Consider the following 72,089-nt stretch of genomic DNA (forward strand, 5'->3'; position numbering starts at 1 on the left):
GAAGTTATGGATATTATGGAAACAAAAATAGAAATAGAAGATGAAGACCCGGGATTAGCGAAAACAATAAAAGATATTGGATCCCTAGATTGTGCCAAAGAAGTTAAGAAGAGGGGTAGGAAATCAATATCAGAGCTTCTCAACCAGGCAGGTAAAGCTGAAGGCCAAACAAAACTGAGAAATCTCTTTATGCAGGGAAGGGGAAGGTCATTCCCAAGGAGAAATGAAGCTCTTTACTTGGAATGTTAGGGGCTTGAATGCCCCTAACAAACAGCAAATTATTAAGCACTGCATAACAAAATTTAGCCCAGATATAATTTTAATACAAGAATCTAAACTAAATAAAGATGAGTTGGAATCATTTAATAAAAGAATAGGAATAAGAGAAGTGGAGGGTCATCCAGGCATGGGGGCTTCTGGAGGAATAACAGTAATATGGGATCCTAAGATAGTCTCCTTTGTATCGATCTATAAATCTCCCAATTGGATGTGTGGAAGGGTCAACAACATTAAGAGCAATTTAAAATTCCTCCTTTTTAATGTCTATGGACCCATTCATAATAAAGATAAAAAGAAAACTTGGGAAGAAATTGAGCAATTTCTCACCTCGATACCAGATCAGATTTGTATTATAGGAGGGGAGTTCAATGCCATAGCAGACCCTTCGGAAAAATGGGGGGGCATAAATAAAGTTAACTAGGCCACCATTGATTTTAGAGAATGGATATTCAATAGAAATCTCATGGAAATCAGAATAGAGATGAACTTTTTTACCTGGAATAACAAAAGGAAAGGATTCTGCAGCATTGCAAAAAAATTGGATAGGTTCTTTATTCGGGGAAATTTGGCCAGCATCCCTAATACCTTTGAAGCGAATATCCTTCCTCTTTCAGGATTAGACCACTTCCCGGTCCAACTCTCTATCTCTAAAGCCACCCCCTCTACAAAAAGCCCTTTTAGATTTGAGCTAATGTGGCTCAGAGATGAAAACATCTTAAAACTAAACGAAAAATGGTGGAAGGAATTTGAAGTAATAGGTTCCAAATCCTTCAAATTGGTCACCAAATTAAAAACAGTAAAACAAAATCTAATAGCCTGGAATAAAAATCAGTTTGGAAACATCTTTATTAAAAAAATTGAATTAGAGGAGGCTTTAAAAGACATAAATGAAGAGGTTATTAGAAAGGGTATGGACATTAATCTCTATTTGAAGGAAAAATCCTTATTAGCAGAATATGAAGAAATTTTGGCCAAAGAAGAAATTTTCTGGAAACAAAAGTCTAGAGAACATTGTTTAGAGTCATGAGATAAAAACACCAAGCTCTTCCACAATAGCACCAAGCAGAAAAGACTAATTAATAAAATTTCCAACATCAAGACTAAATCTGGAGATCTCAGCAACAATCTGGATGTCATTGCTGCAGAAGCAATTGAATACTTTAATAATATCTTTAATAATCATGAGGGATCTAGGTTAACCTCGAGTAATGAAGTCCTCAGATGTATTCCAAAGGTAATAAACAAAGAACAGAACCAGTTGCTAAATGCAAAATTCACTAAGGAAGAAATTGAGAAAGCCCTATTCCAAATGAACCCGGACAAGGCCCCTGGGCCAGATAGCTTCCCAGCTTCCTTCTATTAGCAATGTTGGAACTTTATTGGTGATGAGGTCACTGAAGAATTAGAAGGAATTAGAAATTCTGGGAAGATCCTTAAGGAACTAAATAATACATTTATTGCTTTGATACCAAAGAAAGACAAAGTTGAAAGCTATGAAGATTTTAGACCTATTGCTCTCTGTAATACACTATACAAACTACTAACAAAAACTATTGCAAATAGATTACATAACTTACTCCCTCTGTTGATTAGTGAGGAACATACCGGATTTGTGTCGAGACGGTCAATTTATGATGAAATTATCATTGCCCAAGAAGCAATACACTCAGTACAAACTAATAAAGAGCCAAGTATGCTTATTAAATTGGACATAAAAAAAGCCTATGATAAGGTAGACTGGCATTTCTTATGCAAATGCCTAGAAGCTTTTGGCTTTGCAAAGCAATGGATCAACCTCATTTATGATTGCATTTCCACACCGAGAATGTCAATCCTTGTAAATGGATCTCCAGTGGGATTTTTCAACACCTCCAGGGGATTGAGGCAAGGGGATCCTACATCCCCTTTTCTCTTCATACTAATGGTTGAATCCCTTGGGAGATTGCTCAATAATGCTAGAGAATAGTTGTCTATCCAAGGAATCAAAATAACTAGAGGGCTAGAAGCTACTACACACCAACAATTTGTGGATGATACCATGCTCTTTGGACATAGTGATATCCAGGAATCCAAAACTGTCAAACAAATTCTAAAAACCTACTCAATGGCTTCTGGCCAAGAAATTAACACCCTAAAATCAAATATTTTCTTCTTCAATACAAAAGAGAGACTTGCCAATAATATATGCAACACCCTTGAATTCAATAAAGGCGAACTACCTTGTAAATACCTGGGTATACCCTTGGGTAGAGGATGTAGATCCTCTAATTTATGGGACCAAAATCTATCAAAAATTAAAAACAGGATAGATACCTGGAGTGGGAGGTGGCTATCCTCAGCTGGCAAGGCAACTATGATAAAATTAGTGCTTTTTGGCATGCCTATATACCAACTCTCTTGCATTGACCTACCTATATCAAAAAAGAAAGAAATAAATAAACACCTAAGGACCTTCTTTTGGCAAGGAGCCAATGAAAAATATAGAATGCCCCTGATGGAATGGGAAATGATCTGTAAACCAAAAGTTAAAGGGGGATTGGGGCTAAAAGACATGATTCTACAAAGCAAGGCCCTAGGGGCAAAATTAGTTTGGCATATGTATAACAATCCCCATTTAAAGTGGGCCAAAATCCTATTCAACAAATACCTTCAAAACACTGAGTCAACCAGCATCTTTAGAATATCCTCCCCTCCTAAGGGATCTAGAATATGGAATTTTATGATGGAATGTAAGAAAATTTTATCAAAAAATCTCACATGGAATTTGGGAAATGGAGAGAATGAATTATTCTGGTTGGATTCACGAGGCGGTTATCCTACTATTTACAAAGAAAATAAATTTGACACTACCAGATCAACCCTAGAAAGGTACTGGGGAAATAAGGTTTCTGATTATATAGAAGAAAAAATAGTTGAGGGCATAAAATCATGGAATTGGAAGTCCTTAGGAAATTTGGATCTCCCACCCAATGAGTCAAAAGAATTGGAAGAGTTATTGGCGTCTAGAAAAAATACTTTTAGTCAAAAAGAGGATGGTTTGGTTTGGGAAGGGGCTAAGAATGGCAAATATAGCACAAAAGAAGGCTACAACATACTCATTAAAAAAGGTCAAGACAATGGTAGTGACATCCCACTAAAACTCTGTTGGGACAAAAGATGTCTTCCCAAAGCAGGGCTACTTGCTTGGTTGGCATTACAAAACAAATCCTAACAATACCCACATTCAGAAGAATGGGGTATGAGGGACCTAGTAGATGCCCTCTATGTGAGAAGGAGGAGGAGACAACCAACCATCTATTACTGACTTGTGAATATTCTCATGATTGCTGGGGGTGGCTTAGAAATCAGTTGAATTGGTACTCCCTCATTCCAGAGTCGGTCCTTGGTATGTTTCAGGCATGGCCTATCAAAAACAAAGGATGTATTTATGAAGGGCTATGGGTTGCAGCTCCCTCATTGTTGATTTGGGAGATTTGGAAAGAGAGAAATAGGAGGATTTTCAGAGAATGCAAGATGGACTGGCATCAACTAACAAACAAGGTTGAGGCGGCAATAATAGAATTAATCAATTGCCAAGTTCTATGAAGGGTCACAAAAAACATGGAAATGACTTATTAGGATGGAAAAATGAGATTAAAATGGATTGGCTTGAAAATTCCTCTATTTGTTGGAGATGGACCTACTAGCAATCTAAAAAAATGAAAGGACTGCAAGTGGAAACCCCCAAATGATGGATGGGTTAAGCTCAACTTTGATGGAGCTTCCAGAGGAAACCTAGGTATCGCAGGCATTGGATGCTGCATACATAACTCAAAGGGAGAGGAAATTGCCACTCTTGCATATCCATTGGGTATCTGTTCCAACAATGAAGCTGAACTTAGAGCCCTTCAGGAAGAGATTAAATTATGCAAAATCTTGAAAGCTGGCAAAATCAACATTGAAGGTGACTCTTCTATCATTATTAATGCCCTTAGGAAAGGTAATATGCCTAATTGGAAACTAAATGTTGTCCTTACCAACATCCTTAATTACATCCAATCCTTTGAGGAAGTAATCTTTAACCATGTATGTATAGAGAAGGCAACTCTAGAGCGGACCAACTAACTAATAAAGGAGTAGATGGCAATTCTCTTATCAACATTAAGCTTGGCCAACACCCCTAATCTAACTATCAACAAGAAATTTAGTTAGTAAAGGATACCTTATTTACAAATTCATACAATCTAAAATTCACTAGGTTAATAAACCTTCTAATATGAAGCCATATGTCTGGCAAACACTTTACCAACTATAGATATCTGGTGTCCTCTATAAAGTTGGGGGATTACATGGATCTCCCCTATATTTGTTAGCATAATACATCGATCAAACTCACTACATGTTGGGTAGCGATGGTACTTGAAGGCATTAATTTCCTCATAAGAAAAGTACAAAATCGAGGGGATAGATCTGTCAATTTATGACTTAGTCGACATATCACCCAATAAGCAGAGATTGATCATAATATCACTTAACCCTGCTCTTGGAAGTTGTACTAAAATGATTACTAATGTGAGCAGGATGGGAGTGTTCTGTCACAACAATAATTAAGATTACTGTGTGTTACATGGGTATGCTCTGGTAGCTAAATAGTTAACCTTGGTTAATTTTGTGCATTTCATTATCATAGTTCATGCTTCATAGAGGTAGTTTAGAGCGGATGATCTTTGTTTTAATCTAATGATTGTAGATTGGTACCATGACTTAACTTTATTAAAGATTCAACATTTAGGGATAAATTGCTACATGTTACTGGTAACAAATGTTATCTATCATAACCAAAATGACGATTACAGTACTGTATGAATAAACGAGCAAGCGGTTGAGACTTTCTTGATGATTTGGATAATTTTAAACACTTAAGTTAATGAAGATAAATAATTTGAGCAAGCTATTAAGATTAACATGATTAAATTACAATATCAGCAGATAATTGGGTTACTCTAATATTTACTTTTTTAATAAGCTTATATTTAATTTCAATATTTAAGAGTTGTGTAAGGTTGGTTTGGATGATGTGGTGTGTGAGTTGTGTTATGCAGGGACAGAGTAACTCTTCGTCATCTAGCCAGGGTTCACTTCAGGAACAGGACTTAGTGTCTCGGAACCTCCATGATATTTTATTGTAATAGCTTAAAAAAAATTCATTGTAATGGCAATCTTGCCAATATTATGTAAGGTGACAACACCATATATGGGTTCTGTATTATCAATTACTGAATAATTTTCTAGGAAGTTAATCTTCCTTGGGCTAGACTGAAGGTTGTCTTGCCTCGGTTCTTTCCTACCAGCGCCCACACTGAACCGGGATGTAAATTTAAAAAATTAATAAAATTCTTTGGCTATGGCCTATAACCTATCCAAAAAAAAAAAATGTTCTAGTATAATATTTTCATATAATCAAATCTTAAGATGAAGTTTTCTTGCATTAAAATAGAAAAAGAGATGTGTCATGGTTTAGAATTATAATACTATTTAAAAAATATTTAATTAACAAACATCTTGAATAAGACTATAGATATAATAGTTACTTCGTTATAGATTAATTATGAGTTATTACACCAAAGGCGTTTCATTATAGATTAATTTGTTTTGCAATACATGCATCATAATGTCTCCTAATCTTGTTGAGCATGTTATGAGATATTATTACAACTATTTAAGGAAAAGTATGACGTTGATTACAATTTTGGTGTCAAGAGAAGAATAATTCTGGAAAAAACTTTAGATGGGTGAGTATCCCATATGTATAGTTCAATCCTACTTGAACTAGATGAATAATCCCATATTGTGAAAGATTATTCCACGAAGTTTTCCTTGCAAGTTATCAAAGAGAAATAAACTTGGATATCTTAATAAGCATTAGATGAGGTGAAATCACAAGCATGTTTAAATTAATAAATAAAGTTTATTGAAACCCTCTTGAAGAGCAACCAGGCTAAGTGAACTAAATGTAATTGTACTTGAGCAATGTAAGATAACTTGAGAGATGAAAAACACATGAGATGAGATAATTCAAATTAGGTTATAGAATTATAGACTAAGTCCCAATTGTCAAGTTGATTATGGTAGTTTCTTTATAATTGGTTATGAGTGTGATAAGACTCGGAAAGATGGAATGAACAATATGCTAGATATAGACTTTTTATGAAATAGAAGGTTTAAATTCATAAAAAATGGATTGAAAGAAGCATGACATTTAATGGTTGATTTAATGCATTGATCAATAAACTAATGACATATTTTGGTTATATATATATATATATATATATATATATATATATATATATATATATATATATATATATATATATATATATATTCCAATAACTTAATTTCTATCACTTAAATTTGCATGCTCGGAATTTATTGTCTATTGTAAGTTACTAAAAAAGATATAAATATGTTTTGTGGTCTAAAATATGTTGTATACTCTTTTACCAGACATGAATGTGATTTGGCATAGATTTGAACAATTATTTATGAAGTATTGAAATATCTCGAAGTTTAAGGATTAGACCTCTTGCTACTGGTTCAAACTCTTTGTTAAACTCCTCCTCGTAGAAAATAATGGTAGTAAAAACATAGCTATGTCGTATTTTACTGGGGTGATGGATCTAAGGTTGTGTATAAGTCATGAAAGGGTTTAGTACAATTGCATTATGTAATATATTTCTATGGTTGAATTGTAAGTATTTTAATGTTAATCTTGTTTGCATACATCTTTTGGATTTTAATAAGTAGCATTTTCTTATGGGTTTGCTAGACTAATAGGTTCATGACATTCAAATGAGATTCTTGATCCTCCTAGAAAAGGTAAATTCTTATTTTTGGAGTAGTGAATCCTTTAACATCATCTCAAAGTTTGGGCATACTTAGAGCAAGGTGTTGACCAAAGGTGTTAAATGTAAACAACTAATTCATAAAGACATTATATTTCCACAATCCATATGAATGAATTAGAATGCTTCAGATAGAGAAGTGTGAAGTGGGTAGATTTTTTGCATTAAGATAAAAGATTTGTTGAACATCTGGAATACTAAGAGGGGATGGGTGAATCGGCATTCCCTTGAATCTATTAAAACTTTTAATCAACCATCCACATAACATAACTTGATTGCAAAATTGAAATGAACAACAAGCAAACCACAATACATGACATAAGACTAGGATTTATACGTGGAAAACCCAATACGAGAAAAACTACGGAGAGGATGTAATGTCCCCTTTTTAGCGCAACATGATATGGGGTGTCGTTAGCCTATTCTGACACGGTCCCGAAGGCTAACAAGGACATTGGTGGGATCCTGAGGTGTTTTGGCCTAGGTGTTTTCAGTTTCAGGCCAATCGGTGCTGCTCTAACAAGGTTTCTAGACACTTACTATTTATAGTAAGTTAGTCTCCAAGCAATGAGTTGAAATTTTTAGTGTTTCCCTGGTTGGCATAATTATCAGTAAAAAATATTTGAAGGCGACAATGATTTAAAGGGATTATCAACAATGTTTTAATATTTAACGATAAAGTGAAAAGTTAAATTAAATATTTAACTTTATCGTTATATTATAAGGTTGGGAATATAAAGTAATGTTTAAAATATTAAAAGTTCCCTTTAATGTGTACATTGTGGGAGATAATATTTTATTCTAAAATGTATTATCCCACATTTAGGAAATGAAGTGTTTGCATCCAGGAAGAAGATATAAATTGAGGTTGAGAGCTCTCTTTTGGGATATGCTTGGATGAGATTAATGTTATGCTATTGGATTTTGTAGAGATCTGATTATTGGGCTTGGAGGACAGAATCCCTCTTTGCTAACATTCTCTTCGCTGTTGAAAGACACAGTCAGGAGGATTAATGGTGTTTTCATTCAGGAAACACATTGGGCTTCATCTGGTGCTCTCGCATGAAGTTTTTACAAGGGTTTGAAAGTGCAGATTTGAAGATAGTGTTTTTGCTACAGTACCGCGTGAATAGTGTTTTGCTACAGTACCACATGAATAGTGTTTTTTGCTACAGTACGGTGTGAATAGTGTTTTTGCTACAGTATCACGTGAATAGTGTTTTTGCTACAGTATCGCATGAATAATGTTTTTGCTGCAGTGCCGTGTGAATAGTGTTTTTGCTACAGTGCCGCGTGAATAGTAAAAATGCTATAGTACCATGAATAGTGCTGCTATAGTGCATGAACAATGTTGGTATGAAGTTTACTTGTTTTTCCTGCTGATTAGAAGTTTGGAAGGCTACCATTACATCTGCAGACCACTACAACATTCAATTCCAGGTTTTTTCTATCATATTTTCATAACTAAGCATTGTAATTGTTGAATACAAACCTGAATAATTGTTGCAGCACATAAGGCAGTTGAATGTGCACATTTATATTGCAAATCAGTATTTAACAACAAATAAGAAGTTTCGGGTTTTGCATATATTGTTGTATGTTTGTCAAGTGTTTGATAAAATGCCATGTTGATTATTAAGCAATTTAATTGATATCACATAGTAGTTTGCAAGTCTCTTTCAAAATGAAAATAGGGGTGGTCATTACAAAGGATTAGCTCTCAATATTATGTAACCGGTCATAGAGTACAGGGTGTCTCACTGCCCAAAATATAATGGCTCACTGTTGGAGGGTGGTTGGCAGCCAATATTACAAAATTTGAACTATTAAGATTGCATCTATATGTGCATAATCATTTTTACATTCACTGTACATAATCTATTTCGCATTCGCTATAATCACTTTCACATTCACTATAGATTGCATAGTATGATCAAAGATTATAATGATAACCTTCACAAAGCAACTTTATTTATACCAAACTAATTCTTCTTCAAGTCGGCTCAATCGAAGTAAAGGTTAGACCAAAACCCTTTACATGCTACTACTCAAATGTTCAAACCATACCAGAGAAGTCAGCCAAAATAGAAAAGAACTCCTTCATGATCCATGGAGAAGATGAAAACATAGAAGCTAACATACAACCGATGATTTCGGAGAAGACCAGATCAAAACTTCTGCACAGAGCAATACCAGTAAGTAAGGTATCCTAAATTGTCGGATCCATAATTGTGCCAGGCAACAAAACATTAACACCTGGAATCTTTGGATATAGATGTTAGATCAAATACAAAACAAGTTCCCATTATCATATAGGAATATCTAATAGCGCAAAGCAACGCAGACCCAAAAAGGATATATGTTGATACTGGAGCTTGTGGGGCTTGAGCCAGAATATGTTGGACTTATGTTATTGGATCACAAAAACATCAATGACATCAGTGACAACATTCTAACAAGATTTACAAAATTGTCCATAATTTTGTTTATGACCACAATTCATTTTGATACTAGCATATAATAAGAATATAAATAAAAATAAATTCCTAAGACAACCCCTTATAAAGTATGTCATACTGCATCACAAGGATGCAAACCTTAGCCATAATAGGCTATGCTCATTAAACAATAAGTAGTTTCCTTACCCTCATTACTCTATTTAATATTGTTTAGGAAAATGACAAGTTTTTTAATGGTAACCACATGTCATGCATAGTAAGGAAGGGATGTATCATTATTTGAAATAATTTTGACACATAAATCTACTTATGTATATATATTGCATGTTTGCAACCTAATAAATGTGTATTTCTTGTCAAGACATGTTCTCTATGATTCAAACAATCTTGTAAGTCTCTCCCCTGCTTATTTTTTTCACTATCAAAAACTCCCAAAAACTAGGATGCGTCTATTCTGGCTCCAAAAAGAGAGTATGGATTGACTAACATGCGTGTTAGTCGCGCGTTTTAGATTGACTAACCTGTCGCTAACACGCTGTACGAAAGATCCATTTTGAAGCCAGAATAGACGCAGCCCAAAAACAATGTCTCCCTTCTCCAAATGAAAGGTCACTTAATAGAATGTGCCCATAAAAAAACATTGATTGATTGCTACTTCAAGTTTTAGACAAACTTTCTTCACCATATTTACATAGTAAACTAAAAAAGCTGTAACACCATTTAAAGGTTGGAGATCATCCTTGGTCCGGTATGATGAGAGATTACAAATTCGAAGTGCGAAAAGGATGAACCTAACTCTGCTGCATTAAAATAAGCAAAGAAATATGCAGTCTGGCCGAAAAACAAGTCACATATTGCATGTGGCAAAGTTACAGAAGGTCTGAATCACAACGTCGCCTGAGAGATTCGAACTCTCGCGGGGAAAGCCCATGTACTTAGCAGGCACACGCCTTAACCACTCGGCCAAAGCGACGTTCGTATTACGAAAATATATATATTTGTTTCTGTGGCAATTCTCCCATTAACGCTATTCAAATTAGTCCAGATTTAGCAAGATGCATCATCCATATGCACATCAATTTTATTCCTCTACCAACTTTAGCTGATTGGAATATATATGAGGACTTCAAACCCTGCCAATAGGAGGTTGGATTTTCTCTTTGTTTGTCCATGAATGCAAATCCTTGTCCGTCTATTTTTTTTCTTTCTACCAAGTATTGCACATCAAATCTTAAGCTTCTAATACAGTGTGGTAAGGTTTTACATAGACACTCAAGAAGGTCATCCTTCTTTATAATTCATTGTTCTGCTTTCTCATGTATAAGCTTTTACAAATTCATAGATGCCTGAATATCAATTAAAATTGTACTCTTTATCATTTATGTGATTTTACCAATGATTTCTAATGGAGCTGAACTTCAGGTGGTTATGATTGACATTGCCATAATTTACCACATTTAATAGATGTTGATCACCAATATAGGAAGTTATGTTTTTATTGTGTGAGAATTGTTTGACATTAATCCCTTTTGAAGTGCAATCAAGCTAAATGAATTATATATAATTGTATTTGAGCAATGTAAGATAACTTGAGAGATGAAACATACAAGATGATATAATTTAATTATAAGTTATAGAATAATGGCCTATAATCTAATTGTTAAGTTGGTTGAGATAGATGCCTCATTATTGGTCGTGGGCGTGATAGGAGTTAGAAAGATGAAATGAACAATATGTTAGATACAGAGTTTTTATGAAACAAAGGGTTTATGAAATGCATGTTATTTAATGGTTGATTTAATACATTGTTTGATAAACTAATGACAAATTGTGGTAAAATTTGGGGGGGGAAATGAGTTGCTTGATACGTTAATTTGTTCTGATAAGTTAATTGCTATCACTTAAAATTGTATGCTCGCACTTTATTGTCTATTGTAAGTTATTGCAGAAGATATAAATATGTTTAGTAGTGTAAAATATTGTATATACTCTTTTCCCAAACATGAATGTGATCTAATGTGGATTTGAACATTTATTTATGAAGGGAAGTATTGAAAAACCTTTGTGTTCAAATATTAGACCTCTTGCTACTAGTTCAAACTCTTTGTTAGACTATCCCTCATAGAAAATAATGATAGTACAAACATAGTTGTCTCACCTTTTACTAGGGTGATGGATCTAAGGTTGTGTATGAGTCATCATAGGGTTTTGTACAATTGCATTATGTGATATTTTTATATGATTGAATTGTAAGTATTTTGATGTTAATCTTGTTTGCATATAGTTTTTCAATTTTAGTAAGTAGCGATCTCTTATGAGTTTGATAGATCAATAGGTTTGTGGCATTCAAATGAGATTCTTAATTCCCCTATAAAAGATAAATTCTTATATTAGGAGTGGTGAATCCCTTAACATTGAAATAATGTTTAGACATACTTAGTGCAAGGTTTTAATCAAAGGTGTTAAACATAAACAACTTATTCATAAAGATATGGCATTTCCACAATCCATATGAATAAATTAGAATGCTTTAGATAAAGAACTATGTAGAGTTTTTTTGTTGATGTAAAAGATTACATATTTTTTTACTAGGAACATTCTAATTCAACTTATACAGAATTTTGTTTGTGACCACAATACATTTGTACTAGCAAATGACAAGAACATAGATAACAGATCATTCTTGACACAATCACTTACTAAAGATACCATATTGCATCAAAAGCATGCAAACCCTAGCCGTTATACTCATTCAACAATAAGTAGTTTCATTACCATACATTACTCTATCTACTATCATTTAAAAACATGACTAATTTTTATCTATAATACTAGTTCTAGTGACACCCAAATGTCATGCATAATAAGAAAGGGATGTATAATTATTTCAAATAATTATGACATCCATAAGTCTACTCATGTTAAACAAGAGATTTCTAAAGAAGCTCTATATTGTATATTTGCAATCTAATAGATATATATTTATTTTTAAGATATTTTCTCCATGTTTCAAACAATATTATCTTCCTAAAACTCCCAAAAGCTATTTCTTCCTTTTCGGAGAGTTTTTCTCTATGTTTCAAACAATATTATCTTCCTAAAACTCTATATTTATTTTTAAGATATTTCTCCATGTTTCAAACAATATTATCTTCCTAAAACTCCCAAAAGCTATTTCTCCCTTTTCGGAGAGTTTTTCTCTATGTTTCAAACAATATTATCTTCCTAAAACTCTCCTTTGTATTGATTTCTCTATGTTTCAAACAATATTATCTTCCTAAAACTCTCCTTTGTATTGATAGAAGTCCTCCTCCAGATGAACTCAACTCTCCTTTGAACTCTCCTTTCTATTGATCATTCACTCAAAGTCGTCCTCCAAATGAACTCTCCTTTTCACTCAAGTCCTCCAAATGAACTCTCCTTTTCCTATTGATCATTACCTCAAGCCCATTGAATAGAGCGCTACCTATGTGCCAATTGACACTTGAATCTAGACAATTTCTTCATCATATTGAAAAAGTAAATTGAAAAGACGCTAACACCATTTAAGTACAAATCATCATCCCTCGTATGGTATGATGAGAAATCCATACCAAAACAAAAAGACCATATCTGATACAAATTGGAAAAATGCTACGAAAGCTGAAAAGTCTGATTTGGAATTAGATTTGTGTGGGGGCCGCGCGAACGCGAGCCCCCTCTGCCACAAATTATGACGTTCATTCTCCACAATGGGAGATGATAGACAGAGCCCCCTTCTCTATGTGCAATGAAGGTGCTCTCTCTAGGCCATCAGCCTTCTTGATCACCGATTCACCCCGCCCAGGTAAGTATACTTAATCCGTACCCCTCTCCTCCTACTTGTACTCCCTCTTCTTCTTCATTTCCTCCTCCTCACGCATGTGGGATCATTAACACCATTGCTATCTGACTCTTAATCATGTAAACAAATGCTTTTGTTTTGTCAGCCCTCGTTCACTCTGTGAACTAATTTCAAATAACAACACTTGTCAGCACCAAGGCAAATCCCATCAAGAGAGGATGATTAATGTTGCTCGGCTGCATTGAATCAAACAATTAAAAACAATACCAAACTTGGATTTTAAATGATGCAGACACACACACATTAAACAAAATCATCCTGTGTGTTACTACTGATGCGGCATGTGGGTTTTGCTCGTTTCTCAATTTCGTTTGCATCACTTAATGCCTTTTTAGGAAAATTTCCCAGATAGTAGAAGAACTAGTGTATCGGGGATGTAGCTCAGATGGTAGAGCGCTCGCTTAGCATGCGAGAGGTACGGGGATCGATACCCCGCATCTCCATTGCATTGATTGGTTCTCTTAGCTTTTCAATTTCGCCTGACTGGTTCTCTTAGCTTTTCAATTTCGCCTGCAATTGAAATCGGTTGGTCAACTGGGGAGAGTAAAAGCTTTTTAAAAAGTTACAAAGATCAGCAGGATATCCATTGCATTTTCTTTTCTTTAAATTTTCAGAAAACTTAAAGGATTTTGGGCATTGAACCCGACTGAAAATTACAAAGATCAGAAGGATATCCATTGCATTTGCTTTTCTTTAAATTTTCGGAAAATTGAAGGGATATTGGGGATTGATCCCGACGTGAATACCTTCTGATCTGGATTCAGACGCGCTACCATTGCGCCACGGATCCTGTTTGTATAAAAGCATTTACAAATACAAATTGTCTTCATCGAAATCAATCTATTTAGCCTCACATAAAATTCATAAACTGAGGATATATCCATTGCATTTGCTTTTCTTTAAATTTTCAGAAAACTTAAAAAGATTCTGGGAGTTGAACCCGACGTGAATCGAACACGCAACCTTCTGATCTGGAGTCAGACGCGCTACCATTGCGCCACGGATCCTGCTTGAATGTACACATTTACAAATACTAATTGTGTTCACCGAAATCAATCTATTTGGCCTCACACAAAATACTCTGCAAGCGAGAAAATTGAATTTCTGTGATCAAAATAGTAACGGTGTAGAGACAGACATAAACGTGAAATGTGCAAAAAGAAGCGGCAAACATATATAAAAACTCCTGCTACTTGTAAAAAAGCAAACAATTCCATTGACAGGATTTGAACCCGGCTCGCTTGGGTGGAAGCCAGATAACCTAAAGCGAACTAGACGACAACAAAGATGAAAGGTGCATTATTTGATTATATGTTTGCATTATATTTAGAAATTTAAACGCATACTCGCCCGCTCTCTCAATTAATTAATTCTCTCTGCATTTAGTTCTAATCTTTTCCAACCTATTTTTCATCAATAATATGTCAATAAAATATTGATCTACAATCAAATAATTAAAGAAAAAATTAGTTTTACGTCAATTATTTTTATGTAAGAAGATCACATATTGTGATTAAGTTTCTTCCATCTTAACAAAAAATTATCTATTTCTTAGAGCATATAAGATACATGATTGACTCTTTATATTCTTATACTAACTTACATATATTTGATTTTAATCAAATATATATATAATACGCCGAGAGATATCCTTATCGAGGCGCCCATTAGAGTTTAGGTACATGACAAAAATAGGCGCCTCGATAAGGATATCTCTCAGCGTATTATATATATATTTGATTAAAATCAAATATATGTAAGCTAGTAGCAGTCGCGGGCAACATGGGAAACAATAAAAAATTCAAAATAGAACTATATAATAGTATATTATTAATGTTTGTTGCAATAATATGTAATATTATTATTATTTTCTATTTGTTTGTATAACAATATTGTAATATACTGTTATTATTAATTTATATTGTTTTGATTATTATGATATTATTTTATAATTTATTGAAAATAATATTCATAATATAAATTTGAAATATTTTAAATGTATTATATTATTATTTTAAATTATTTTTAGTTATAATATTATTAAATGCATTATTAAATAACTAATTAGATATAAAGTTAGGTTTTGGGTCATTATCAGGTTAGGGTCTAGATTAGAGGGAGTTATAGTATTATAGATAAAATAATAGTTATATTTGGTTTTAGTTAACGAGTAGAGTTATTATTGTAGGATAATACTTGGGGTAAGGGTTGAGGTTCAATTAGAATCAGTATTAGGGTTAGGGATAGGGTTTAATTAGGATTAGGGTTAGCATTACAACTAAATTAAGGTTAGAGTTAGTGTTATGACTCCGAAAGGGTTAGGATTTAAGGATAAAGCATGTTGTTAGGTTTTCGACTATATAATAGAGCTTTGTTTGAAGGTTACTGTTATAATTTAATTAGGGTTATGGGTTATGTTAGCATATAGATTGGGGATAACATCAAGCATAGGTTGGATTTACAATCAAGGTTACTTTAGGGTTATGGTTGTGGTTAAAAAAAATAGGGTTTAAATAGTAATTGTAGTTAAGGTTAATTTTAAGGTTACGTTATTATAAGGGTTCGGTTACAGTTAGTCCTAGAGTTTAATTATGGTTAGAATTAGGGTTTTTATTCAACTACATTATGGTTAGGGTTAAATTAGTATTACACTTCAATTAAGATTAGGGTTTGCGTTGGATCAGGGTTAGGATTAGAGTTCAATTAGGGTTAGGGTTAAGTTTAGGGCTAGGATTCAATTATGGTTACAATTGAGGAAAATGGTTCAGTTTAAGAATAGGGTTCAATTAAATGCTTAGATTAGGGATCAAGTTGTATTTAGGGTTCAAATATATGGTTAGAGTTGAGTTTAGGGTTATCATTCAATTAGAGGGATTAGGGTTAAGGGTTAAGGGTTAGGTTTTGGGTTAGATATATAGTTAGTTTTAGGCTTAGAATCCGTGAAAAATAGGTCGTGTTAGTTATAATCGTCGTTTCACGAGTTAACATATTGGGCTTAATCTGGGAAGTAGCGAAATGATGAAAGTCACAATCGGCTATGTATGTTCATGTAAAACTATAGAAGCACTTAAAACTTTGTGTTAGTCACAATCGTCATCTAGTGGCTGAACAGATGGTTTGACCTATGAAGTCGGGAAATTGCGAAAGTGCATAACAACCCATGTTAGTCGCAATCGTTGTTTCGTGATGGTAGAGAATGCATTTAATAGGTTAGGTGCAAAAATCTGAAAGCACCTAATATGTCGTGTTAGTCGATATCGTCGTCTTGTAGGTCAACAGATGGTATAGATTCGTGAAGTCGTGAAAGCACCTGACACATTGTGTTAGTTGCAATCGTCATTTGCGCGGTGGTAGAGAATGAGTTTAAAAGGTTAGGGTTAAGGTTTCATGTTATGGTTATGGTTAGCGATAGGATTATCATTAGGGTTAGGTTTAGGATAGGTTTGGATTATGGTTTACATCATGATTGAGGTTAGGGATAGTGTTATGGTTAGACTTAGGGTTTAGGTTTATTGTTATGGTTAGCATTATGGCTAGGGTTAGGGTTGACATCATGGTTAGGGTTATGGTTCTGGTTAGTGTTAGGTTTAGGGTTAGGAACATGATTAGGGTTTACATCATGGTTAGGGTGATATCTAGGGTTACGGTTGGGATTATGATTTGGATTAAGGATTAGGATTATGGTTAGGGTTAGGGTTAGGCTTAGGATAATGGTTAGGCTTAGGATTATGGTTAGGATTAGGGTTTAGGGTTAGGGTTATGGCTAGGGTTCAAATCTACATCATGGTTAGGGTTAGTGTTAGGATTATTATTAGTATTTATATAATGGGTAGGGTTAGGTTTAGGGTTAGGGCTAGGGTTAGGATTAGGATTATGGTCAAGGTTAGGGATTACGATTATGGTTAGGGTTAGGGTAAGGGTTTGGCTTATGGTTTGGGTTATGGTTTAGGGTTAGGATTATGATTGTGGTTAGGCTTAGGCTTAGGGCTTACGTTAAAGTTAAGTTTAGGATTAGAATTATGGTTGAGGTTTGAGTTTAGGGTAAAGTTTAGGATTAAGGTTAGGGTTAAAAGTTTTAGTGTTATGGCTATGGTTAGTGATATGATTATCATTAGGCTTAGTATTATAATTCATTTAGGCTTAATTAAGGTTAGGGTTAATGTTTCGATTCAAATAGGGTTAGGGTTTAAGGATAAAGCATGATATGAGGGTTAGGATTATATGATAAAGATTGATTTTAAGGTCAGGATTAATGTTTACTTAGGGTTATGATTAGGGTTATGTTAGCATAAAGGTTTAATTAAGGTTATGGAAATATTTTAATTATAGTTAGGGGTAGTATTGGAGTTCAATTAGGCTTAGAATTAGGGTTCTGATTTAATTGAATTATGGTTAGGGTTAAATTAGGGCTGAATCTCAATTAAGGTTAGGGTATGGGCTAGAATTCAATTATTATTAAGGTTCAATTGGTGTTAGGGTTCATATTAGAGTTATGGTTCGATTATAGGTTTAGATTAAGGTTCAATTTGTAGGTAGGGTTTAATTGTATGGTTAGAGTTAAGTTCAGAGTTGAAATTCTCATTCAATTAGATGGATTAGGGTTTAGGGTTAAGGTTATAGTTAATTAGAGTTAGGGTTTAACTATTGAAAGGGTTTAATTATAGTTGGGGTTATGATTAGATGTCAATTAGGGTTATGATTCAATTAAATTAGTCTTAGGTTTTAACTAGGATTGGAGTTTAATTAGGACTAGGGTTTCAGATAGATTAGGATTAGGTTTCAATTAGGATGAGGGTTAAGTTTAGGGTTAGGGCTTAATTGCAAGGTATATTTATGTTGAGGGTTAAATTATGGTTACGTTCCAATTATGGTAAGATAAGGTTATTTTAGGGTTCAGTTAGGTGTAGGTTAGGAATATTGCCAAGGTTAGGGTTTGATTATGATAAGGCTTTAATTATACTCAACATTAGTATTAGATATTGATTTAGATTAGAATTAGGGTTATGATTAAATTGTGTTAGGGTTAGGGTTAATTAGAATTAGAGCTCAATTAGGGTTATGGTTTGGGTTAAAATTTAGTTAGGATTAAGTTTCAATTAGGGTTAGATTTTAATTATAGTTAGATTAGGATTATATTCTATATAAGATATAGAAAGAGGGTTAGGATTATATTATAATTATAATCCAAACCTAATTTAAGAGTAATAGTAATTTTAACCCTAATACTAAGCTTAAACAGAATTAAATTATAATTTATTTATAGCTACTACCCTAATTGAATTATAACCTTAATTAAACTCTAATCATAGTTAAACTCTAATTAAACTATATTCCTAATCCTAACCCTAATTGAACCTTAATACTAATAAATATATCACTAAGATAACCCTAATACTAAACCAAAATTCCTAATCCTAACCCTAATTGAACCCTAATAATAGTAAATGTATGTCTAACATAACCCTAATACTAAACCTAAGGGTTAAAATTACTATTACTCTTAAATTAGGGTTGGATTATAATTATAACCATAATCCCAACTATCTTACTGTATCTAATATCTAATATAACCCTAATCTAACTATGATTAAACCCTAAACCTTAACCCTAATCATATCTTAACCTTAAGTTAACACTAACACTCTTTGAAAACTTTATTCTAACCCTAACCTTACTAAAAATTAAATTGTAGCCCTATTGTAATTAAACCAAAATATTAATTGAGTGCTTGTCAAACCCTAACTCTAATCCTATCCATCATAATAATTTTAAAAAAAAAGTAATTGAGGGTTTAAGATTTATGAAATAATTTGAAACATTTAATAATTTTTTTTTAAAAATATTTAAATAATAATTAAAATATATATTAAAAATTTATTTTATACATTGCCATTCTTTAAACCTTTTATTTTTTTAAAAAAAATTGCATAAAAATTTATAGAAAACTATTTTATAAAAAAATTTAAATTTTATTACAAATAAATTTTATGATCTATTAACATATGATAAAAGAATAAAAACTCAACTAAGAGAAAATAAGATATAAATAGAAAAATCATATTATATGATAAATTATAAATTGCATTTTAATAATAAATATTTTATCTAAAATATTTATGTGTATGTAACATTGTTTCTTTCAATTTAGAAACATCCATTAAAATTTAGAAACATAATTTATAGTTTGGATATTTCTAAAATGAAAATTAAATATTATTTGTGAAATATTCTGCTAAACATGTAGTTTAGATTTTTTGAATTTAGAAATATTATATTTTTATGTTTAATATTTAGAAACATAGAAAATCTTATGGATGCTTCTAAATTAAAAATTAAGATTCTTTCCTTTTCTTTTCTATCACTATGACTATTCTTAATTTTTTAAAAGAAAAATAATTAACAATAATAACATTCTATTTAGACAACAATAACTTGTCAAATATAAAAGTTATTTGTTTTATCACTTTATGAAAATGAATTTTTTTTTATATTTAATTGATACTAAATATTTAATATACTAATTCTTGCAATATATCACTTGAATATATAAATTATGAAGTTCATTGAAATAATATTTCCATTCATAACACTTACTATCACTATAAAAAAAAAAAAATCACCTTCTTTAATGAATTAAAATAAGTATAAATTATCAATTCTTCAAACATTTCCAAATACCTTTTGAAATTAATTTTTTAATTTTTATTTAAACTTTCAATCTAATTGTAAATTTTTGGAAGTCCAAAATATATTAGTGTCAATAAAATGAACTACAATATATCAATTCCTCATACATTTCCAAATACCTTTTACAATTAGATTTTTTATTAATAGCAACACCCAATAATTAATCAATCAAGACAGCTATAAGAAATAATTTTAAATTTTAATACAAATAAATTTTATGATCTATTGATAAAATAATTCAAACTCAACTAAGAGAAATATAAATAGAAATCATATTATATGATAAATTATAAATTGCATTTTAATAATAAATATTTTATCTAAAATATTTATGTGTATGTAACATTGTTTCTTTCAATTTGAAAACATCCATTAAAATTTAGAAACATAATTTTAAGTTTTGATATTTCTAAAATGAAAATTAAATATTATTTTTGAAATATTTTGCTAAACATGTAATTCAGATTTTTTGAATTTAGAAACATTATATTTTTATGTTTAATATTTAGAAACATAGAAAATCTTATGAATGCTTCTAAATTCAAAATTATGATTATTTCCTTCTCTTTTCTATCACTATGACTACTCTTAATTTTTTAAAAGAAAAATTAATAACAATAATAACATTCTGTTTAGACAACAATAACTTGCCAAATATAAAATTTATTTGTCTTATCACTCTATGAAAATCTTAGCAAACTGATTTTTCTAGTTTTTCTTCCAATAATCTAGGCCTCTTCCTAAATAGGGATTAAGGGTAATGTAGATATCTACATTTTTAGGATCATCTTTCTTTTCTAATGGAAAATCTCTGTTTGTGGAAACTTTGATGGCATACTTGATCTGGGCATTCAACATATCCTTTCATTTTTCTTCTTCCTTGTTTGCAGTTTGCAACAAAATGGAAGTGTTGGTAGAGGTATGGGCATCCATCAAAACATAGGGATGGTAGCAAGCAAAAACAAAAATAGTTGCAAACATCCATCTTTGCCTTTCTCACCTACAAAAATCCTCATAACACAAGAGAAAGAAATATGAATTTGGTGGAAAACAGAGGATATGAGAAAAAAAGAACAATTTGGGTAAGCGTTCGTTGAAGCCCATTGCTGGCTTGATTAGCTCTTTGGTCGGCCTCATTGGCAGCCTTCATAAAGACCTTTCTATCATGAAGATAGCAGAAGATAGCCAGACATATAGACATGCAAGTCACCCATCTATACACACTAAAGGGTATGTAAGATAAACATATACAAATAATCAGATAACTGCATGCTTGGATATCCTATGAAAATTGCATGATGAAGAAAGATGGAGATTATAATGGATGCATTAAAAATATTTGTATAGAAACGGGTTCCAACTAAAGCATTCTAAGAATCTTAATGAAAAATCTACACATAATGGATGGCAAATAAGATAACAAAAATGTAGCATCCAAACTTTTTTTCCAAAGATCAGGAAAAGATATCATGTCATTCCAGGAACGCTACTCTTTGTGAATTCTTTGACAATTAATCAGGATGCAGCTTTGTGCAAACCCACGGAATTTGATTTTCAACATTTTCTCAACAACAGCAAAGAGAGTACTATTGTAAATGACCGAAAACGAGAATGCCATTATAAATAACTCTTGCACTTCCATATGTTACAGTTAGTAATCTGCTTCCAATTCCATAACATGCCATACAGTAATCGTTTCCAATTCCATGCTTTATAACTCTCCCAGCTTTCGTTTCCAATTCCATCACCCTAATTATAATATAATAATATAATTTTAATCTTATTTTCATTATGCTCCATGTAGCTTCAGGTGGTGCTTGGTCTTCCATCATGCTTCTGTTTTCTTTAATGTTTACACAGAATATTCTACTTTTATTCTATCCTTCACTCCTTCTACTGTGACTGTATAGGAACACCTCTCAGCGTAATAAATTTCTAATATAAAATTCACAATTTCATATCATAAATATTCAACATTAAACATCTTCAATGTCAAGAATCTATAAACCTAAAGTACAAAATACTCTTCATTAATTTTTATATTCTTAATTTATTTATTGGGCTATGTGAATATGAGACAATTTATTTATAATACTCTAATAATATTAAAAATGTTCTAGTATAATATTTTCATATAATCAAATCCTAAGATGAAGTTTTCTTGCATTAAAATACCAAAAGAGATGTGTCATAGTTTAGAATTATAATACTATTTAAAAAATATTTAATTAACAAACATCTTGAATACTACTATAGATATAGTAGTTTCTTCATTATAGATTAATTATGAGTTATATATAGACCCATACATAATTTAGTAAAAGTTGAATATATCATGACAAAAAGGTCAAAAAGAACAAAACTAGAAATGATTAAAAACCCAACAAAAATCTTTAAGAACATTATATAAAAGATGGCCAAAACCATCTCTTTTAGAAACTTGAGTATCTAAAATAGAATCTCCATCATCCTTGCAAACATGTTCTTCTAAGGCCTTGCAAACTCTGTACAAATAATCTTGATAACACGATGCTCACAAATTATAACTTAGAAAGTAAAGAAACTAAAATATTTAAAAATATATCCTAATTAAAAATAATCAAATCCTAAAACCTTTAATAAATCCCAAAAACTCCTATTATCGTAGTAAAATATATGTATAACCTTATGAATGTATGTTGAAGTTTCGACCTGGAAGACACCGTAGATCTCAGGAAGAAACTAACAACTGAAGCATAAGCCTAGAATGTTTTTCACTACACATTGTCTCTAGTAAGTACCAGAGCTGTTTCCATGTATTTGCATGCTTCTGTCCATTATACGCAGTTCACAGATGTCTTCAGCAGAATAGGAAAGGAAAGATGAGTGATTACAAATTCCAAGTGCAAATTAGGATGAAAGCAACTGTGCTGCAGTCTCGCCGACACAAAATTCACATACTGTATCAGATACGTTACAAAATGTTTAATTAACCACGTCGCCTGAGAGATTCGAACTCTCGCGGGGAAACCCCATGTACTTAGCAGGCACACGCCTTAACCACTCGGCCAAAGCGACGATGTGGAAGCAAAGTGTGGAAGTATAGACAAGGCACGTGACTTGTTTGACAAAATGCCTCAAAGAAATGTGTTCTCATGGACTACAATGTTCGGAGGTTATGAACAGAATGGATTAGTTCTCATGGACTGTACTATAAGGAGGTTTTGCACAAATGGATTTGTTGGAAAGGCGTTAGTGACTTTCAAGGAAATGCAATTGGCAGGGTAAGCCAAATTCCACAACTTTCGTCATAATATTCCTTCCCTGTACAAAAATGGGATCTTTGAAATAGGGTATGGGATAATGAATTCGTTGAAAAGGCTTTAGAAACTTTCCAAAGAAATGCAATTGACAGGTGTAAAGCCAAATTCCACGAGGTTTGCCAGCATCCTCCCTGTCTGTGCCAGAATTGGAGCTATGCAATTCGAGGGGTTTTTTTCGATAGATCTGGAACTAACAAAAAATATGTTTTACTTCAAGATAAAATAAGAATGGAAGTGCTAAAATTTTAGCATAAGAACTTTCACTTCTTCTAAAGGTATATAAGTAAATGAATAGCATTTCTAAAATTTGTTCCTTCTAAATGATTGATCAAATCAATTCAATTAAAGTTTTCCTGTGAGTAAGCAAACAAGCAATCCTTTTTAATCATGTAATAGTGTATAGTTGTGATGGCTTCCTTAGGAATTAGGGTTTATTCAGTTGGTATCACTGCCCACGCCTATGGAGGAAGATATGAATCAGTAAGGAAAATGAAAAAGACGACAAGATCGAACAAATTAATTTTACGGTACTGAAAGCCATTTTTGTATTTGATTATGCATTGAAAAGGTCAAAGAGAGAGAAGCTTGATTATGCATTGAAAAGTTGAACATGGAAGAAGCCGTGAGAAAGATATACCCTGCAAGAAGAAATTAATTCCATACTCTGAAAATTTTTATGTAGTTTTAAATCTTTTATTGTCATTTTAAAATATTGTACTCTCTGTCTAAAAGATGTTTTTTCCTTAATCTCTTTTCTTAATTATATCTTGTTATCTCTCCATATTTCTCCATCTCTATATATCTTTATCAATTAATCTTATGTATATCAGAGGATAAAAAAAGATCCATCAAAATTTTCAATTGAAAAATATGTTCCCCTTGAAACTGATAGCTTCATCTATTGAGAAAAGCCAATAATCCCACTTCACATAACGAAAGACTATTCAAATAAAACTTTTTTATTTTAAATTATTTCCAAAAAAACATGTTGATAGTCTATGCTACTTTATATATTACATTAGGGAAAGCGCACCAGTAGCCATTATAGTTAGCTTCATGCACCCACATATTCTAAACGGTACATCCAATTTTGACAAAAAAAAATTTGTTGTTTCCACATGCGATTTAACAACTTGTAGCTATTGTTTTAGCTTCTGGGCAGTAATGATGCACACTATGGGATCCATTATGCGCACAAGGGTCAAAAAGTACACTTTTCAAATTGTCCCCTGATGTCTGTTTAAAGATGCCCCAATAACTATGCACTTAAAATCACCAATACTTATGTATAAATATCTCAATACTCGTGTACTATGGGTACCAATAAAAGTGCACAAATGGGCCAATTATGGTCCAAAAAAGTTAAAAAATGAGCGGCTTTGGTACATGTGTAATTTATTAATGATTTTATAGTTATTTGCTTTTTGATTTTTTTTAAAGTTAGTAATTGGAGGGTTGGGTGTGCAAGGAGCCAACGATTATTGGAACATGAATGGTAACTAGTCCTCTTCCCCTATATTGTTTAATTTGTATTCATTTTTATTTAACTTGCACAAAGTTTTATATGGTAATTAACATTTTATTTTTTAATAGATTCTATTTTACTTTTAATTTTTTTAAGTTTAATTTTACTTTAACTTTTAATATAAAAGTTATAATTTTATCTTTAACAATTTCAATTTTTAATATTTTATTTGAAGTATAAGTAATTTTATTATTTAATCTATTAAAGAATATGATTATATTTACATTCAATTTTACAATATTTTTTTATATATTAAGATTGAATTTATCTTTCAATCAACACTAACATTATTTGTAATATATTAATTATATTTTTTAGGTACATATTTCATTAATATTTCAATTCTAATAAAATATAAAAAGTAAAATAAATAAATAAATAAATAAATAAATATATATATATATATATATATATATATATATATATATATATAATTATATAATTATTTATTTACTTAATAAGTTTCTTATTTATATTTAGATGTTGATATATTTTTACTTTGTATTCAGTTTATTCTATTTTAGTTTTTTTAATTTATATTTAAGCCTAAAATTATTTTTAATTACTTATATCTTCTTATGAAACTAAAAATAACAATTAAAATTTATAAGGATAATTTAGTTTATACTTGTTTATTTTTAAATTTCAATAATTGTATAACAATTGATTAAAAAAAAAATCACATATCTCTACTTTGACCCGCTCTGTCTTTCCCATTCTATCTCTATCTCTCTCTTATTCACATTATCTCTCCTACTCTCTCTCTATATGTCCTCTCTACCTCTCTCTATATATCACTTCATATATCTTGATCATTTCATCTACGGTATCCCCATCTTCTATTGTGTCCCTCTTTCTATCTTTATTTATCCCTCTCTTCATATTTGCCTCTCTCTCTCTCTCTCTCTCTCTCTCTCTCTCTCTCTACCACTCTTTTTTCTATCTCTTTAATTCTCTCTCCTCTTTCTACTTCTCTCCATCCCTTCCTCCCTCTCCCCCTCTCTTTGTTAATCGATATATATACCTCTCTCATATACACACGCATACGTGCTCTATGTCTCTTCTTCCCTATTTCTATCTTTCTATCTTTCCTCCTCTCCATCTATCTCTCCCTCTCTCTATTACATGTATCTATCACCTTTTTTCTATCTCACTCTTACCCCCCCTTTCTACCTCTCACCCTTTCTATCTATATCTCAGTATCTCTACCACTCTTATTCAATCCATCTCTCTCTTTCTCTCTCTCTCTCTCTCTCTCTCTCTCTCTCTCTCTCTCTCTCTCTCTCTCTCTCCCTCCTAATCCTCATATGTATCTCTCCATCTCTTCCTATCTCCCTTTTTCTTCCCATATATCTCCATCTCCTTCGCTTTCACTTCCTATATATCTATTGTTAGGAATAAGGTGTCTCAACCTTGGATAATTCCTATTCTTATTATTTATTTTGTAAAATGTATTTCTTGCAAATTGTAAAGCGGAAAATCACGATCGAACCCTAGTTGTTCTCCCCTCTTCCAACTCCGAGGAGAGAGAAGGGAGGTTCGCTAGGATTCGATGGTTTTCACTTAGGGGAGAGACTTTACATTCAAAAGAGGGGTTGAAACCCACTAGATCCAATCCCACGCAATGCAAGATTGGATGCTAAATGTGTTTCAAGGGTTAAGACAGCTAGGCTACCCTCTTTTGTAAAGAATGTTGATAGAAGAATTAAACTAAGCATGCATAGAAAGTGACAAAGATTTGCTTATAAACTGAGTTCGGATTATAGGATGAAGCTGCGGACCTGGAATTAGCAGTAAAATGTCGATACGGCGCTGTCCTGCAAATTTGAGCAAAAGTTGTCGGGACGATGGCGCCCGGCGCCACGGTCCTCCGAAAAATCCGCGAAACGAAGGGGGATCTGTTCGTCTCTGCACAAGGATTCCAGATCTTCAATTTCAGCCGCGTACCTGCAACCTACACACAGAAAAGCGAAGACGATTGGGGGGTTAGGGATTAGGGGTTTGCCTTTAGGTCAAACCCCGGTTTTGGAATTAACCAAGAAATGAGCAAGAGCTGTAAATGTAAATGACTGTAAAACAAGTACTAATACCTTGTTCTAAGGATGTTTGTATCCTTATGTGCGAAGGTTTAGATGTTGTATGTTGTATGTTGTATGTTGTATGTAACATGTAGTATGTGATATGTGATCTCCTCTTCAATGGTTGAATCCTTGCCTTGAATGCAACACTTAGCCTTGAATGGAGACTTAGAAGGAATGCTTGAATGCTTGAATGCTTGAATGCTTGAATGTTTGAATCTTGCTTTCGCCTTTTTTCCATCTATCCAAATGAGAGAGGAAAATGTAGTTTATATACTTGTCATTTAGGGCTGATAGACTGATTTTCCTGACCTTAGGCCGACCAGGAAAGTTAATTTCCAAATTGCAAACAAAAAGACCCGAGCCCCTTAGGAGACCGGGCCCAAAATAGGACCCAGGGACCAGGGCGCTGGGCGCCATGGTCCTGGGGACCAGGGCGCTGGGTGCCCTGGTCCTGAGGGACCAGGGCGCTGGGCGCTCTGGTCCCACCTCCCGGGACAGCAGGGTGCAAGGAGGTTCAGGCCAGGGTGCTTGAAAAATGCAGTTTTCAGTGTCGTGAGCAAGTTTCAGGGTCTCCATTCAGGTTGCGTGTTGCGTCGCCATCGTGAAGACCAAAATGCAGTCGAAATTGCAAGTGTCGCAATTTTAGGACGCTACATTTAGCCCCCACTTTAGCGGGAGTATGTATGCTCATACTTCCGGTAAATTACAAGGAAACAACATTGAAAGACTTTCACCACGTCAAGGAGGCAAGATACACCAAGCCCCCAGTGGACTAAGGATCTTACGACTTCGATTGACAAAGTAAAAGGGAAGATCACGAGGGAGAACCATGACTGTCAGTAGTAAGGTTCCCTCACTATGAGTCATGCAAGAAAGATATCAAAAATTTTCAAGGCAAGGCTAAATTTACCAAGAAATTTTCAAGTATCTTGAAAAGATATGAACGGGATGTATGCCCCCCTACGTTAAAGCGATCGCACACGCCTCACCGGGGGTGATTGTTTTAACGTAGTGATACATATAAGAAATGAGAAAGGAAAGGAGCACGTTATCGCAAGGATTTAGCCCCCAAGTGTGAGATAAACCCAAGGATAATAGACACAAAACACAAAGCAAGAGGTGACTTCGCTTTCCTCGGGGTCAGTATGCTGTATGATAATTCATGTATATCATATGTATGTATGCATAATTGTTCTTCATTCCCCAATCAAGGAAGGTCACCTAGAAGAAGGGAACACATGTGTCTTTTGAGTCAACATGAGAGAGATCGAGAGATCTCAATGCTTTTCATCGTCCTCAAGTAGACAACACTAAGGACAACAAATAGAAGAATGAGAGTACATATAGAAGAAGTGACAAAAGAGAGGGGGAGAGAATCTGCTATGCTAATGAAACTAGTCTAGCACGTCATCTACCCCCCGATCTTGCTGATCAATGTTTCGGGAAGGCAGGGAACACGCTAGAGGAGGAACATCCAACAAAGCAGATGGAGCTATCACAAGATCCAAACAAGGGCTATGTTCATGTTCCGAGCCACATTGTTCTTGTCTAGGAGCTAGGATAAGTGCTTTAGAAAATTCATTAGATAAATGGTTATCAATATCAACAAGTTCATATTCACTATCAGAATGAACAGGAGAAGTAGCATTTTCATCATGAATAACATTTTCATCTATATCATCATCAAGATTTATAAAAATAGGATCTTTAACTTGCACAGGATCAAGACCATCATGCATCTTATGTTTAGGAGATTTAGGCTCAATGTCCGGCTGAGGAGAAAATGGAATAATGCTTGTTGAAGGTGTTTTTGGAGATGGCAAAGTTTGAGAAGCAGTTGCTTGAGCCCTAAGATGACGCTTTCATCGGCGTTCACATGCAGAACGATTTCGTCTAGTCTTAGTAGGAAGTGAAGAAGATTGAGGAGGAGGAATGTTCTCATCCCTAGCACTTGGGTGTTTAGGTTGTGGTCTCTTAGGCTGGATAATAGGAGAAGAAGAAGGTCTCTTCTCTCTATAAAAGGAAGGAGGAGGAACTGCTCCATATAAAGGAGGAATATTTGGTTTAGGGAGAAGACCAAGTCCATCATGACGAGGAGGTATAGGTCTACTCTTAGGAAGTTTATTAGGCATAGACATAGTCACATCCATAGGGATGGGTTGGGAATCTTCTTGAGGAAAGACATTAGTTTTATCTTTCAAAGGAAGAACTTCCTTCTCAAGAATGATAGGAATGTCAAGTTTAGGTGTTCTAGGTTCACTTAGAGATAGGATCATATCTGTTTTCCACTTTTGATAAGATTTGAAAAGATGATCACTTCACGGAGGAAGGGATTGGAATTGTTTAGGCCAAAAGTAATCAAGAGGAACACTAGAGGTTCTTTCAGCTGGTTTAAAGAGACTATGATTGACAGTAACAACTTCACCATTATGGGGAAATTTCAAACACTTGTGAATAGGAGAAGCAATAGCTTTCATGGAAGATAGCCAAGGATAGCCAAGCTTCACACGAAATTGTTCGGAAGATGGAATAATAGCAAAGTTCACATCAAGGGATTTGTTATGGACCTCAATAGGTAAAGTAATAGAACCAATTGCAGGAGAAGAAAATGCATCAAATAGTTTCACAATCACATCTGTTTTTTCATAGATCACTTGATTCAATTGCAAAGTAAAAAGGAATTATTCAGTAATAACATTAATCATGCACGAAGGATCAATAAGCACTCCACGGCAAGGTGTATTCTTGACTTTTGCAACTATGTATAAAGGACCATCAGGTGCCCTAATGGTTTCATTGGAATCAAATGTGATGGAAGGTTCTTTAGAGTTTTCTTGCTGCTCTACAAAGTTAATCACATTCGGAGTCATAGACACAAGACCATTAGATGAGAGAGAGGAATCATTAGCCTCAATTGCATTAGAGGTATGAGAAGGCAATGGATCAGTGAAAATCTGAAGATTTTGGTTAGGAGGAGCTACAGATGTGTTGCCTTTATCATTCACTCCAGAAATAGAGATAGTATTGTTCTCAATCAAATCTTGAATTTTACCCTTTAAAGAAAAACATTTTTCAGTATCATGCCCAGGCTGACGATGAAATTGACAAAAAGATTTGTTATCAAAATAAGGTGAAGTAATCTTTGCAGGATCAATTTGTCTTATAGGAGGAAGAGTAAGCACATTTTGTTCCAATAACTTATTCATAATACTATGCAATGATTCATTCAAAGGAGTATACTTTCTTTCTTTCTTGAAAAATTTAGAAATAGGAGGCACACCTGATGCTGCATTCACATTGTTGTTGATGATGTTTTCATTGAATTTGATGGAATCTCTGTTCGGTTTAAACTTTCCAAATGGTTGTTGACTGCTATCACCCTTATCACTCGGAGCCATAGGATGTGATTGTTCCATTTGACTCACAGTCAGTTGATAATTGTGAAGAGTCGCACACAACTGTTGGAAAGAAGTAAACTCAGAAAACAGAAGTTTGTCTCGAATATCTTTTTGTAAATTAGAAATAAAGATTCTTTGAATATCATTGTCAGGCACTGGAAAAGAAATTTGAGCATACAAATGCTTATATCTACCAATGAAATCAGTCACTTTTTCTTTAACACCTTGTTTACAATGCATTAAATCAATCAAAGTAACCTTAGGACTTATATTGTTTTGAAATTGTTGAATGAAAGCATTTGCAAGTTGTTCGAAAGAAGTAATAGAATAGGAAGGCAACGAGCAATACCATTGTAGGGCTTTGTCTCTTAATGTTCTAGTAAACAGTTTTGCAAGCAACCTTTGGTCATAAGCAAAATCAGTACAAATTGTTTGAAAAGTCTTAACATGTGTTAGAGGATCTCCTTTACCATTATAAAGTTCCAAATGCGGGATTTCAACATGTTTAGGGGGGATAGCTCGAACAATGTCAAGAGAAAGTGGGCTCACAACATCAAATGTGGGCACACTAAACTTAGATTGATTCATAGAGGCAATTTGTTGCTGTAAAGAAGAAACAGTTTGTGCTAGATTGTTAATGGTTGCTTCAGTCGAAGAATTCATATTGGATGTGTTAGATTGAGATGGAGGTGTTATGTTATTGAAAGAGGGTAAAGAGTAAGGTGGTGGGAATCTATGATAATTAGTCATAGGAGATGATTGGGCAGGAGGAACACTACAAGGAGGAATGGATTGGTTAAATGAATTGCCCCCTTGCGTCATGTTCATTTGTGAAGATGTAATAGGAACACTCATTGAAGGAGTGAATGAAAAAGTCAGATTGAATGAAGGAAGAGGGTTAATTGAAAAGGAAGGATTGCCCCCATGACTAGTGATCATAGGAGGAATGTCTTGTGTAGAAGTAGCCATTATGTTTGATGTAAAGGTAGGTATGCTAGCAATAGAAGTCATCAAAGGAATAGAATGATTGACTTGTGTAGGAGGTTGTGTATAACCTAAAGTTTCGGCACAACTCTTCATAGGCATCACATTCGAATCCACGATGTGTGCAATACCACGTAAAATATCAATTCCATTCTTATCACTTTGAAGCATATGTTTTACACCCTCAATTAAAGGAAGAGCTTGACTATCAGGGTATTCTTGAGACATTCATTGTCGAAAATCGTCAAATTGGTTATCCAATTTCGAAAGTTGTTCTTCAGAAACCTCATGGAGAGCTTCTTCATCATTAAGAGGATTAGAGGAATTACCCATGTCCTCGTTAAAAAGGCTATTCAAATTAGGTTCCATCTCCTCAGTAGTTAAACTTCGGAAAGACTTAATTCTACGGCTTCGTCTAACGGGAATAGTGTAAGTAGGACTTATTGTTGTAAAACTCATGCACTAGAGAAGGAGAGAAAATTTTGAATTTAGAGGTAGCAATTTTCAATAAAATCAGCCAATCTTCTGGATTTAAGCTGTTAAATGCAATCACAACAGTCTCCCGAAATTTCAGAAAAAATGTCCGGGACCGTGGCGCTCGGAGTGCAACACGGTCCTTGCAACTTTTTTCGAAATTTGCAGGGATGAAAGTTATGATGATTTTAGAGCTAATCTGAAAAAATTGAGTGATTTTACAATCTGTAGATAGGCCAAATTAAAGTTGCAATCTCAAAATTGAACCCTACCCAGATTGTCGAAAAATGCAAAATTTGAATTTTGAAAAAGAGAGGGAAACTGAAATTTTGAATTTTATGATTTTAGAGGGAATGTCAAAAGCAATGCAAGTTTTGAAATTCAAAAGTTGACTCAATTTCACGCAAAATTCAATTTTGAAAGCGGAAATTAAAGTTGTTGTAATTAAGCACTTAATTTCAAAAGTCACAAATTGTAAGAATTTGAATAAAGCACTGAAATTTCGAATGAATGCAAACACACTTTTCAGATTTAGGACAGTAAGAACACAATTTTGACACAAAATTTCAATTTCAATGATTTTTAAATGTTTAGAAGCCTTAATCCAAGCAATCACAAGACCAACTTTGACTGTAATTTTGAAGGTGTTATAATTGATAAAATCAGCCAAAATTTTGGATTTTAGCAGGAAAATACAGTAAGATCTTGCTCCCAAAATTTCGGAAAAAATGTCGGGGACGATGGCGCTCGACGCCACGGTCCTCACAACTTTTTTCCAAATTTTTAGGGATGAAAGATGTTGTGATTTTATTGCGGAATCCAAAGTTACAGCTGATTTGGAGATGTTTTGATCAATGAAATTGTCGAACAAAGGTTGAATCAAGAGGGTTTCAAAAATTAGGGTTTTGACACTTAACCACTTAATTTTCAGAATTAAAGCACAAATATGAATTGATAATTTGTAATAGAAGGAAAGATCTGAAACAAGCATTAACATTTAGACATTTCGCAAGTTCAATTACTAAAAAGAAATTTTAGGGTTTTAATGCAATCACCTCTAAAATTTTGCAAAAGATCAAACATGGAAATGTAATCAAGGAATCCAATTTTCAGATCTAGGCATGAAAAAAAAACAGAAAGGATGTTCACGTCGGGTTCACCAAAATGTAAAGCGGAAAATCGCGATCGAACCCTAGTTGTTCTCCCCTCTTCCAACTCTGAGGAGAGAGAAGGGAGGTTCGCTAGGATTCGATGGTTTTCACTTAGGGGAGAGACTTTACATTCAAAAGAGGGGTTGAAACCCACTAGATCCAATCCCACGCAATGCAAGAATGGATGCTAAATGTGTTTCAAGGGTTAAGACAGCTAGGCTACCCTCTTTTGTAAAGAATGTTGATAGAAGAATTAAACTAAGCATGCATAGAAAGTGACAAAGATTTGCTTATAAACTGAGTTCGGATTATAGGATGAAGCTGCGGACTTGGAATTAGCAGTAAAATGTCGATACGGCGCTGTCCTGCAAATTTGAGCAAAAGTTGTCGGGACAATGGCGCCCGGCGCCACGGTCCTCCGAAAAATCCGCGAAACGAAGGGGGATCTGTTCGTCTCTGCACAAGGATTCCAGATCTTCAATTTCAGCCGCGTACCTGCAACCTACACACAGAAAAGTGAAGACGATTGGGGGGTTAGGGATTAGGGGTTTGCCTTTAGGTCAAACCCCGGTTTTGGAATTAACCAAGAAATGAGCAAGAGCTGTAAATGTAAATGACTGTAAAACAAGTACTAATACCTTGTTCTAAGGATGTTTGTATCCTTATGTGCGAAGGTTTAGATGTTGTATGTTGTATGTTGTATGTTGTATGTAACATGTAGTATGTGATATGTGATCTCCTCTTCAATGGTTGAATCCTTGCCTTGAATGCAACACTTAGCCTTGAATGGAGACTTAGAAGGAATGCTTGAATACTTGAATGCTTGAATGCTTGAATGTTTGAATCTTGCTTTCGCCTTTTTTCCATCTATCCAAATGAGAGAGGAAAATGTAGTTTATATACTTGTCATTTAGGGCTGATAGACTGATTTTCCCGACCTTAGGCCGACCAGGAAAGTTAATTTCCAAATTGCAAACAAAAAGACCCGAGCCCCTTAGGAGACCGGGCCCAAAATAGGACCCAGGGACCAGGGTGCTGGGCGCCATGGTCCTGGGGACCAGGGCGCTGGGCGCTCTGGTCCCACCTCCCGGGACAGCAGGGTGCAAGGAGGTTCAGGCCAGGGTGCTTGAAAAATGCAGTTTTCAGTGTCGTGAGCAAGTTTCAGGGTCTCCATTCAGGTTGTGTGTTGCGTCGCCATCGTGAAGACCGAAATGCAGTCGAAATTGCAAGTGTCGCAATTTTAGGATACTACACAAATAATGTAATTAAGTGTGAGTGTACATGTCTAGTTGGCATGTTGATGTGTCACTCCACTTGATGTGTCGGCATCTTGAATTGTGTGTAAGGAGATCATGGCTGAAACGGTTATGACGGATTCCTATGACACATAAGAGCTATTTCTAGGAGATTTCAATGACGGGTGAAGACATGAAAGACATGTGACAACTGATAAAGTTGAGTACTATACACTCTTCCTCAATTGTGGGGTTGCCTCGAAATTTTTTTAGGGTTCCTATTTTCTCGGAGAATGGTAAAAACCCTAATATGGCTATCTTTGGAAGTTGCCCTAAAAAGGAAAGTGCATAAGCATTTTTTTTAGGGTTACAGATTGTGATACGAAAAGAGTGTATTGTTGGTATGATATCGTGCTACTAGATTTGTCTTGAAGTGTCGATTGTCTCCTGAAAGAACTTGCATTGCAAGTGTGTTGTAACCATTGTGTTGAAGATAATACATTGTGCAGGTTTTGGAGTGCTGGGGTTTTTTACTGAAAGGTTTTCCCCAGGGTAAATCATTGTGTCATTCTCTATTTTTTGTATGCATTGTATATGGCTGCAATATCTTTATTAAAGTAGTTAACAAATCTGAAATTGTAAGGATTTAAAAGAATTTGCACAATACTTTCCTCTAGAGATTAGTGTAGGAAGCTGTTTCCGCACCTGAGTTTCCTTACATCTATCTCTCCCTTTTTATCTCCCCCTCTCTAGCCCAACTATATCACTCTCCCTCTCTTCATATCTATTTGTATTTCTACTTCTTTATTTTTTGGTTTCTCTTTCTCTCTCCCCCTCCCTCTATATTTTGTTTATCTCTGTCTCTTTCACTCTATCTCATCATCTATATATCTCTCTATCTCTTCCTCTTCATCTTTCCTTCATACATTTCTATCTCTTCCTCTCTATCTCTCTCTCTCTCCATCTGTCTCCCTCTTCCTACACCTCTATATCTATATCTCTTTGTCTCTCTATCTCTATCTCTTCATATTTTTTCTTCCATATGTCCCTCTCTCTATCTTGTTACCATACCATCTCTCTACCTCTTAGTTTATATCACTTCCTATTTCTATCTTTATCTGTCTATCTCCCCCCATCATTCTCTCCATCTCTATCTATAACTCCTTACCTCCCTCTCTCTCCATATCTCCCTATTGTAAACATAACATGTCCTATTTGTAATGGAGCTTGATTATCTTCATGAATCAAAGGTTTTGTTTTAGTCTTTTTTGATCTATATAAGTGGATGCATAGTTGATTTGAAGTTATCACTTCTCTATTGAGACCTTCATTGCACAAAGATTATTTGGTAAATAGCCTACAAATTGATCTAGTGTGCTACACAAAAGTACGAAAAAAATAGACCAAAATTTTCTCTAACTTACCTTCCAAACCTTTTCGGCATACCCATTGCACACCAAGGTGTGATTGCTAGTTTTAATTCAATTTGTCTTTTGTATGATAACTTGTCTATTTATTTGTAAAAGAGAAAAAAATATCTAAATTCTCATCGTAAGTATTTTTTCACATTCTAAGAATTTAGATTCAATTTATAGTTTTTTGTGTCTTATTTGAGATTGGTTTTGTTGTATAAAATGATTAACTTAGTTTTATTGTCTAGGATCAAGGAGGTTAAATGATAAAACCATTTAGTAAAATATTATAATGTTGTATTGGCACTTAGTATCAAATGTTTGTAGTAACATATGGCTAGGCATATTGCATCTACATTCATTGTCATATATAATTTATATAGTGAAAATGGATAATGAATTTAATTCATTTATTGGATTATTGGATTCTAACTTGTGAACTTCTAGTCATGTATATGTGACAAGTATCTCACATCTAAATGGCATGTAGGTTTTCTCATCATTGTCAATTTAAAGATTAAAAATAATTTATACATATCCAAGTATATATGTTAAGTACACAAATTTGATGACTTTATGACAAGAATAATGCCAAAATGCAACAATGTTGTGTATAGTCATTGTATTTTGCTTCTAAAATTAATTATATGTATAGTTTCTATAAGGAATTATAGTACTAATTATATTCACACTCTTAATTATGGTTAGAGTCAAATTATTGATTAGTTAATTGCCCAAGAATTTTAAGTATCAAAATTTTGAATTAATTATCACAAGCCTAATAAAGCACATAAATATACAACAAGCTCAATGTTCATCTATCATTTTATAGAAATCTTTTTATTTTATCTAATGATTACATTAATTATTGTGTAAATAAGCCATTAGTCAAACAAATCCTACTTAAGCCATTAAAATTGGGATCTATGGCATATTCATGTTTGACTAGCCAAGTAATCATCTATTACATACTTATGAGGACCTATTAAAATGGTGCTCTAATTTGGTCAATTTATTACATAGTTATCTTAAAATGATGATATAATTTAGTCAAATTGTGATAGATCTCATATAATGCTACCACAAGTATAAGACTACAATAGTCAATAATCATCAATTTATAGATATATTTGGTGTTGTGGTGTTGCTAAGAGTTTCATGGTATACACAAAGTGATTGGAGATTATATAACCAAAGTAAGGGAAAAATATCATTTAATAATATAATAATAGTATAATTTATATATCTATAGAAATGGTGATTGTAATACCTCATCAAAGGACTAGGGCAAAACTAATGGAACAACTTTTTTTTGAAACAATAAACAACAACTCTAAAGATATGACAATGACCTTGTACTACAATGTGCACACAAGTGTTGCAAGATACATTACAACATAGAGAAAAAGATAATAAGAAAAACCTAACCAATGCATACACAAGGTGGCACCAACGAAGACTAATGATCATGGTACAATTCAACCACGTTGAACTAGTGAGAGAGAAGAAACCATGTCTAAAAGACAATCAATTTCAAATCAACGACCATGTTCTCTCACAAAGATCACATAGTGATGGGATGAGGGAATCATCAACCTCTAATCCACACCCCTCACAACACTTACAATACACTAAAAATACTTACACTAGCAAAATATGTCTAGGAATCAACACTAGTCAATTAGAAATGAAAATAGGAACTATGAGCAAGCTATGAGGTATAAAAATTATTCCATCCACCTCTTGGGTCTCTCTCTCTCTCTCTCTCAAGTATCTCCCTCTTAGCCTCTATCTCACTCTCCTCCTCTCTCAGGTGTATCTCTCTCCCATTCTCTCCCTCTCTAGGGTCATATGGTGTCCTAAGGGGCCATACATGTGTTAGAACACCATATGACCCCTTAGGACACCATATGACCCATTAGGGCATCATATTGTCCTCAGGGGTCATACGTTTCTCTAAGGGGTCATATGGTGTCTTGAGGGGTCATATCATGTTGTTAGGGGTCATATGGGGTCTTAAGGGGCTAGGCATGTGTTAGAACACCATATGACCCCTTAGGACACCATATGACCCCTTAAGACGCCATATGACCCATTAGGACATCATGTTGTCCTAAGGGGTCATATGATATCATAAGGGGTCACAAGGTGTCGCTAGGGGTCATAAGGGGTCCTAAGGGGCCACACATGTGTTACAACACCATATGGCCCCTTAGGACACCATATGGACATAATATGGTCCTAAGGGGTCATATGGTGTCATATGGTCTTAAGGGGTCATATGGTGTCCTAAGGAGTCAAATGGTGTCCTCAGGGAGCACACGTGTTAGTACACCATATGACCCCTTAGTTCACCATATGACAACTTAGGACAATATATTGTCATAATGGGTCATATGGTGTCATAATGGGTCATATGGTGTCCTAAGGGGTCACATGGTGTCATTAGTGGTCATATGGAGTCCTAATGGGCCATACATGTGTTAGAACACCATATGGACATCATATGATTTCCTAAGGTGTCATATGGTGTCCTAAGGGGTCATATAGTTTTGTTAGGGGTCATATGGGGTCCTAAGGGCCCACACATGTGTTAGAACACCATATGACCCCTTAGGACACCATATGACCCCTTAGGACACTATATGACCCATTAGGACATCATATTGTCCTAAGGGGTCATATCATGTACTAGGATGTTAAAATGGGTCATATGGTATCTTCGGGAGTCATATGGTGTCGTTAGGGGTCATATGGTGTCGTTAGGGGTCATATGGGGTCCTAAGGGCCCACACATGTGTTAGAAATCCATATGACCCCTTAGGACACCATATGATCCATTAGGACATCATATTGTCCTAAGGGGTCATGTCATGTACTAGGATGTTAAAATGGGTCATATGGTGTCCTCAAGGGTCATATGGTATCCTAAGGGTTCATATGGTGTCATTAGGGGTCATATGGGGTCCTAAGGGCCCACACATGTTTTCAAAAACCATATAACCCCACATGACACCATGTGACCCCTTATGACACCATATGACCCATTAGGACATTATGTCCTAATGGGTCCATATGACCCCTTATGACACCATATGACCCATTAGGGCATCATAATGTCCTAATGGGTCATATGGTGTCATAAGGGGTCATATGGTAATGTCCTAATGGGTCATATGGTGTCCTGAGGGGTCACATGGTGTCGTTAGGGGTCATATGGGGTCCTAAGGGGCCACACATGTGTTATAACACTATATGATCCCTTAGGACACCATATGACCCCTTAGGACACCATATGACCCATTAGGACATCATATTGTCCTAAGGGGTCATGTCGTGTACTAGGATGTTAAAATGGGTCATACGGTGTCCTCAAGGGTCATATGGTTTCCTAAGGGGTCATATGGTGTCATTAGGGGTCATATTGGGTCCTAAGGGCCCACACATGTGTTAGAACACCATATGACCCCTTAGGGCATCATATGGTATCATAAGGGGTCATATGGTGTCCCGAGGGGTTGTGGCCCCTTAGGACCCCATATGGACATCATATGGTCCTAAGGGATCATATGGTGTCCTAAGGGGTCATATGGTGTCGTTAAGGGTCATATGGGGTCCTAAGGGCCCACACATGTTAGAACACCATATGACTCCTTAGGACACCATATGACCCCTTCAAACATCATATTGTTCTAAGGGGTCATATGGTGTCATAAGGGATCATGTCATGTACTCTAATGTTAAAAGGGGTCATATGGTGTCCTAAGGGGTCATATGGTGTCCTAAGCGGTCATATAGTATCGTTAGGGGTCATATGGGGTCCTAAGGGCCCACGCATGTGTTAGAACACCATATGACCCCTTAGGACACCATATGACCCATTAGGACATCATATTGTCCTAAGGGGTTATATGGTGTCATAAGGGGTCATGTCATGTACTAGGATGTTAAAAGGGGTCATATGGTGTCCTTAGGGATCATATGGTGTCCTAAGGGGTCATATGGTGTCTTTAGGGGTCATATGGGGTCCTAAGGGCCCACACATGTGTTAGAACACCATATGACCCCTTAGGACACCATATGACCCCTTATGACACTGTATGACCCATTAGGACATCATATTATCCTAAGGGGTTGTTGGAAATTGTTGTTGCTAGGATATGTTGTTGTCATTGATGTTAACATATTCCTGCTTCAATGCTTGCAGATTGGTTTATTGGAATTGTGGTTTGGTGTATAGAGTATTTATAATATCATTATGTTCTTTTGTATTGGTTTTGGTTATCTGGGAAGCTTAATTGATCATATCATATGATCCGGTTTTGTAGTTTGTTTTTCTGATCAGTGCTTTGCAGAGTTCAGTATTTCCTTCGATATATTCTGGTGTGATCAGATCTTGAGCTGAGTCTTTGGGAGATTGTTTGGGATGGTCTTGTGTATCTTCATTTTATATGGTTCATGATTTGGTGCTCCGCAACTTATCTTTCTTTGTGACAGTTTTTGATGTTTGAGTGTTCTTGAGTTTTAGGCGTTGACAGATGAAGATTTGATAAGTGGTGTTGGTGCAGCTATTTTTGATGATTCTAACATGCTTGTTGGTGTTTCCTAATTGTACCCTTTTTGTTTTGAGGATCCGCATTGATCGTTATGTGAGTTGTTGGTGATTTTGTTGAATTGGTGATGTTCTTCATGTTATGCGGTTTTCTTGGTGGTGTAGCATGTTGCGGTTGATCTTGGCATGATTTTTGGTGGTGTTGCGTGTTTGGAGATTTGAATTAGGTCTATGTTATGTCATGTATATCATTATATTGGTCTGGTGGTCAATCTTTGTATCGTGTGATGTAATTTTGTAATTGTGAGTTGAGGGTTTAGTCAACCTTATTGTCAGGGTTGATGAACTGTATAAATAGGTGATATTGTCATACAATTTAGGTATCGAGGTTGTGTCTGCATTATCAGAGAGTGGTGTATGTGCGAACAAGTGATTCATCCTTCGACATTGTGATTGAGCAGAGATTGGTGTTGCAGAGAAAACAATTGTGCTTAACCGAAACTGTCATCAGGCATTTGGAGATGCTATTATTGTAGTTCATTCCTTCCAGATTGTAGTCAAAATCTTATTGTAAGTCAGTGAGACTTCCCTGAGGGTTGTATCCTTCCAGGTCATTATATTTTGAGCAGTGAGCTCTAGGTGGTGTTCCTGAATGCATGTGCATTCCCCGTTGTAATATTTACACATACTACTGCAAAGTATCATCTTATTGTGGGTAGGTTCCCACCGTGGTTTTTCCCTTAACCGTGTTTTCCACGTCAAAATATTGGTGTTCTGTCTTGTGCTATCAATTTTCTTATCTCTGTTATTGTTGTAGTTTATCATATCTGTATTTGTGATTAAGTTTTTTGATCCGGTGAAAACTGATTCACCCCCCTCCTCTCAGTTTTTCTTCATTATTGTTGCGGGGTCATATGGTGTTCTCATGGGTTAAATGGTGTCCTAAGGGGTCACATGGTGTTATTAGGAATCATATGGGGTCCTAAGGGCCCACATATGTGTTCAAACACCATATGACCCCTTAGGACACCATATGACCCATTAGGACATCATATTATCCTAAGGGGTCATATGGTGTCATAAGGGGTCATATGGTGTCCTGAGGGGTCACATGGTGTCGTTAGGGGTCATATGAGGTCCTAAGGGGCAACACATGTGCTAGAACACCATATGGACATCATATGGTCATAAGGGGTCATATGGTGTCCTAAGGGGTTATATGGGGTCCTAAGAGCCCACACGTGTCAGGACACCATATGACCCCTTAGAACATCGTATTCTCCTAAGGGGTCATATGGTGTCATAAGGGGTCATATGGTGTCCTAAGGGGTCACATGGTGTCCTTATGTGTCATATGGGGTCCTATGGGGCCACACGTGTTATAACACCATATGATCCCTTAGGACACTATATGGACATCATATTGTCCTAAGGGATGATATGGTGTCCTAATGGGTCATATAGTGTTGTTAAGGTTCATATGGGATCCTAAGGGCCCACACATGTGTGAGACCACCATATGAGCCCTTAGGACACCATATGATGCCTTAGGACATTATATTGTCCTAATGGGTCATATGGTGTCATAAGGGGTCATGCCATCTACTCTGATTTTAAAAGGGGTCATATGGTGTCGTTAGAGGTCTCTATATCTCCCCCACTCCCTCTCTCTATCTCTATCTCTCCACCTCTCTTAGGTGTCTCTATCCCATTCTTTCCCTCTCCCCTTCCTACTCTCTCTCTCTCAAGTGTCTCTGTCCCATTTGTCCATTCTCTCCCACCCCATTTCTCTCTCTCTCTCTCTCAGAAGTTTGTCCCTCTTTCACTCTAAATCTCTTACTATCTCAAGTCTATCTCTTTCCCTCTAACTCTTTTTCTCTCTCAAGTCTCTCTCTCTTTCCCTCTCTCATTCCCAGTCCTCTTCTCCCTCTTGCCCTCTATCTCTATTTCTCTCTCTCACATTCTCTCCATTCTTTTCCTCTCTCCCTCCCCATCCCTTTCTCTTTCTCTCTCAAGTCTCTTTCCCTCTACATATCTCTCTCTCTCATCAACCCACCTTCCTTTCTCTCCTCTCTCTTTTTCTTTCTCTTAGGTCTCTCCCTCTCTTTTCATCAACCCCTACCTCCCTCCATCCATCTCTCTCACTTGGGATCTCTCTCTCTCTCTCTCTCTCTAACCCTACCTTCCTCCCTCCCTCTCTCTTACTTGGTCTCTCTCTTTCTCTCTCTCTTTTCATCAACCCCCCTCTCTCTTAGGTATCTCCCTCTCTTTTCATTAATCTCTACCTCCCTCCCTCCATCTCTCTCACTTGGGCTCTCTCTGTGTTTCAACCCCTCCCTCCCTCTCCCACTTAATCTCTCTTGCTCTGATCTCTCCCTCTCCCCCTGATATATCCCTCTCTTTTAATTAACCCCTCCCTTCATCCCCCCCTCTCTCTCTCAGGTCTCTCCCTCAACCCATTCCTTCCTCCATCCCCCTCTTTCACTTCGACTCTCTCTCTCTTTGTCACTTGCTTAAGATCTCTCTATCCTTGGAATTTTCCTTTCTTTCCATCAACCACTCCCTTCCTCCCTCCATCTCTATTACTTTCTCTCTAGTCTCTCTCTCTCTCCCTAGTGTTTTCTTTTATTTCCATCAACCACAAAGAGGGGGAGAGAGGTGAAGAGAGGGAGGGATGGCGGGAGAAAGAGAGAGAGGGTGGAAGGTGGGGGTTGAGGGAGAGACTAGAGGAAGAGAAATCCCAAGTGCAAGAGAGGGAGGGAGGGAAAGAGAGGGAGAAACTTGAGAGAGAGAGAGAGAGAGAGAGAGAGAGAGAGAGAGAGAGAGAGAGAGAGAGAGAGAGAGAGAGAGAGAGAGAGAGAGAGAGAGAGAGAGAGAGAGGCTAGAGAGAGAATGCTGATACAATAAAACATAACTTAAATTATAAGCAAGGAAAAAGACAATCACTTATGCTTAAATGTTATATTTTATGTATATTTTCTAAGAGAATGAGTGAAAATGAAAGACGACTTGTGCTTTTCAAAGTGAAGATGCAATTCTCAAAATGCAATGCCATTTGGTGCTTGCCTTATTTGACACTCTCCATATTTGGCATGACCAAACCTTAGGTTTGGCACACCAAACTTATTTGGCACGCGCCAAATCTAAAGGGCTTGATAGAGGCCAAAAAAAATTTTGGCATCTTTTTGGTCCCCCATCTTTGTGCACTTACCCAATATAAAAGGGGTCCAAAAAGTGACAATGGGAAAAAAAACATGTTTTAAACTTTGCCAAACATACCAAATCTCGATTTGACTTTTTGTATGGGTCGGGCAAAAATTGAATTTGGTTTGCTAATACCAAACCAAAACAGATATTCATTAATAAAAGATATCCATTTTGTGACATCATTATTGTGATGTCACATTTTTCAAAATAGATATCCATTTTGGAAACCAAAATGGATATCTATTTTGCTCAATATAAAAAACACACTTCAGTAAAATGGGCATAACTTTTGTGTTTCTCATCAAAATTTCAAACTTTTATAGGCATTGGAAAGGTTATTCCAAGATCTATCAAATGGATAAGGTAATTTTATCAGAGCATACACCAAAAATTAATTATAATAATTTGAAGTTAATCTTTTATATTTTAAAACTTCAAATACTCACAAATTTTTCATATAAAGTCTCTTTTTTTTTTTTCCTATGACCTCCTTTCTCTATCACTTGTCTATCTATACTTCTGTATATACATGTCATCTATCTCTTCCTTCTCTACTTATCTCACTCTTTTTCTCATCCCATACAGATATTCCCCAAGTTACATCTATCTCTACATATATCTCCCTCTTTCTATTCCTATCTCTCCCTCTCCCACTCTATCCTTGTCACTCCTTATTTCTACATCTCTCCAATTGTCTCTCTTCTCTCTATTTATGTCCCCCCTTTACCTTCTTTTGCCTATACCTATTTATTACTTGTCTCTATAACCTCCTTTCTCTCCCACTCTTGTCCCCTCTATCTCTATCTCCCTATAGATCTATCTTCATGTATATCTATATCTCATTATCTTTCAATCTCTCTTATTCTCTCCATCTCTTCCTCCATTCGTCCTACTCTCTCTATCACTTTCTATCCATATCTATCACTACCTCCATCTTCACATCTTTATCTCTTTCCCTATCCATCTCTCTTTCTATATCTTACTCTATCTATATATCTCTTCCTCTATACATGATTAATCTACCTCTCCCTCTCTTCCTCTATCACCCTCTCTATGTATCTCTCTCTTTCTCTATGTTTATATATTTATTTACTCCCTCTCTATATATCTCTAGCTCTCTCCCCCCATCCTTCTTTGTACCCCCTATATATCTCTCTATCTCTCCCTCTTTCTCTCTCCCTCTCTATCTATCCCTATCTATAATATTTATTTCTCTCTTTATCACTCTATCACACTATCTACATCTCTCTATCTATCCATATTTCTCTTCCTTTTTGTATCTCACTCTATGTAACCCTCTCTATCTATACTTCTCTATCTCTCTATATATTTATCTTTGTCTTTACCTCTCTCTTTCTCTATATCTATTCATCTCCCTCTCCCTTTATCTTCATTTTTATCTTTATCTTCCTCACTCCTTTTCTATCTCTAGATATGTCTCCCTCTTTCTATCCATCCTTGTCTTTAAGTATTTCTCCCTCTCTCTTTATATACCTTAATATATATATTTCTATTTGTGTCTCTATCTCTTTTCTAGGTATGTATATCTCTCTCTATTTGTCCTTCTATCTCTCCCTATCTTTATCTCTTCATCTCTCTGCACCCTTATATCTCTCCTTATTTGTATCTTTATCTTTATACATATCTATCTCTCCCTCTCTATACATTTATCTCTTCTACCTCTTCTTTATCCATCTCCTCTCTCTTTATTTTTATCTCCCTCTCTATCTTTATTTTCATCTATATAGAGATCTCTCTCCCTATTGATAATGCATCTTGATTATCTTTCTAATTTAGATGTTTTTGTGTTAGCTATATTTGGATCTTAGTTCTTGATGATGTGTGTGGAGTATCTTTTCCCTATGACTTTGGTTGCTAGGCTAGATAATTGAGAAGTTGAACTTTGGGAATATGAAAATAAAAATGATCCTTGCATCTGCAAGAGTCTTGGATCGATCCGACATTTGAAGAGGACTTAGCCTCTCATCTCCTCTCCCCAACATTTTGTTTTCTATATCATCTCTGCCAATTGACTTTAAGAGAGTAGATTCACCCCATTTTCTCCTTCACTCCATGCGATTTGAATTGTCTACAAGCTAATTGGAGATCCATCTTCTTGAGGGGGAGGGGGGGCGGGTTGAATTCTCTTCTTTTTGCCTCATCACATATTCAAGGTATGATGTTTTTCTCTGTTGTTATCAAATTTTCTGTAGAATCCTTACCTGCCTGAATCGTCCTAGTATTTTTTTTTTCCAATTATCTTGCCATTTTTTTTACCTCCTTCAAAGTCGATATGGCTAGGATTGTCATGTTTTGTATAGATAAAGCCAAATTGACTCTCCCAAGTGACATAAGGTGTTGATTTTTTTTTTTTGGAGTTTGATCCCATATAATATGCCTGGTGTTGTACTTAATTGCTGGTAAAGTGTTTGGTAGACAAAATCGATGCCCCATGTGGGTTGAAAATGTTAGGATGTATAATCAAATTGAAAACAACAGATAAATAGAATTTACAACACACAACACAAACAATGAGACACACAGATTTATGGTGGTTTGGCAATTGCTTACATCCACACTTGAAGCAGGGGAATCAATCTATTAATCACCAATCTAGTTTACATATACACAACTGCAATCAGCTCCAGCAATTAACCTTTTGAAATGAATTACAATCAGCTCTTAAAGAGCTTGCAAAGAGAATATGAATAGCCAAGACTTTTGGCAGGAGTCCGTTGGACTTCAACTTCCAACAATCTCCCACTGAAGGCCAATGAACTACTGTAACAAGTAGATTCCCCCACTCAGTTCTGCTATTAGTTATTGGAAAGGTCGAGAGAAGCTCGGTACAAATCAAACTTCTCCCACTTAACCACTTTAGTGAGCACATCAGCTAGATTCAGGTCGGTATGAATCTTATCTACATGAAACTTACCTTCTTCAACCATATGGCGAACATAATGACTGCAAACATCGACATGTTTTGACCATGGCTGAGATGTCTGATGTTTAGTCATAAAAATGGCACTATTGTTATCACAAAACAAAGCAAAACCTGATTGCTTCAAACCCAACTCGTTGAACAAGAGTTTCAACCATACCATCTCTTTTGCTCCTTCAGAAAGAGCTATATATTTAGCCTCCGCAGTAAATTGAGCAACCATATGTTGCAATTTTGAAGCCCAACTAATCCCTACCCTGACAAATGTGAAAGCATAACCAGAAGTAGACTTTCTTTTGTCTAAGTCACTGACAAAATCAGAATTGGTAAACCCTTGCAAAACTGCCTTGTCCTTTCCAAACCATAAACAAAAATCAGAAGTACCCTTGAGATACCTCAAGATATACTTAACCGCCTCCCAATGTGATTTTCTCGGATTAGCCATAAATCTTCTCACCAAACCCAATGCATGAGCAATATCCGGTCGAGTAGATACCATAGCATAGATGAGACTTCCAACTACAGATTTGTATGGAATTTTATCCATAAACTCCTTATCTTCTTGTGTTTTAGGACACAATTGAGAAGACAATTGAAAATGAGAGGCTAAAGGTACACAAACAGACTTAGCATTTGCCATACCAAATCTATCCAAGACTTTTTTAATGTAGTCTTGCTGAGATAGTTTGAGTTCTCTCTTTTTTCTATCCCAAAAAATAGTCATTCCTAGGATCTTCTTTGCTGCCCCTTAATCTTTCATGGCAAATTCCTTTGCTAAATGAGTCTTAAGTTCACTCAGAATCCTCATGCTTGTGCCGACCACTAGCATATCATCCACATAAAGGAGAAGAATGATAAATTCACCGTTACGAAGCTTCTTGTAATAGATACAAGGATCAGACTCACTGTGAGTAAACTTGTGATCAATCATGAACTTGTCAAATTTAAGATACCACTGTCGGGGGGCTTGCTTAATCCCATACAAACTACATTTCAATCTACAATAAAGGTGTTCCTTCCCCTTTTTAATGAACCCTTCCGGCTGATGCATAAATAGTTCCTCATCAAGGTCGCCATGGAGAAAAGTCATCTTTACATCTAGCTGTTCAAGTTCAAGATTCCAGGTCACAACTAAACCCAATACTTCTCAGATGGTAGTCATTTTAACTACTGGCGAGAAAATTTCTTTGAAGTCGAGGTCTTGCTACTAAGCATATCCCTTTACAACCAGTCTTGCTCGAAATCTTTTGTGACCATCGGCTTCATCTTTTAGTTTGTATACCCATTTATTTCTTAATGCCTTGTTGTTAGGCGGAAGTGGCACCAAATCCCATGTTCGATTTCTCACTAGTGTGTCCATTTCTTTGCACATTGCAGCGTGCCAGTTATCATGGTCTACATTTTTACAAGCCTCTTTGTATGTTGCAGGCTCTGTTTGATCAGAGATGAGCAAAGAAGGTTCAGCCTCTTCACAAAATAGTAAGTCATAATCAGAAAATTTTGCAGGAGGTCGCCTCTATCTTGTTGATTTCCTCAATTGACTCTCTGCTGGAGTAGTAGAGTCATTCAATTTTTGAGATCCTTGTTTATGCAAATTTATATCTCTCCCATTGTTAGTCTTCCTGATAATGTCCCTGTTTTTGTGTCTGGTAATTTCTCTATCTGCAGGGTACTTGAAGGCCTATGGATGTTTATCCATATTAGATTCAGGCAAGTCGTGGGAAGTAGAATCTGTAGAGACATCTTTCTCTACTAGCGTTGAATGAGAGAGCAGGGGTCTATGGGAGGGGGTTGTCACATCACCGATGGCAGGGAAGCCATGCGGTGGTGACACAATCCCCGTGGAAGCAAGTGAGCGTGGGGAGAAGAGCCCGTGGGGTGGGACGCCTACGGGAAGCTCGTGGAGTGGACTACAAGGAGCCCACAGGAGAGGTGAGGGGACTGCAGAAGACTCATGCGGGAGGTAGCGAGGAGCTTGCATGGAGGGTGCAGAAGTTGTTGGTAGCTCGTAGGGAGAACTGCAAGCTGCTGGTTGTGAGGAGTGCGGTGGGAAGGCTGCACAGTATGCCATGAGGGGAAGATAAAGTTTCCAGGGTATGGTGGCGCTGGAGACCACCGTGGAGTGTGCCTAGCCAAATGGGAATAGTGTGAGTCAATTTGCTCATGAAGAGGATAATTATCTATATTTCTTGCAACATCAGTGTTCTTTTGGGGAGGATTTGCTCTATTTTGTAGACCCCCAATTTTAAAATTATATGAAGACCAAACATTATCAGCACTTTCTTCATCATTCGCAGACTGAGAATTATATTCAACTGATGTAGATGTCATAGGAGCTCCCACTGAATGAGAGATCAGAGGCAAAGCATTGGTATTGGAATTCTGAAATAGAGACACAGGGACATAATCTGTCTCTGATTTATTTGCATCTTGTAGTGCGGGAAAGGAGTTCTCATGAAAGACTACATCTCTGCTACGAACAATCCTTTTGTGAACTGAATCCCACAATCTGAAACCAAACTTCTCTTCTTCATACCCCACAAAGATACATTTCAACGACTTTGGATCCAATTTTGTTTGCTTTTCCTTGGGTATATGCGAGAAGGCTTCGCATCCAAACACATGAAGATGCGAATATGAAATCCTCTTCCCTTGCCATTCCTCTTCTGGAATACCAAAATCCAATTTAGATGATGGAATTCGGTTGATTAAATATACTACTGTGTTACACGCTTTTGCCCAAAATTCTTTGCCTAAACCTGCATTAGATAACATACATCGTGCCTTTTCAAGAATTTTTCTATTCATCCTCTTGGCTGCACCGTTTTCTTGAGAAGTGAAAGGAACAACCTTGATTCTTCTAATCCCATTATCAACACAAAAATTATCAAATTCATGTGAACAAAATTCCCCACCGTTATCGATTTGTAAGCATTTAATCCTATGCCCAATCTGATTTTCAACTAAAGCCTTGAAAATTTTAAATTTTGAAAATACTTCAGATTTCCTAGAAAGCATATAAATCCATACTTTTCTTGTACAATCATCAAGATATGTTACAAAATAGTTAGCTCCTCCAATGGAGGTTACCTCGATCGGTCCAAAAACATCCGAGTATACAAGCTCCAGCGGTGTTGTCTTTGTGTCACACCCACCTTTCAAAAAACTAACTCTCTTTTGTTTGCCATAAAGGCAATGTTCACAAAAGGCTAAGTCCATAGGTTTGAGGCCCAGTAGCTGATTTCTTGTATGCATAACATGGAGACCTTTCTTGCTAATGTGCCCAAGTCTTTGATGCCAAAGATCCACTCTGTTGTCCTCAATCACCATTGCAACTCCCACTTCACCATGAGTCTTAAATATGTATAGGCTTCCCACTTTATTACCATTCACAATCAACATGGTACCATGGGTTACTTTCCATGTATCCGGAAGAAAATTAACATTAAGACCTTGACCAAAGAGCTGTCCAACGGCTATCAAATTTTGCTTCAATTTTAGGACATGGCGAACATCTTTGAGCAGCCATGTTTTACCACCTTCTAATGGCAGCAATACATCCCCTTTGCCTGCAATTTCACAAGCTTTGTTATCCTAAGAAAAAATTGCCAAAATGACCTTCATGGTAGTTAATGAACGCTTCAAGACATGAGGTAGCATGATAAGAGGCACCAGAATCAAGCACCCATGAATCCGGAGTAGTGTCAGTTGTTGAAAGGATTAAAACACTATCATCTTTATCATAAACTGTATTTGCTTCGTTGTCTCGCACCCTCTCTTGTGCCCTTTTGAAATTTCTGCAATCCTTTTTTACATGACTAGCTTTGCCACAAAACCAACATTCACCATTTCTGTTTCTAGACTTCGATCTCTTTGCTGATTTTGAACGTCTATAGTAATTATTTCTACCTTTATTATGACTTCTACCTCTATTATTGGTGCTTACAACCGTTAAGGCTTCACCAGATGAAGGTTCATCATTCTTTCTTCTCAAATCCTCGCTGAGAAGAGTAGCTGCTACATCATTAAAAACCAACTTATTTTTACCGGATATAGATGTGCTAACTGCTGTTACAACACCATCTCAGCTGCTTGGTAAAGAACATAATAGTAAAACAACCTTGCTTTCATCATCTTGTGTCATCCCCACCGAAGTCACTTGACTAATCAATGTATTGAATTCATTGATGTGGTTTGTCATAGCACAACCTTCCTTCATTTTCAGTTTGTACAAGCGCTTCATAATAAAAACTTTATTTGTAGTCGATGCCATTTCATACATGGCTGAGAGTATATCCCATACTTCTTTTGTTGTTGCATCACTCGTGACATTGAAGAGAACATTATTGGACAACGAGAGAAAAATTGTCGCTCTCGCCTTCTTGTCCAATTTTTCCCAATCTTCATCACCCATCCCAGCTGATTTCTTTGCTTTCCCTTCAAGCGCAAGTGAAAGGTCTTGCTTTATCAGCAAAGACTCCATCTGCACTTTCCATAACCCGAAGCTCTGACCGGAGAACTTCTCTATCTTCAATTCTTCCATGAATCTGGAAATTCAAACACCAAAATCTAAATAGCGATCTAACCTCACTCTGATACCAATTGTTAGGATGAAAAATCAAATTGAAAACAACAGATAAATATAATTTACAACACACAACACAAACAATGAGACACACAGATTTATCGTGGTTCGGCAATTGCCTACATCCACACTTGAAGCAGGGGAATCAATCTATTAATCACCAATCTGGTTTACATATACACAGCTGCAATAAGCTCCAGCAATTAACCTTTTGAAATGAATTACAATCAGCTCTTAAAGAGCTTGCAAAGAGAATATGAATAGCCAAGAGTTTTGGCGACAAACAAGGAAGGAGTTCGTTGGACTTCAACTTCCAACATAAAATGCCTTCCTCTGCACTCTTCTCTTCCTGTGCAATTCAGTTCAATGGGTCGATCTGATTTAAGGTTATTTAGATTCGAATTGTTTGCTATTAAAAATGCCTTACCTAAATTTCTATTGGTCTGATTTATTTAGCAATTGTAATATGACAAGCTTATTATCAAAGACATCTTAATCTTAGTTAATGCATCAACATACAAATTAATATTAAATGCATTGATAAGATTATCATTTCAATTCTCATTTGACTTTCATCTCTGCCCAACTATGAATTTGATCCAAATCAACACTGATTTTTCTGTAACAAGGCCTTGGATTTAATTTCATTATCATGATGATATGACCTTGAAGAGGCATTATCTTAGATTACGAGTTGTTACCAATAATGGAAGCATGAGTCAAGAGATTAATAATTAGGAGTATTTAATTAGATATTCATAAGATTCAACAAATTTTATACTTGATATTTTATTTGGTTAGAATTACATATTTGAAAGTTAAGAAGAAGATACTAGTCTTTGTTATGTCTTAGATTTTCATAGTTATCTTTTCTTTATTGAATAGTTGTATAAGCACTCCAAGTTATTGAGATTGAACTCAAAAGAGAGTAGCATTATAGCTACATATAACCTTATTGACTCATAGGAGCTTCTTACATTCTGTTGTGAGTCAATTAAATATGGTTTGATCATTCCAAATATATGAATATTCTATTATGAAATTTTCATAAGGTTTCTAGTTAAGAAGGATATGGAATAGTAATGAATTTGAATCTTTCAGTGTACATTCTATGAACACTTTGACTTTGTCATAATTTTGTTCAAAAATATCATTAATATAGCTAACAAATGAATTCCATGAATAAAACTATATTCAAGTTCTTGTGGTAAAATGGAATTAAATTCCATAGTTAGATATGAAAAATGAAAGAACAATATCTTATTAATAAAATTTATCTAGGAGGGGTAATTTTATTTCACTATCTATGATGAATGTTATCGAAAAGATGTGATTGATTATGGATTAAACAAGGAAGGGTGTTTACACCTACCCCCAAAGGGTTAAAATTTGGCCAAGATACTCAATAAATTTTCTCCCTACCATAACACACATAGCTAAGTTCAATAGTTTGGTTGTTAGATACTACGTGCATGCACAAGTTCCATTCCCGAAAGTTGATGTCGATTGCTAGGATACTCCATCATGAGGGACTTGAGCTTATCATGAACATGAGGAAGCTAAGTTTCATTTGGCTGGATGGATAAAATTCTTGGGTCATATGTTCATCTTCTAGTTGTAGATGGAGGCAAGTCCGATGGCACTGGAGATGTTACATCCAGAGACAGAGAATTCAGATTCTTATTATGGCATTGCATTATTAATGATTTATTTGTAAAAGACCAATGAGGTCTCTTGATTTTAGGCTAAGTAAGCCATGTAAATGACCTATGAGGTCTAATGATGTAAATGCAACAAGAGGTCACCATGTTAATGTAACTAACAAGAAAGAAAGGAAAACTACTAACGCACTAACCTACTAACAAGTGTCAATTTTGTTCGTGACTCATTGCTTATATGATTTCTTTGATGAGTTTTTAGAAAGAGTGTCAAAGAGATAGGTCCAAAGAGAAGGTAATTAGGGGGAGGGGGAGAGGTAAGTATCAACAAAGGGAGAGAGAGAGATGTTGGAATTTTGTGTTGATGTGTTGATGTGGTTGTCATTGATATCAAACTTGTTGTTCTGGTTTGGTTCAGAATGTTCGTAGTTCAGAGTTATCTTGTTGCATAGTTGGTGTAGTTGTTGTGTTGGTTGTTCCAGAAGTGCTTGGGTTCGAAATCTGTTGTTGGTGTTGAGTGTTATTGTTATCTTCATTGGATATAGTTCTAGTATCATGAATATGATGGTTTTGTTGTCCGAAAACATATTTGCATTCTCTAGATGTTGTGGCATTATTCATTGTTGGTTGTGAGATTCTATGTTCGAACTATCCTTAGGTCTGGATATGATTTGTGGATGTGTGTTTGTTATGTTATGTTATGTTATGGGTCTTACCATAGCATGTGGAGATCTGGATTTTAGTTGTTTGCATTGGAGAGTATGTTTTGATCAATACTTGCTTATATGGTTGTGTATGGTGTGGATATGTTGTTGCTTAGGTTTCGGTGATTGCGAATTGGTTAATTAATCTTTGGAAGATGTGTTTTGGTTGTCTCTTTCTCCTAGAGTGGATCAACATGTGTATTTTTGGCTCAGAAAGTATATTTTGACTCAGACTGACTTGGTTTAAGTTTTTACAATCTATCTTGTATATAAGGCATATGCATGTTTGAGTTAGTGTGTGAAGAGAGGTGTGAAATGTAGTTGTATGATGTGAAGATAATAAATGATGTTTAGTAAAGAGTAGAAGAAGGGTTGTGTTGAAATGGCATGCAAGTTGTGCTGAGATTGTGATAGAGAGTTGAGACAGAGGGTTGGTAGTTGAGATTAGAGTTGCGTGTGTTGATGTTGGTCGCTTGATGTAGGAGTTCAAGGATAGCTTCATGATTAGGAAATTCTTCTTTTTATATATCATTTTTTGTATCTTGCCCTGAGTGTAGTTAGCTTCAGGTTTTGCAAGTCCTCTTTGTATCTTGCCCCATGAGTAGTTAGCTTTGGTGTGCAAGTTGGAGCAGTTAGCTCCATCTTTGTAATAATTTTTATTTTATAATGGATAGATTTTTATGGCCAGGTGCTCATTGTGGTTTTTCCCTATTTGGATTTTCCACGTATAAATCTTGGTGTTGATGTGTTGGACGTGTGTTGAAGATTAATTTTTTATGTGTTGCATTTAATTTTTGTTTTGTACTGATTCACCCCCTTTCTCAATCCTGCCTTGGTTTCAAAAATGAAGGATGAATTTAAATTAATTATAATTATTTTTAATATGTAATTTAGAAACACTACCTATTCTATAGCTTAGATCTTTGAATCACCTTTCCAACACCTATAAAAAATCAAAATTTCAATAAGAAACGTAAAAGTTATGCCCAGATTACTAAAACATGTTTCTCTAAATTTTTCCATAATGGATATCCATTTTGGAAAACATGACATCACAAAAATGACATTGTTTATGGTGAAAATGGATAACAATAATAACGATATTGAAAGGCTAAATGAATTCAACCACAAAACCCTAGCCTAACAACAACAAAGATCCACCATAACATATGAAGATTACCTAAGACAATGCAAATCAAATAAAATCACAAAGATTATACCATCACATGTCCAATAGGGTTTTGATCTCCATTCTTCCTATCTCCATTGATCTTGCTTGATATATTTGCTCTCAGATTTTATGTGCACAAGAGCTCAACAAAGAACCGAATGTGGTTGCAAGTAGGATCACATATGCCAAGTAGTCAATTGATCAAGTAGTTAGGGTTTGATAATGAAGGAAGCATCTCCTTATATAGAAGACACTATATGAAATGGAGGGATAAGATTGAGAGGTGTAAAAGGAGGTCGGCTATGATTAGAGGGTAGGTAAAAGAAATAATAAAATAATGAAAGGGGTAGGTAGTGTATGAATTAAGAGATGAATGACATGTGTCATGGGTAGAAAAGGTTAATGAATTAATTAAATAAATAAAGATTCATTTAATTAATAGAGGAAGTGGGATCAATTAAATAAATAAGATATTTATTTAATTTAGGAAAAGGATAATTTAAATAAATAAATGTATTTATTTAAATGAGAAATAAGGCTAGAAGAGGATAAATGAATTAATTAAATAAATAAAGATTTATTTAATTAATAGAAGAATTAAGCTTAGATAATTAAATAAATAAAATATTTATTTAATTAGACTGGACAATTTTGGGTGTCTACATTTTGCCCCTCTTTCAGACAATGCGGCTTGTCATGTTGTTTCAAAGAAGATAAGATGAACTGATATAGAGTTGCCCCAAGATGAGAATGATATGCCCCCTCGAGAGATTGGATGAAAATGTCTGAAAAGATTGCAGACAATCTCTCGATAAGAAAGACGGGATAGAATGGACTGACCGGATAAAGTGACAGAGTCACGGGATAATGAAGACTGACTCGGGCAACAGGGCTAGGGCTAGGGTAGTCTATAAGATAGACCACGGGGGAAATACATCCTCATTGTCATCCACACATCCACGAGAGCAGAGTGCAGAGAGAGAAAAGAGCAGCAACAGTCAACAGCGATGGCCTTGGTTCACAGATTCGACCGCGTTCACTGATTCTAGAGGCCAGCAGAGGCAGGAGAGCTGGTAAGTACCACAAAACCACCTCGTACTTTGATGCATTTATTGTTGTCATTAATGCATGGTAGATAGGGCAATAAATACGCTTTAGGTTAGGGTCCAAAAATGTCAAAAAACATCCAGGCACGTCTATGTTGGTGCTAGGTGCGTCTATGCTTGTGAGGCACGTTTGTGTTGCTGCCAAGCGCGTCTATGATCGAAAACGCGTTTGTGCCAAATGCAGCCGTGTCTGTGATGTGTAGGCGCGTTTATGCCAAGAAGGCACGTCTGTGTCTCCCAGGTGTGTCTATGCAGAGCATAGGCACGTCTGTGTCTTTCAGGTGCATCTGTGTAAAACATGCGCGTTTATGCAGTCTTCAAGCGCGTTTATGTCAAGAAAGCGCATTTGTGTCCAAAAAAATGTGAATTTGTGTCTTTAGGTCAAATCGACAATTCTGTGATGAACATACGTTGTCGATTGGATAAGCTGCTGAGAGGATACACTCAAGCAGGTCCTCTAGGGAAGACTAGAATAGATCAAGGCACTGTGTGATGAACAGTGAGTACCAAGATAGAGTACTTTGTGATGAACAGTGAGTACTAAAATATGAGCAGCACTTTGTGATGAACAGTGAGTGCAAGTGTGAGTAGCACTTTGTGATGAACAGTGAGTGCCACACACGTAGTACTTTGTGATGAACAGGGAGTACTACTAGGATAAATAGCAACACTTTGTGATGAACAATGAGTGTCACTAGGGTAGATAGCCATATGCATTTAGATAAAAAGTAGCATTTTGTGATGAACAGTGAATGCCACTATGACTGACAAGATTGATTTGCTTGACTGCAGGAGTATTTGCCTATGTTGGAGTCACGGGAGAGATTCCCATCGACTCAGAGATTGTGGCCTGAGCTGACCTTCGAGGACCGAGCTGCGATCGAGGCTATGGGTCTGAGACATATTCTGTATGTGCCTGAGTTTCAGGTGAACATGCGACTGCTGACTGCATTGGCGGAGAGGTGGCACTCCAAGACATGTACGTTTCATTTGCCGATGGGTGAGATGACAGTCACCCTCGAGGATGTATATAGGATCCTGAGGATACCGATCGACGGGGAGCTGATTCCGTACGATTGAGATGGAGACAGGGAGGCCCTGAGACGAGTGTTCCAGGACCCAGGATTGGAGATGAGGGCTGGACATGTGGCTTGGGACACCATGACAGCTACAGGATTGGGCTGCCAGCAGTGATAGGAGGAGCGATTAGTGGGTTCTTGTGTCCTGATAGAGCGACACGAGGGTTGGCTATAGGCTAGGGAGGTGCACTGGAGACACTGGTGACATAGCACACCAGATATGCTTGGGGACCGTGTGTGCTAGCACACCTGTATTATGAGCTGCATCAGTTTGTGTACCACGGGTCAGTGGGATTGGGCTGTGGGGTCACATTGTTATAGGTGTGGGCCTATGAGCATCTACCGGTGATGAGACCAATACATTTCAGAGGCAGAGGTCACGAACACAGTTTCGTACACTTGTATGACATGATCACCTCACAGCCACGGATTGGCAGGTTAGAGCACTGGCAGCGAGTGATTGATGATATTGATATGGTCATATGGAGGCCATACCTAGGATGCGAGCAGTGGAAGGATGATGCGGTAGAGCTTCCCTACACCTTTCGGAGCAGGTACCTGATTGGGCGGATGCCCTATGTGCTGGAGAGGTAGCTAGTAGACAGGGTGGGTAGGCAGTTCGACAGGATCCAGCAGATGCCACGGGGTTCAGGCATGTATGCACAGACTGTCAGAGATCAGGCGCAGTTTGGGCCCCTATTGTCATATGATTAGGCTGTGATGCAGCTCGTAGAGATGATACCCCTACCCTGGGACATGTGGCCAGAGATCGAGGATGCCGGCATGGATGTCGAGTACACAGCATACTGGGCTGAGCATCCATTCCCATGCCTGATAGATCCAGGAGAGCTACTAGATGGAGACGGTGGTGGGGATGGTGATGATGATGGAGATGATGGGGGCAGGAGGTCGGACCTCTGGTAGTGGCCCACACACATACGGTTCTTAGTAGAGATACAAATTTCACCACAGGGAGTTTTCGTGGGGATGGATGCTTGGCTAACCCGAGAAGTGAGTGCCGAGGGTGGAGCCAGTGAGGTCAAGCATCTAAGTATCCACTCTGAATAGCGTAGCCTCGGGGGTAAAACCCCATGTGGGATCAACAACTATTGTCTTGGCCAGCCATAAGAACTGTGCTTGACTTATTTCAAACATTCAAAACATTGTGTCTTTTGTGTCTTGTCATATGATTAGGTTGTTATGCAGCTCGTAGAGATGATACCCCTACCTTAGGACATGTGGCCAGAGATCGAGGATGCCGGCATGGATGCCGAGTACACAGCATACTGGGCCGAGCATCCATTCCCACGGCTGATGGATCTAGGAGAGCTACTAGATGGAGACAGTGGTGGGGATGGTGATGATGATGGAGATGATGGGGGCAGAGGCCGACGGAGGAGGAGGGGAGCAGTTGGAGAGAGGAGGGTTGCACCGTGGAGGGAGGGTGGAGAGGACAGGCAGGCTCAAGTGGTGAGAGGTCGCAGTAGATTACCGCTACAGGTGCCAATAGCATAGGGTCCCTGACAGGTGCAGGTACAGGGACAGGGACAGGTACAAATATAGGGATAGGTACCAATACAGGCATAGGCACAGGGGTAGGCACCCGTATAGGGAGAGCCACAGGCAGAGCCACAGGGGGCTGAGGAAGAGGAGGATGAGCTGACGGAGCTGAGGGAGATCTGCCAGGGATAGGCAGATGAGATCCAGGACTTGGAGAGGGAGAGGGATAGGCTCAAGAGGCGGCTCAGAGATACTGAGCGGGAGCGGGATCAGGCCATTCAGAGCTACACAAAGACTGAGACAGCACTGAGGGCTGGGAGGCAGGCGATAGAGGACACAGGGGCTGGATATGCCTACATCCTACAGGCAGGGGAGGAGATCGGTTATTGGCGAGATCTCTATTATGGTGCGGTGCCAGTTGATCAGCGGGCGAGGAGCTTCCATAGACCATCGTAGATAGTGACAGCTACGAGAGGGAGCCAGAGGAGATAGGCATCTAGTGGTGGGGTTATGGGTCCTCCACCACCACTAGATAGAGGAGACAGGAGGGATGATCCTGGGGCGGGTCCTTCTAGGGCTCAGATTCCATCGAGGCCATGCGGCTCTGAGGGAGGGAGTTCATCATAGCCGTAGAGGGCTCCCTATGTATCAGTATTGTACCATTTTTATATGATGATGTAGACACCTTCGGATGATTGTAGCCATATGATTTTTGACATCATTGTATCATGACACTTTATATATATATGAGATGATTCATCTTTGCAGTAGCTATATGCATGTGTACCCATGTGATGAGATGTTTCATGATGTATGTTTTATGTGATGCTTATAATATGGATGCAAATATGTACATAATGCAATGCAATATTTTTTTTGTTCGTTTATGTTTTATATGTGTATGCATGATGCAAATGTGAATGTATGAAATGCATATGAATATGATAATGTAAATGTAAAATGTGCTAATATGTGTTGTGTGCAGGATGTGATGCAGTTGTGATATCTATATGTATGTATGAAATGCTTATATGTGGTAATGCAGGTGCAACTACATGAAATGCAAATGTTTTTGGTGTGTCATTATACTCAGTCATGTGATAGCAGGCTATGCGGACTCGAGAAGGATGATGGAGGTCAATCAAGAAAGGGGGATGAAAGATAGAAGATATGAAAGTGAAAGAGCTTCTTGTGCGTTATCATCATTGAGCTTTATTATGGCAAGTAGGTTATGACAATCAAGGCATATGTTCGACCCAGAAAGTCATTGTACCTGTTTGCATGGAGATAGTCACAAACAAGGAATGCCCCAGTTCATACTAGACTCACAGTGTCCTCATATCCTTGGACAAGTCATAGCATTACTAAAAGACAATCCACAGATAGCAAATACAAATAGGTGATGATACCCCATCCTCGCCTTTCTAGTCAAAGACATCCTGGAGATAGAATCTCTAGTCAGAGACATCCTGGAAAAGCTAAAAGACATGTCACCAAAAGATAAAATCAAAAGAAAACCAAGACTCGACACCAACATCCACTATAGTCCTCAAGTTTAGTGTCTCTTGTCACTTGTATAAATCTTATTTGATTGTGGTCATAATGTTTACTTTCACAAAAAGGATAGATAGCACTGAACCATAATGTTGTCCGAGTCTGTTGAAAGATTTGATTTGTTGAAGCCCATTGTTGCTGCTGTGTCATCTGAAACTGACACTTTATTACGAAGAAGATGGAACTTTATTGCGGATTGGCGATGCAGATGCTGCTTTATTGTGGATTGTGCACGGATAGACTGAAGAAAGCTGTAAGAAATTGTACTCCTTGAAACATGTGATGTTCTCAGTTCCACACCCATCACTAGATGTAGGATTTGCCTTAGCCACAGATAGGGTCTGATTTATTATGGATGGAAAGGGAGTGAAAAGGGAGGTTTATTATGAATGGCTAACCAATCTTGGGTAGATCAATAACAAGCCATGATGGGAATGGGTAAGTTTATTATGAACGAATAGGTTGTGAGTGTGTGCAAAGTGAAGGATGAAAGTGAATCCTGAAGGAGGGAGGAGCAATGTCTCTATGCATGGCGCTGGTGACCCAGTTTTCACCATGGTACTTGCCCAGGGTGCCACCGAAGTGGTTTTCACCATTGGAAGAAATTATTTCTCTTTACTTTTTTTATTTTTATTTTTTTTGTATTTTTTGTATTTTTTTATTTTTTTTGTATTTTTGAATTAGGATACTCTGAAGAGCTATGTGTAGAACCTGCGAAGGTGCATGTTGTTGATAAGATCCTCTTAAGGTTCACCTTCTATAGTTGAGAGCTGATATGCCCCAGATCCATATGTTGCTATAATGATGTAAGGACCAAGCCAATTTGGTTCGAACTTGCCCTTCTTCTCTCTGTCTTGCTGATTTTTGGGGTTTTCTCTAAGAACCAAGTCACCTACCTCAAAGGTACGAGACTTGACCTTGTGATTGTAGCTGCGACTCATTCGTTGTTGATAAGCCTTGAGATGATTAAAAGTAGTTTGTCTTCATTCATCCAGTAGTTCCAGTTCTTGTAAGCGAGAGACCCTATAGTCCTCATCACTGATGATGTTTTGCAAAGAGACCCGTAAAGAGGGTAGCTTGACCTTAATAGGCAAGATGGCTTCAGTGCCATAGACAAGTGAATAGGGTGTAGGTCCTGTAGGTGTGCGGACACTTGTGCAGTAGGCCCAAAGTGCAGGATTAAGTTGGATATGCCAATTACGGCCAGCGTCATCGACTATCTTCTTTAGGATTTTAAGGATTGTTTTATTAGACGCCTCAGCTTGGCCATTACCTTGGGGGTAATATGGTGTGGAGAAACGATGGGAAATATGGAAGCGGTCACAGAGTTCATGAACATCGTAATTTTTTAAGGGACGCCCGTTATCAGTGATAATGGAAACAGGAATACCGTATCGGCAAATGATATAGTTGAGGATGAACGTAGCAATTTGTTTTCCAGTGACTTGTGTGAGAGGTACAACTTCAATCCATTTTGTGAAATACTCTGTGGTAGTGATAATGAATTTATGACCATTGGAAGAAGGAGGGTGGATCTTGCCTATGAGATCGAGTCCCCACTGACAAAAGGGCCAAGGAGATGCAATTGGTTGAAGTTCTTGTGCTGGCGCATGTATGAGGTCTCCATGAATTTGACATTGCTTACATTTCTTGACAAACTGATATGAGTCTTTTTCCATATTGGGCTAGTAATATCTAGTCCTGATGAGTTTCTTGGCTAAGGTAGGACCACTAGCATGTGGACCACATATCCCTTCATGTACTTCACGTAATGCAATCTGAGCTTCGTCGCTTTCTAAACATCTAAGAAGAGTGCCATCTAGACCTCGCCGGTATAGGATATCAGCTAAAATGACATATCGAGAAGATTGGCGAATGAAAGTGCGACGTTGGTTATTTGATTGATCAAGAGGTAGGGTATTGTCACGAAGGTATGTGAAAATGGAACCATATAACTAGGACTCGGGACCGACAACACATATCATCTCAGTAGGCATGATCTCATATGAAGGAACCAAAAGGTTATCCACCAAGAACTCATAACGGGTCTCATGTCGAGGTAGATCAATCAGTGAAGCAATTGTAGCCATGGCATCTGCAGCTCGATTTTGCTCTCTTGGTATCTAATCAAAATCTATCTTTGTGAAGCGTTGTTTTAGGTCATCCACCATTTGTTTGTAAGACATTAATTTTTCATCTTTTGTTTGGTAATCATCAGTTGCTTGATAGATTACAAGTTGAGAGTCCCCCAAAACACGAAGTTCCTGGATCTTCCACTGAACTGCAATCCGTAATCCAGTTTAGTTGTTAATGCCTCATATTCCACTATATTGTTAGTGCAAGGAAATGATAAGCGGTATGATTTTGGTATAGAATTCCCTTGAGGAGTTATAAAGAGGATGCCGGCTCCTACCCCATGCTGTGTGTATGAGCCATCAAAGTACAGTTGCCATGGCTTCGCATGTGACATTGTTAAAATGGTTTCATCTGGAAATTATGAACTTAGAGGAACATCATCTATCATGGGAGCATCTGCTAATTGATTTGCGATGGCTTGTCCTTTTATTGTTTTTCTATCCACATACTCGATGTCGAATTCACTCAGGATCATTACCCATTTGGCCAGTCGCCCAGTAAGTGTTGCTTTATTGAGAAGGTATTTCAACGGATCTATCCTTGCAACCAACTTAGTCTTATGAGTGAGCATGTAATGTCGTAATTTCTACGAAGCAAAGACCACGGCGAGACATGCACGCTCAATTGGTGTGTAGTTTAGCTCATATCCCACCAATGTGCGACTGATATAGTACACTACTTTTTCCTTGCCCTCGACAATTTGTTGTGCTAAGAGTGCCCCCAGTGCTGTTGGAGTAGCTGATATGTATAGTAACAGAGGGTGATCTAGAAATGGTGGCATCAAAACTGGCGGATTCAGAAGATAATTTTTGAGTGTCTGGAAAGCCTATTGACAATTATCATCCCATTTGAATTTGATGTTTTTATGTAGCAAGTGCTAAAAGGGATTACACTTATTTGCAAGTTGTGCTATGAATCTTCGTATGGACTAGAGTCTGCCTTGTAAAGATCGAAGTTGATTGATATTTCTTGGTGGTTGCATCTCCAAGATGGCTTTGACTTTTGCTAGATCAGCTTCGATTCCTCTTTTGGATACAATGAATCCTAGGAGCTTCTCGGAGGTTACTCCAAAGACGCATTTCTTGGGGTTTAATCTTACTTTGTATTTTTCCAACCGATCAAAGACTATTGAAAGTATGTCCAAATGTGTATTTCTATCTATTGATTTGCCCAAGAGGTCGTCGACATAATCTTCCATGGTTACGTGCATGAGATCATGAAAGATAGTAGTCATGGCTCTTTGATATGTAGTGCCTGCATTTTTTAGTCCGAAGGGCATGACATTTCAGCAGAAATTTCCCCAAGGACAAGTGAATGATGTCTTGTGTTGATCCTCGGGCGTGATCCTAATTTGATTATAACCAGAGAATCCATCCATCAACGATAACATTTCATGACCTACTGTGAGATCAACAATCAAGTCAATATTTGGTAATGGGAAGTCATCCATTGGACAAGCTTTGTTGATGTCTATGAAATCTGTACATATTCTGATGTTGCAATCTGGTTTACTGACATGCACTAAGTTGGAGATCCATTCAGGATAATCAATTGGGCATATGAATCCGACATCCGATAATTTCTCAAGTTCTGCTTTGACTAGTAATGCCACTTGTGGATGCATCTTTCTTAATTTCTGTTTCACTGGTTTTGCCCCCGGTTTAACTGTCAAATGATGCATTACCAAATCCGGATCTAATCCAGGCATATCAGCGTATGACCATGCAAATTTGATTTGTCATTCTTTGAAGAAACTTATGAATTTTGACCTTTCTGACTTCGTCAATGATTGAGCTAGGAATATGTTGTGTGGAACCTCTTCTATACCAATGTTTGTTTTGATAGTCTCCTCTACCAACATGGATGACTTTTCCTCATATGATGCTGGGAGAATGTCGAGCCTTCCATCTTCTGGTGCCTCAGAGAGGTTTTCGCCCTTAGATACGTCCTTTCTTTTTACTTTTTTGGGGTCAGACAGTGCCACAGTGTGGTTTTCGCTATAAGACCCTTGGTTTGTTCTTATTTTCACATTTTTGCGACTGGAAGGTCCAACACCCTCACCAAAATATGTCACGCTATTGAGTTCTATAGTGTATCCTGCTTTATGGTCCCCAGGGGGAAGATCATCTCATATGCCAAGATAGTCAATAAAAGCTTCATCATTTTGGAATGTGTCAAACTGTGCAGGTCCTTCATGATCCCAGTCAATGAGTTGGTGGTGAACAAGGGGAAGGCCTTTAATGTCTTCGAAGTTAGTGGGACTAAGAGTGAAGATGCAGTTATATTTGGGTATGTCAAGGTAATTATCGAGGTCATCGATGGCACTCTCCTCATCAGTCTTGATCATGAACAAATCCAAATTATCATCACTAGTAGCGCATTCTGGGACAGGTGTTCTCATCCTATGTGATTTCAACCTAGGACCTTGAGATAAGGACTGTGTGGAATCCTCATGGGTTGTTTCTTGACCAACTTTGAATCTTTTATAAAATTCCTCTTCTTCTGTGGGTTCATCTGGCTCTCTGAATGTCTCGGTGAGCTCATAGTCACTGGAGGATTTATCTGAACCCCATTCCCATTCATTGGAGTCTGTGGAATAGCGATCCTCTCGTTGAATTTTGGCAGCTTTGATTTGTAAGGCTTCTTCTGTCCTTTGGGTGTGGATCTTAGAAGTTAAGAAACCAAGTCCTTTCGAGCATTCCTTTTTGAAAGTCAATTTAGGTTGTAAAGGTTCAATGATGTCTTCCTTTCGTAACCCAAGAGGGCTTTTTCCATCATACCCGAATTTCTGTAGAATCTTGAAGCCTTTTCCATATTTCTCACATGGTAGACTGATGTGATCTTGTGTATCATCTTCAATGTCTTTGTAAAGCATTTTGCATAAGTCTTCCTCTTCCAGTTCGCCCCATCTTTGAAAGGTAGTAGGGTCCCATTTGAGTACCCTGATGGATACTTGCTTGTTAGGATGTGGTCTTCCATATTCTTTTGGTGAAATCATGACTTGTCGTAAGTACATGGTCTGATTTAAAGTGTATTCCCCCATGCCCTTGTCCTGGAATTTTCCTTTAAGCTCACCTTGTTTTGATGTCGAAGGTTTTAATGACTCAGGATCAATGTATGCCGAAGAAGGAACAGCTTCGCGATTACTGGGAATGATGGTCTCAGTTTTTGATCTCAGGTTATTGCAGTATATGAACGGATTAGGATCACCGTTAACTGTTACCTCCACTCCGTTGTGAGGAAACTTAATGCATTGGTGATATGTGGATGGGACTGCCCTCATTTCATGAATCCAAGGACATCCTAGCAATATATTATAAGTGAGATCTAGATCCAGGACTTGACAAACCACATCCTTCGTAACTGGCCCAACTCTGATAGGTAAGGTGACTGTGCCCTTGGATGAACGCTCTTCATCATCATATGCCTTGATGGTGATTTGATTTGTAGAATTCACAGCTTTATCAGAATATCCCAATTGTTTAATTGTGCTCAATGTACAAATGTTTAAACCAGCTCCTCCATCTATTAGGACTCGTTTTATTCGATGTTTGTGTATGAAGGCTTCAATGTGTAAAGGTTCATTATGTGGCTGACTTACGGAGGCGTCGATGGCTTCCGTGAATGTAAGAGAGTGTGGAATGGAAAGGTATCCCACCATGGCTTGAAATTGGTCCACGTTCAGATCAGTAGGAACGGTAGTGTCTCTCAAGATTTTGTCAAGAATAGCTTTATGTGCGGGGGATATGCGTAATAGCTCAAGGATGGAAATGAGTGCGGGTGTCTTCCCTAATTGTTCTACAAGGTCATACTCAGGTTTGGTTGATGAAGAAGCGGTGTTTTTGGCTGGAACACCTTGCAAAGTGAATTTACCTTGATGGGTTGTGACATTACATTCAGGGGTAGGTTCAGAAGAAGATCCAACGCCTTTTAAGACAATCTTGGGTCTCTGGGTAGGATTCTCAGGGTTTTTGTCCTTGATGATAATGGTAGAGACGTAATTGTCCATCGAGATGTGATTGATAGTTGAATCATAGTTGTAGGATGCTCTGGTATAATTGGTTTGATCCTCTATGGCTTTAGCTTTTCCCTTGTCATGTTTTGGGAATGGTTCCTTAAACATCTCATGTTCTTGATTGGATGAGTGTCCCTCAATCTCAATGTCACCTCTATCAATGAGATCTTGTATGATGTTCTTCAGTCGATGAAAATTTCCTGTTTTATGTCCCTTGCTCTTATGAAATTCACAATATTCATCATCATTCCACCAATTTGGTTTAACCTTTGGTTCATATGGAGGAAAATCTGGAACTGCGATTACTTTGTTTGCCACAAGCTTTTTGAAGACTGACTCAAGTGGTTCTCCCAATGGGGTGTACTTCCTTCGTGATCTGGAAGTTGTTTGAGTATTCACTTGACTGTTTGTAGAACTTGATCCAGAAAAAATGAATTTGGGTCGCACTGTATTGGCATCAACAACACCATCATTGACTGTGTTCTTGTTTTTATTCCAAAATCTTGGCTTATCTTTTCCTTTAAAGTCATCTTTGTTTTCCTTGAATATCTTAATGACTCCTTGTTCAATTAGGACCTTTTCTGTCGCTAAGCCTTTTTCAATGACGTCCTTAAAGGTGGACAAACAAGCTTTTCTTAAATCATAGCCAATGTCTTTGTTAACACTCTAGGTGAACATTTCTACCATTTGTTTTTGTGGAATTTCACAAGAGCATCTGCTAGCTAGATTCCTCCATCTTTGTAAAAATGATGCAAAAGACTCTCCCTCTTTTTGCTTGGTGTTGCACAAAGTAGTGACTGATATGTCTGTCTCTATATTGTAGAAGAAATGTTGAATAAATGCCTCTACTAAGTCACCCCATGACTTAATACCAGGTGGGAGTTGGGAGAACCATTCCATAGCTTGATCACCTAAGCTTTGTGGGAATAATCTCATCAAATATGTCTCTTCTGCTGCTACCTCAATGCAAGCTATGAAAAACTATCTTATGTGTGCCTTAGGATCCCCTTTTCCTCTATACTTATCAAATTTAGGTGTCACAAAGTGTGTAGGAAATGGAGGCATTGGAATGCTCTTGTGAAATGGATAAGGACATATGTCTCTCATTGTGTATGTTGGCTTCGGTGTATTTATGTCCTCCATTTTCTTTTGTAAGTCCCTGATTTGTTGCTCCAAATTGCTCTTAGGTGGAGATCGACTTCTTGGACCATACCCTATGCTTGAGGCACCAATTGGAGGAGGAGCATGTTGCATATATGGATGATATTGATCATACACATGTTCATATGGAGGAGGTCTATAGTGATGCTGCATACATGGACCACTTGGTATAGATTTATGTTGAGGAACAAAATATCTGCTTTGTCCATGTATACCATACTTTATAGGCATGTCATGTTCTAATGTGTTGCCCCCAAATTTGACACAGGGTTTCCTTGTGTCCAAATTTTGAGCATGCCTTGGAATATCCAATTTCTTTGGTGGTTGATCCTTAGCATTGATATGTGATTGAGCATATTTCTCTGCATAAGACTTCCATAATGGTTTGCGAAGGTGAGTATCATATGCTTGACCATGTGTATGTGGGACCTTTGGTTTTTGAAACAAAGATGATGGTGATTCGGGCACCATATGTGGTCCTCTATTGCCTCCACTATTGGGCTTCCTTTGATCCATGTTGGAGTGAGTTTGTTGCAAAGGTCGATTTTCCATTATTTGAGACATGTCAAAATCATGAGGTATCTTGGCTCCACTTTGTGCCATCATTTGTAAGAAGTATTGTCTATCCCTCCTCATTATTTCCTCAACCAATCGATTGAAATGGGGATTCATAATGGATTCTTCCACATCTGCTGAATGTACTGAAAAGTTGTCCATATTGTCATTGTGTGTATTATTGTTGTTTGTAGTGTCAATGTTCTCAACATTTGGAATGTTTCTATAGCCATCCATGTCAGGTAATGTAGTATGATCGGAATTGAAAAAGATATCATTGTCATACTCATAGACACTCATGTTTGCGGACTCTTGAGCCTCTTTAGTTTCTCTCCTAGATTTTTGAAGATGGGTTTCAACCATGAACTAGGTCTTGACCGAGATGTGTGAGACTAGATGAAAAATGGAAAAAGGTATGGAAGACCAAGAGATGGATGGAATGTAAATGAATCTGAGGTGTACTTGCAATGTCCAAAGTGTAAGACCAAGTATGTATGTAGTAGAGTAGGTGTGACTTCCAAAGAGAGGATAGTTTCTCTTGATGAGGTAAGTTGACCTTGACTCTAAGTAAGACCAAATGAGACCCAAAGGTGATAGACCTTGATGAGGGACCACTTAGCAAAATGTTGTTGTATGTAGTATGTTGACAAAGTATGATGAGGACAAGCAAGTGACCTTTTGACTCAAATTTAGACAAATGTGAATGTAATGAGAGATGTAAAGCAATGATGAACTGTGTGAGACCCAAAGAGAGGTTGAATGCTAAATGAAACCTAGAGAAATGACCTAGGAAGCTCAAGAATTCCAAAACTGACTGTGTTTGTTTGTTGGACTGTAACAGTTTTTCAATTCTGAACACAGACGTGCCTGTATACTTCACAGACGCGATTTCCTGACACAGACGTGGTTCTGTTCAACATAGACGCGTTTCTGAGATTTTTGTAAAATGCACTGTTGATTCTGGGAACACATACGCGTTTCTGCCCTTCACAGACGCGGTTATACAACACAGACGCTATTATGTCAGACACAGACGCGTTTCTGAGATTTTTGTGCAAATTGCAATATTGATTTTGGAAACACAGACACGTTTCTGCCCTTCACAGATGCGGTTATACAACACAGACGCTATTATATCAAACATAGACACGTTTTTGAGATTTTTGTGCAAATTTTTCCAATCTGTGAAGTCGTTTTGTTGTGACCAAATCTAACTATTTGACTATTTTTCGTGACAAGAGGACACAATGTTGATGAAGACCCAATGTTTGCAAGTGTCTAGACTTCAAAATGACTCCAAGAAAAGTGTGTTGTTTGATGTAAAAAATGTTTTGCATACACTTGAAGACACAAAAGACACAATGTTTTGCTGTTTGGTCTTGAATGTTTTGAATGTTTAAAATAAGTCAAGCACAATTCTTCTGGCTGGCCAAGACAATAGTTGTTGATCCCACATGGGGTTTTACCCCAAGGCTACGCTATTCAGAGCGGATACTTAGATGCTTGACCTCACTGGCTCCACCCTCGGCACTCACTTCTCGGGTCAGCCAAGCATCAGTCCCCATGAAAACTCCCCGTGGTGAACTTTGTATCTCTACTAAGAGCCGTATGTGTGTGGGCCGCTACCAGAGGTCCGACCTCCTGCCCCAACAACTAGAAGGATTTTGGATTCTAAAACAAAAAGGTGCTAGTAAGGGCATCCGCTCATGTGGCCATACATGCGGCACTTTCAGCTCTGTAAATACAGAAGGCTCCTAGTCGGTAGGGGTTACGCCCTACAAATGGTCAAATAAATTTGATCAAATGGGTTTATGGGGAGACATAGTGTCGGTATGAACTAATCAGCATATGTTATCCATAGTTTTCACCATGAATACAGTTGTTTATAGTGGTTTGGAAGAGGTGGGTTTTCCTCGCTACCACTTGGGTCGTTCTCTTCTCACTAGTAGTCCTAATGACCACACGGGAAGACAGACCCTCTAAAGATTAAACAAGAAGAGCCTATTGCTCAAGACACAAAAGACAATGATTCAATTTTAGTGCACCAATTGAAGTGTTTGCTAGTCTATGCAAACAAGGCACACAATAAAAATCAAAACCCTTGCCAAGGACCTGCAACAAAGAGTTGTTAGTAGTTTGGATTGTTTCAAATAATCACCCCTTCCTGTAAGCACACAAGTTAGGTAAATTTTAAATCCAAAAGACTTTGTGAAAATAGGGGCCTTCAACCAAACGATTTTACTTTCAAGACAAGCTACACCAATTTCGTTAGATCTGAAAATGTTAGCTCGAAATAAACCAGATCTGAAACCCTAAATGCAAAAAACCTAAAACTAAATCAATAACTCAAAATTTGAAATCAGTGCACACAGATGCGATTGCCCTCGACACAGACGCGATTTTGTGATGCAGACGCGGTTCTATGACGCAGACGTGGTTCTGTGAGACACATACGTGGCTCCAGAACGCAGACGCAACCTCTGGACACAGACGCGGCTAAAAACACCACAGACGCGACTTCAGAACACAAACGCGATTCCAGGAACCTGCAAAATAAAATACTATCGATAACACAGACGCGATTCAAGATGTCGCAGACGCGCCAGAAAATCAAAAACGCGATCCGAAAGTACGCAGACGCAAGAATATCAAAATGCTGTCGAAAACGTTAGATCTGCAACTTCAAAAACACAAAATCTGAAACAAAGATGTTAAATGCAAAAGGGATAAGAGTCCCACCAGGCGTGCCAAAATGTTTATGGTGAAAATGGATAACAATAATAACGATATTGAAAGGCTAAATGAATTCAACCACAAAACCCTAGCCTAACAACAACAAAGATCCACCATAACATATGAAGATTACCTAAGACAATGCAAATCAAATAAAATCACAAAGATTATACCATCACATGTCCAATAGGGTTTTGATCTCCATTCTTCCTATCTCCATTGATCTTGCTTGATATATTTGCTCTCAGATTTTATGTGCACAAGAGCTCAACAAAGAATGGAATGTGGTTGCAAGTAGGATCGCATATGCCAAGTAGTCAATTGATCAAGTAGTTAGGGTTTGATAATGAAGGAAGCATCTCCTTATATAGAAGACACTATATGAAATGGAGGGATAAGATTGAAAGGTGTAAAAGGAGGTCGGCTATGATTAGAGGGTAGGTAAAAGAAATAATAAAATAATGAAAGGGGTAGGCAATGTATGAATTAAGAGATGAATGACATGTGTCATGGGTAGAAAAGGTTAATGAATTAATTAAATAAATAAAGATTCATTTAATTAATAGAGGAAGTGGGATCAATTAAATAAATAAGATATTTATTTAATTTAGGAAAAGGATAATTTAAATAAATAAATGTATTTATTTAAATGAGAAATAAGGCTAGAAGAGGATAAATGAATTAATTAAATAAATAAAGATTTATTTAATTAATAGAAGAATTAAGCTTAGATAATTAAATAAATAAAATATTTATTTAATTAGACTGGAAAATTTTGGGTGTCTACAGACATAAAAAAAATGGATATATGTTTTTTCTGAAATAAATTTTTCCCTCCATTTTTCCTTAGGTTTTCTTTGGGATTTGGTTTTTCTGAAAACATGTTTACAAGTTTTCCTTTGTTTTCCAAATTTTTCCCAAGTGGCTAACGACTTGTTTTTTACCCAAAATTGATGAAATGAAAAGGGTTTTTTAAGGAAATTGTCAGCTTTCTAACAATATAATTTTTTCCTTATTTTGATTTTAATAAATAATTATTATTGATTTTTTACATACATTATGTCTAAAGTCTTGATTGATAGGTTGATTGAAAAACACCTATAACTTTAACATGGTTAAACATTTTTTAAATCCAAAAAATGTTGCAGATTCTATGCTTCATCTACTATAGGAATAAAAAAAATGAATTTCATGCATTTTTGACCAAGTTATGGTCTGTAGACAAACACGTATTTTACTAAAACGTGTTTCTTTAAATTTTTCCATAATGGATATCCATTTTGGAAAACATGACATCAAAAAATGGATATATGTTTTTTTTTGAAATAATTTTTTCCCTTCATTTTTCCTTAAAGGTTTTCTTTGGGATTTGTTTTTTTTGAAAACATGTTTACAAGTTTTCCTTGGTTTTCCAAATTTTTCCCAAGTGGCTGATGACTTGTTTTTAACCCAAAATTGATGAAATGAAAAGGGTTTTTTAAGAAAATTGTCAGCTTTCTAACAATATAATTTTTTCCTTATTTTGAATTTAATAAATAATTATTATTGATTTTTTACATACATGATGTCTAAAGTCTTGATTGATAGGTTGATTGAAAAACACCTATAACTTTAACATGGTTAAACATTTTTCAAATCCAAAAAATGTTGCACATTCTATGCTTCGTCTACTATAGGAATT

At 36.6% G+C, this 72,089-nt stretch overlaps 5 non-coding genes across 5 annotated transcripts; 1 reads left to right on the forward strand and 4 right to left on the reverse strand.

Annotated features, from left to right (window-relative positions):
- Positions 1-10,510: 10,510 nt before the first annotated feature.
- TRNAS-GCU (transfer RNA serine (anticodon GCU)) lies at positions 10,511-10,592 on the reverse strand. Its single transcript has one exon. It is a non-coding gene; the product is annotated as a tRNA-Ser (tRNA).
- A 2,699-nt stretch (positions 10,593-13,291) lies between these two features.
- On the reverse strand, positions 13,292-13,453 carry LOC131039543 (U1 spliceosomal RNA). Its single transcript, XR_009104668.2, has one exon. It is a non-coding gene; the product is annotated as a U1 spliceosomal RNA (small nuclear RNA).
- Positions 13,454-13,872: 419 nt separating this feature from the next.
- TRNAA-AGC (transfer RNA alanine (anticodon AGC)) lies at positions 13,873-13,945 on the forward strand. Its single transcript has one exon. It is a non-coding gene; the product is annotated as a tRNA-Ala (tRNA).
- Positions 13,946-14,437: 492 nt separating this feature from the next.
- TRNAW-CCA (transfer RNA tryptophan (anticodon CCA)) lies at positions 14,438-14,509 on the reverse strand. The gene has a single exon. It is a non-coding gene; the product is annotated as a tRNA-Trp (tRNA).
- An 8,655-nt stretch (positions 14,510-23,164) lies between these two features.
- On the reverse strand, positions 23,165-23,246 carry TRNAS-GCU (transfer RNA serine (anticodon GCU)). The gene has a single exon. It is a non-coding gene; the product is annotated as a tRNA-Ser (tRNA).
- Between the last annotated feature and the right edge of the window lie 48,843 nt (positions 23,247-72,089).

Source organism: Cryptomeria japonica, chromosome 6 (assembly GCF_030272615.1).
Source record: "Cryptomeria japonica chromosome 6, Sugi_1.0, whole genome shotgun sequence".
NCBI lineage: Eukaryota > Viridiplantae > Streptophyta > Pinopsida > Cupressales > Cupressaceae > Cryptomeria > Cryptomeria japonica.